This window comes from Salvelinus fontinalis, chromosome 28, assembly GCF_029448725.1.
Source record: "Salvelinus fontinalis isolate EN_2023a chromosome 28, ASM2944872v1, whole genome shotgun sequence".
In the NCBI taxonomy this organism is placed as follows: Eukaryota; Metazoa; Chordata; class Actinopteri; order Salmoniformes; family Salmonidae; genus Salvelinus; species Salvelinus fontinalis.
The window spans coordinates 15,320,639-15,381,586 of NC_074692.1; the positions used below are offsets into that span (position 1 = coordinate 15,320,639).

Here is a 60,948-nt window from a genome sequence, read left to right on the forward strand (position 1 = left end):
TGATGACATTTTGATATACTCCGCTACAGCATCTATACCTGGCGCGCAGGGTGCTTGGTCGCCTGTTGGAGCATGACCTGTACGTCAAGGCTGAGATATGCCTGTTCTTCCAACAGTCCGTCTCCTTCCTAGGGTATCGCATTTCCACCTCAGGGGTGGAGATGGAGAGTGACCGCATTTCAGCCGTGCGTAATTGGCTGACTACCACCACGGTAAAGGAGGTGCAGCGGTTCTTAGGGTTTGCCAACTACTACCGGAGGTTTAACCAGGATTTTGGTCAGGTAGCGGCTCCCATTACCTCACTGCTAAAGGGGGCCCCGGTACGCTTGCAGTGGTCAGCTGAGGCGGACAGAGCTTTTAGTCACCTGAGGGCACTGTTTACCTCGGCTCCCGTGCTGGCCCATCCGGATCCCTCTTTGGCGTTCATAGTGGAGGTGTAGGCGTCCGAGGCTGGGATAGGAGCTGTGCTCTCTCAGCACTCGGGTACGCCACCGAAGCTCCGTCCCTGTGCCTTCTTCTCGAAGAAGCTCAGCCCGGCGGAGCGAAACTATGACGTGGGGGACCGGGAGCTGTTGGCTGTCGTCAAGGCCTTGAAGGCGTGGAGACATTGGCTTGAGGGGGCTAGACACCCTCACGTTAAGGCAGACGCATTGTCCCGGCTGTATGACACAGAGGAGCGGCCCATGGATCCCACTACCATAGTCCCCGCCTCCTGCCTGGTGGCGCCGGTAGTGTGGGAGCTGGACACGGACATTGAGCAGGCGTTACGTGCAGAGCCCGCTCCCGTCCAGTGTCCCGCTGGGCGTCTGTACGTCCCATCTGCTGTTCGTGACCGGTTGATCTATTGGGCTCACACGTCACCCTCCTCTGGTAATCTTGGGATAGGTCGAATAGTGCGCTGTTTGAGCGGGAGGTACTGGTGGCCTACCTTGGCTAAGGATGTGAGGGTTTATGTTTCCTCCTGCTCGGTGTGCGCCCAGTGTAAGGCTCCTAGGCACCTGCCCAGAGGTAAGCTACACCCCTTACCCGTTCCACAGCGGCCTTGGTCGCACCTGTCGGTGGATTGTCTGACTGATCTTCCACCCTCACAGTGAAACACCGCGATCCTGGTCGTTGTGGATCGTTTCTCTAAGTCCTGTTGTCTCCTCCCTCTGCACGGTCTCCCTACGGCCCTACAGACTGCGGAGGCCTTGTTTACACACGTCTTCCGGCACTACGGGGTGCCTGAGGATATAGTGTCTGATCGGGGTCCCCAGTTCACGTCTAGGGTCTGGAAGGCGTTAATGGAACATCTGGGGGTCTCGATCAACCTTACTTCAGGGTTTCACCCCGAGAGTAATGGGCAGGTGGAGAGAGTGAACCAGGATGTGGGCAGGTTTCTGCGGTCCTATTACCAGGACCAGCCGGGGGAGTGGGCGGTGTTCGTGCCCTGGGCCGAGATGGCCCAGAACTCGCTTCGCCCTCTCTCTCTCTCTCTCTCTCTCTCTTTCTCTTTCTCTCGGAGGACCTGAGCCTCAGGACTACCTGGCCTGGCCTGCTGTCCCCAGTCCACCTGGCCGGAACCCTGACCTGTTCACCGGACGTGCTACCTCTCCCAGACCTGCTGATTCAACTCTCTAGAGACAGCAGGAGCGGTAGAGATACTCTGAATGTGATCGGCTATGAAAAGCCAACTGACATTTACTCCTGAGGTGCTGACCTGTTGCCCCCTCGACAACCACTGTGATTATTATTATTTGACCCCGTTGGTCATCTATGAACATTTGAACATCTTGGCCATGTTCTGTTATAATCTCCATCCCTCATAGCCTGGTTCCTCTCTAGGTTTCTTCCTAGGTTCTGGCCTTTCTAGGGAGTTTTTCCTAGCCACCGTGCTTCTACACCTGCATTGCTTGCTGTTTGGGGGTTTAGGCTGGGTTTCTGTACAGCACTGAGATATCAGCTGATGTAAGAAGGGCTTTATACATTGATTTGATTTGATTTGATCAAGGAACCTACCAGGTACAACCCCAAATCCGTAGACATGGGCACCCTCATAGATATCATCCTGACCAACTTGCCCTCTAAATACACCTCTGCTGTTTTCAACCAGCATCTCAGCGATCATTGCCTCATTGCCTGTGTCCGTTATGGGTCTGCGGTCAAACCACCAACCCTTATCACTGTCAAATACTCCCTAAAACACTTATGCCAAGACTTATCTCTTCAGTGGGTCATATGATTGAGTGTAGTCTGGCCCAGGAGTGTGAAGGTGAACGGAAAGGCTCTGGAGCAACGAACCGCCCTTGCTGTCTTTGCCTGGCCGGTTCCCCTCTCTCTAATGGGATTCTCTGCCTCTAACCCTATTACAGGGGCTGAGTCACTGGCTTACTGGTGCTCTTTCATGCCATCCCTAGGAGGGGTGCGTCACTTGAGTGGGTTGAGTCACTGACGTGATCTTCCTGTCTGCGTTGGCGCCCCCCCTTGGGTTGTGCCGTGGCGGAGATCTTTGTGGGCTATACTCGGCCTTGTCTCAGGATGGTAAGTTGGTGGTTGAAGATATCCCTCTAGTGGTGTGGGGGCTGTGCTTTGGCAAAGTGGGTGGGGTTATATCCTTCCTGTTTGGCCCTGTCCGGGATATCATCGGATGGGGCCACAGTGTCTCCTGACCCCTCCTGTCTCAGCCTCCAGTATTTATGCTGCAGTAGTTTATGTGTCAGCGGGCTAGGGTCAGTTTGTTATATCTGGAGTACTTCTCCTGTCTTATCCGGTGTCCTGTGTGAATTTAAGTATGCTCTCTCTAATTCTCTCTTTCTGTCTTTCTTTCTCTCTCTCGGAGGACCTGAGCCCTAGGACCATGACTCAGGACGACCTGGCATGATGACTCCTTGCTGTCCCCAGTCCACCTGGCCGTGCTGCTGCTCCAGTTTCAACTGTTCTGCCTGCGGCTATGGAACCTTGACCTGTTCACCGGATGTGCTACCTGTCCCAGACCTGCTGTTTTCAACTCTCTAGAGACTGCAGGAGCGGTAGAGATACTCTTAATGATCGGCTATGAAAAGCCAACTGACATTTACTCCTGAGGTGCTGACTTGCTGCACCCTCGACAACTACTGTGATTATTATTATTTGACGATGCTGGTCATTTATGAACATTTGAACATCTTGGCCATGTTCTGTTATAATCTCCACCCGGCACAGCCAGAAGAGGACTGGCCACCCCTCATAGCCTGGTTCCTCTCTAGGTTTCTTCCTAGGTTTTGGCCTTTCTAGGGAGTTTTTCCTAGCCACCGTGCTTCTACACCTGCATTGCTTGCTGTTTGGGGTTTAAGGCTGGGTTTCTGTACAGCACTTTGAGATATCATGTACGAAGGGCTATATCAATAAATTGTATTTTATTTGAATTTGATTTATGCGAGCAGGCCTTTCTAATCGACCTGGTCCGGGTTTCCTGGAAGGATTTTGACCTCATCCCGTCAGTAGAGGATGCCTGGTTGTTCTTCAAAAGTGCCTTCCTCACCATCTTAAATAAGCATGCCCCTTTCAAACAATGTAGAACTAAGAACAGATATAGCCCTTGGTTCACTCCAGACTTGACTGCCCTTGACCAGCACAAAAACATCCTGTGGCGCACTGCACTAGCTTCAAATTGTCCCCGCGATAGAAGGCGCACAACTTTTCAGGGAAGTCAGGAACCAATATACACAGTCAGTTAGGAAAGCAAAGGCTAGCTTTTTCAAACAGAAATTTGCATCCTGCAGCACTAATTCCAAAAAGTCCATGGAGAATAAGAGCACCTCCTCTCAGCTGCCCACTGCACTGAGGCTAGGAAACACTGTCACGACCGATAAATCCACGATAATAGAGAATTACAATAAGCATTTCTCCACGGCTGTCCACGCTTTCCACCAGGCTATCCCAACCCCGGCCAACAGCTCTGCACCCCCGGCAGCAACTGGCCCAAGCCCCCCCCCCCCCCCTTTGCTTCTCTTTCACCCCAAATCCAGACAGCTGATGTCTTGAAAGAGCTGCAGAATCTGGATCCCTACAAATCAGCTGGGCTAGACAATCTGGACCCTCTCTTCCTAAAATTATCCACCGCCATTGTCGCAACCCCTATTACTAGCCTGTTCAACCTCTCTTTCGTATCGTCTGAGATTCCTAAAGATTGGAAAGCGGCTGCGGTCATCCCTCTCTTCAAAGGGGGAGACACTCTAGACCCAAATTGTTACAGACCTATATCCATCCTGCCCTGTCTTTCAAAAGTCTTCGAAAGCCAAATGAACAAACAGATTACCGACCATCTCGAATCCCAACGAACCTTCTCCGCTATGCAATCCGGTTTCCGAGCTGGTCATGAGTGCACCTCAGCCACGCTCAAGGTCCTAAACAATATCATAACCACCATCAATAAAAAACAGTACTGTACAGCCGTCTTCATTGACCTTTTCATCGACCTTCACACAGCCATTGAAGAGGAGTGGGACAACATTCCACAGGCCTCAATCAACAGCCTGAACTACTTGCATGAGGCAAATGGTGATCACACCAGATACTGACTAGTTTTCTGATCCACTCCCCTACCTTTTTTTTAAGGTATCTGTGACCAACAGATGCATATCTGTATTCCCAGTCATGTGAAATCCATAAATTAGGGCCTAAGGAATTCATTTCAATTGACTGTTTTCCTTATATCAACTGTAACTCAGTAAAATCTTAGAATATGTTGTGTGTTGCGTTTATAGTTTTGTTCAGTGATATATACAGTCGTGGCCAAAAGTTTTGAGAATGACACAGATATTCATTTTCACAATGTCTGCTGCCTCAGTTTGTATGGAGGCAATTTGCATATACTCCAGAATGTTATGAAGAGTGATCAAATGAATTGCAATTAATTGCAAAGTCCCTCTTTGCCATGCAAATGAACTGAATCCCCCAAAAACATTTCCACTGCATCTCAGCCCTGCCACAAAAGGACCAGCTGACATCATGTCAGTGATTCTCTTGTTAACACAGGTGTGAGTGTTGACGAGGACAAGGCTGGAGATCACTCTGTCATGCTGATTGAGTTCGAATAACAGACTGGAAGCTTCGGAGGGTGGTGCTTGGAATCATTGTTCTTCCTCTGTCAACCATGGTTACCTGCAAGGAAACACGTGCCGTCATCATTGCTTTGCACAAAAGGGGCTTCACAGGCAAGGATATTGCTGCCAGTAAGATTGCACCTAAATCAACCATTTATCGGCTCATCAAGAACTTCAAGGAGAGCAGTTCAATTGTTGTGAAGAAGGCTTCAGGGCGCCCAAGAAAGTGCAGCAAGCGCCAGGACCGTCTACCAAAGTTGATTCAGCTGTTGGATCGGGGCACCACCAGTACAGAGCTTGCTCAGGAATGGCAGCAGGCAGATGTGAGTGCATCTGCATGCACAGTGAGGCAAAGACCTTTGGAGGATGGCCTAGTGTCAAGAAGGGCAGCAAAGAAGCCACTTCTCTCCAGGACAAACATCAGGGACAGACTGATATTCTGCAAAAGGTACAGGGATTGGACTGCTGAGGACTGGGGTAAAGTCATTTTCTCTGATGAATCCCCTTTCTGATTGTTTGGGGCATCCGGAAAAAAGCTTGTCCGGAGAAGACAAGGTGAGCGCTACCATCAGTCCTGTGTCATGCCAACAGTAAAGCATCCTGAGACCATTCATGTGTGGGGTTGCTTCTCAGCCAAGGGAGTGGGCTCACTCACAATTTTGCCTAAGAACACAGCCATGAATAAAGAATAGTACCAACACATCCTCCGAGACCAACTTCTCCCAACCACCCAGGAACAGTTTGGTGACGAACAATGCCTTTTCCAGCATGATGGAGCACCTTGCCATGAGGAAAAAGTGATAACTAAGTGGCTTGGGGAACAAAACATTGATATTTTGGGTCCATGGCCAGGAAACTCCCCAGACCTTAATCTCATTGAGAACTTGTGGTCAATCCTCAAGAGGCGGGTGGACAAACAAAACCCCACAAATTCTGACAAACTCCAAGCATTGATTATGCAAGAATGGGCTGCCATCAGTCAGGATGTGGCCCAGAAGTTAATTGACAGCATGCCAGGGCGGATTGCAGAGGTCTTGAAAAAGAAGGGTCAACACTGCAAATATTGAATCTTTGCATCAACTTTATGTAATTGTAAATAAAAGCCTTTGACACTTATGAAATTATTGTAATAATACTTCAGTATTCCATAGTAACATCTGACAAAAATATCTATATTGCAGAGGTCTTGAAAAAGAAGGGTCAACACTGCAAATATTGAATCTTTGCATCAACTTTATGTAATTGTAAATAAAAGCCTTTGACACTTATGAAGTTATTGTAATTATACTTCAGTATTCCATAGTAACATCTGATAAAAATATCTAAAGACACTGAAGCAGCAAACTTTGTGGAAATGAATATTTGTTTCATTCTCAAAACTGTTGGCCACGACTGTACACTGAATATACAAAACATTAAGAACACCTTCGTAATATTGAGTTGCACCACCCCCTTTTGCCCTCAGAACAGCCTCAATTTGATGGGGCATGGACTCTACAAGGTGTTGAAAGCATTCACAATCCACAGGGATCCTGGCTCATGTTGACTCCAATGCTTCCCACAGTTGTATTAAGTTGACTGGATGTCCTTTGGATGGTGGACCATTGTTGATTCACACAGGAAACTGTTGAGCGTGAAAACCCAGCAGCATTGCAGTTCTTGATGCAAACCAGTGTGCCTGGCACCTACCACCATACCCCATTCAAATGCACTTAAATATTTTGTCTTGCCCATTCACCCTCTGAATGGCACACAACACAATTCATGTCTCAATTGTCTCAAGGCTTAAAAATCATTATTTAACCTGTATCCTCCCTTTCATCTACACTGATTGAGGTGGATTTAACAAGTGACATATATAAGGGATCAAAGCTTTCACCTGGATTCACCTGGTCAGTCTATGTCATGGAAGGAGCAGGTGTCCTAAATGTTTAGTATACTCAGTGTATATATAAAATCAACAAAAAAAGAAACGTCCCCTTTTCAGGACCCTGTCTTTCAAAGATAATTCGTAAAAATCCAAATAACTTCACAGATCTTCATTGTAAAAGGTTTAAACACTGTTTCCCATGCGTGTGCAATGAACCATAAACAATTAATGAACATGCACCTGTGGAACGTCATTAAGACACTAACAGCTTACAGACGGTAGGCAATTAAGGTCACAGTTATGAAAACTTAGGACATTAAAGAGGCCTTTCTACTAACTCTGAAAAACACTGAAAGAAAGATGCCCAGGGTCCCTCTCATCTGCGTGAGTGTCCCGATCGTCTTCGTGAGAGAGAGAGGACCAAGGCGCAGCGTGTGCAAAACACATCTCTTTATTTTGGAAGAGAGAAAAACACGAAAACAAACACTATACACAAACTAACAAAACAACAAACGACCGTGAAGCTAAATAACGTAAGTGCACAGACAAGCAACAAACGTTCAACATAGACAACACCCCACAAAAGCCTACTGCCTATGACTGCCTTAAATATGGCTCCCAATCAGAGACAATGAATGACAGCTGTCTCTGATTGAGAACCAATCTAGGCAGCCATAGACATAACTAGACAACACTACTCTAACTCTGCCCCATACACATACAACACCCCTAGACATACAAAACACATACCTTCCCCATGTCACACCCTGACCTAACTAAAAAACATAAAGAAAACAATTAATACTAAGGCCAGGGCGTGACAGTGAGCGTGCCTTAGGCATGCTGCAAGGAGGCATGAGGACTGCAGATGTGTCCAGGGCAATAAATTGCAATGTCCGTACTGTGAGACGCCTAAGACAGCGCTACAGGGAGACAGGACCGACAGCTGACCGTTCACGCAGTGACAGACCATGCATAACAACACTTGCACAGGATCGGTACATCCAAGCATCGCACCTGCGGGACAGGTACAGGATGACAACAACTGCCCGAGTTACACCAGGAATGCACAATCCCTCCATCAGTGCTCAGACTGTCCGCAATAGGCTGAGAGAGGCTGGACTGAGGGCTTGTAGGCCTGTTGTAAGGCAGGTCCTCACCAGACATCACCGGCAACAACGTCGCCTATGGGCACAAACCCACCGTCACTGGACCAGACAGGTCTGGCAAAAAGTGCTCTTCACAGACGAGTAGAGGTCTTGTCTCACCAGGGGTGATGGTCGGATTCACGTTTATCGTCGAAGGAATGTGCGTTACACCGAGGCCTATACTCTGAAGCGGGATCGATTTGGAGGTGGAGGATCCATCATGGTCTGGGGCGGTGTGTCACAGCATCATCGGACTGAGCTTGTTGTCATTGCAGGCAATCTCAACGCTGTGTGTTACAGGGAAGACATCCTCCTCCCTCATGTGGTACCCTTCCTTTTTTTTTTTTTTTTTTTTCACCTTTATTTAACCAGGTAGGCTAGTTGAGAACAAGTTCTCATTTGCAACTGCGACCTGGCCAAGATAAAGCATAGCAGTGTGAACAGACAACAACACAGGGTTACACATGGAGTAAACAATAGACAAGTCAATAACATGGTAGAAAAAAGAGAATCTATATACAATGTGTGCAAAAGGCATGAGGTAGGCAATAAATCGAATAATTACAATTTAGCAGATTAACACTGGAGTGATAAATCATCAGATGATCATGTGCAAGAAGAGATACTGGTGTGCAAAAGTGCAGAAAAGTAAAATAAATAAAAGCAGTATGGGGGTGAGGTAGGTAAATTGGGTGGGTAGTTTACAGATGGACTATGTACAGCTGCAGCGATCGGTTAGCTGCTCGGATAACAGATTTTTAAAGTTGTTGAGGGAGATAAAAGTCTCCAACTTCAGAGATTTTTGCAATTCGTTCCAGTCGCAGGCAGCAGAGAACTGGAAGGAAAGGCGTCCAAATGAGGTTTTGGCTTTAGGGATGATCAGTGAGATACACCTGCTGGAGCGCGTGCTACGGGTGGGTGTAGCCATCGTGACCAGTGAACTGAGATAAGGCGGCACTTTGCCTAGCATAGCCTTGTAGATGACCTGGAGCCAGTGGGTCTGACGACGAACATGTAGCGAGGGCCAGCCGACTAGGGCATACAGGTCGCAGTGGTGGGTCGTATAAGGTGCTTTAGTAACAAAACGGATGGCACTGTGATAAAGTGTATCCAGTTTGCTGAGTAGAGTATTGGAGGCTATTTTGTAGATGACATCGCCGAAGTCGAGGATCGGTAGGATAGTCAGTTTTACTAGGGTAAGTTTGGCGGCGTGAGTGAAGGAGGCTTTGTTCCGGAATAGAAAGCCGACTCGATTTGATTTTGGATTGGAGATGTTTGATATGAGTCTGGAAGGAGAGTTTGCAGTCTAGCCAGACACCTAGGTACTTATAGATGTCCACATATTCTAGGTCGGAACCGTCCAGGGTGGTGATGCTAGTCGGGCGTGCGGGTGCAGGCATCGAACGGTTGAAAAGCATGCATTTGGTTTTACTAGCGTTTAAGAGCAGTTGGAGGCCACGGAAGGAGTGTTGTATGGCATTGAAGCTCGTTTGGAGGTTAGATAGCACAGTGTCCAGGGAAGGGCCGGAAGTATACAGAATGGTGTCGTCTGCGTAGAGGTGGATCAGGGAATCGCCCGCAGCAAGAGCAACATCATTGATGTATACAGAGAAAAGAGTCGGCCCGAGAATTGAACCCTGTGGTACCCCCATAGAGACTGCCAGAGGACCGGACAACATGCCTTCCGATTTGACACACTGAACTCTGTCTGCAAAGTAGTTGGTGAACCAGGCAAGGCAGTCATTAGAAAAACCGAGGCTATTGAGTCTGCCGATAAGAATATGGTGATTGACAGAGTCGAAAGCCTTGGCCAGGTCGATGAAGACGGCTGCACAGTAATGTCTTTTATCGATGGCGGTTATGATATCGTTTAGTACCTTGAGCGTGGCTGAGGTGCACCCGTGACCGGCTCGGAAACCGGATTGCACAGCGGAGAAGGTACGGTGGGATTCGAGATGGTCAGTGATCTGTTTGTTGACTTGGCTTTCGAAGACCTTAGCTAGGCAGGGCAGGATGGATATAGGTCTGTAACAGTTTGGGTCCAGGGTGTCTCCGCCTTTGAAGAGGGGGATGACAGCGGCAGCTTTCCAATCCTTGGGGATCTCAGATGATACGAAGGAGAGGTTGAACAGGCTGGTAATAGGGGGTGCGACAATGGCAGCGGACAGTTTCAGAAATAGGGGGCCCAGATTGTCAAGCCCAGCTGATTTGTATGGGTCCAGGTTTTCCAGCTCTTTCAGAACATCTGCTATCTGGATATGGGTAAAGGAGAAGCTGGGGAGGCTTGGGCGAGTAGCAGCGGGGGGGGCGGGGCTGTTGGCCAAGGTTGGAGTCGCCAGGTGGAAGGCATGGCCAGCCATTGAGAAATGTTTGTTGAAGTTTTCGATTATCACGGACTTATCAGTGGTGACCGTGTTATCTAGCCTCAGTGCAGTGGGCAGCTGGGAGGAGGTGCTCTTGTTTTCCATGGACTTTACAGTATCCCAGAACTTTTTGGAGTTAGAGCTACAGGATGCAAATTTATGCTTGAAAAAGCTGGCCTTTGCTTTCCTGACTGACTGTGTGTATTGGTTCCTGACTTCCCTGAACAGTTGCATATCACGGGGGCTCTTCGATGCTATTGCAGTTCGCCACAGGATGTTTTTGTGCTGGTCGAGGGCAGTCAGGTCTGGAGTGAACCAAGGGCTATATCTGTTCTTGGTTCTGCATTTTTTGAACGGAGCATGCTTGTCTAATATGGTGAGGAAGTAACTTTTAAAGAATGACCAGGCATCCTCAACTGACGGGATGAGGTCAATATCCTTCCAGGGTACCCGGGCCAGGTCGATTAGAAAGGCCTGCTCGCAGAAGTGTTTCAGGGAGCGTTTGACAGTGATGAGGGGTGGTCGTTTGACCGTGGACCCGTGGCGGATACAGGCAATGAGGCAGTGATCGCTGAGATCTTGATTGAAGACAGCAGAGGTGTATTTGGAGGGCAAGTTGGTCAGGATAATGTCTATTAGGGTGCCCATGTTTACGGATTTAGGGTTGTACCTGGTGGGTTCCTTGATGATTTGTGTGAGATTGAGGGCATCAAGCTTAGATTGTAGGACTGCCGGGGTGTTAAGCATATCCCAGTTTAGGTCACCTAACAGAACAAACTCTGAAGCTAGATGGGGAGCGATCAATTCACAGATGGTGTCCAGGGCACAGCTGGGAGCTGAGGGGGGTCGGTAGCAGGCGGCAACAGTGAGAGACTTATTTCTGGAGAGATTCATTTTTAAAATTAGAAGTTCGAACTGTTTGGGCATAGACCTGGAAAGTATGACAGAACTTTACAGGCTATCTCTGCAGTAGATTGCAACTCCTCCCCCTTTGGCAGTTCTATCTTGACGGAAAGTGTTATAGTTGGGTATGGAAATCTCAGAGTTTTTGGTGGCCTTCCTAAGCCAGGATTCAGACACGGCAAGGACATCAGGGTTGGCAGAGTGTGCTAAAGCGGTGAGTAAGGCAAACTTGGGGAGGAGGCTTCTGATGTTGACATGCATGAGGCCAAGGCTTTTTCGATCACAGAAGTCAACAAATGAGGGTGACTGGGGACATGCAGGGCCTGGGTTTACCTCCACATCACCCGAGGAACAGAGGAGTAGTAGAATGAGGGTGCGGCTAAAGGCTATCAAAACTGGTCGCCTAGAGCGTTGGGGACAAGGAATAAAAGGAGCAGATTTATGGGCGTGGTAGAATAGATTCTGGGCATAATGTGCAGACCAGGGTATGGTGGGGCACGGGTACAGCGGAGGCAAGCCCAGGCACTGGGTGATGATAAGAGAGGTTGTATCTCTGGACATCCTGGTCTCAATGGGTGAGGTCACGGCATGTGTGGGGGGTGGGACAAAGGAGGTATCAGAGGTACGGAGAGTGGAACTACGGGGTCCATTGCAAACCAAAACAATGATAACTAGCCTGAACAACAGTATGTAAGGCATATTGATATTTGAGAGAGACATACAATAAGGCATAAAGTGATTGCAGGTCATGATTGGGAGAGCTAGCTAAAACAACAGGTGAGATAACAGCAGCTAGTCAGCTAACACAGCAACAGAAGGTAAAAATGGCGACGACTGGGCAGAGAGGGTCGGATTAACTACACACAGATCCTGAGTTAAGGCACAGAGCCGACAGATAAAACACAAATAAACAGAATGGAGTACCGTGAATTAATGGACAGTCAAGCAGGCATCAGCTATGTAGCCAAGTGATCATAGTGTCCAGGGGGCAGCCGTAGATGGAGTAGTGAGGCCTCCACTAAGCTAGCACGCGTTTAAAGTTAGTAGCCCGGGGGGGTGGTCTGCTCAGACGGAGGCCGGTTGAGGGCACCGGTTGAGGGCACGTCTGCAAACCAGACGTGGTCGTGTCGACAGAGAATCCAAGCCGGATAGCGATGGCGAAAGAGAGGTTGTGAATTGTAGAATTGTGTTTGCTAACTGGTGCTAGCTTCCTAGCTGCGCTAGCTGCAAGATAAGCTAGCAGTTAGCAGACCGGGGCAGGCAAGTTAGCCTTTGGGGGACGTCGCGATGGGGGGGAAGTCTGTTTTTGCCTCTTCGTGCTGTGACGTCGATAGACCAGTCGTGGAATTAGTAGGGTTCCAGGTAGCTCTAGGTAGCTAACAGGCCTAGTAGGTTAGCAGAATGGGCCTTCAGCGGGCGTCACGCCTGAGGGGCCTGTTGGAGTCCCCGGGCAGATTATGTCGGTATTCCAGTCGTAGAGGATAGGCGGGGTTCCGTGCTCCGTACCGGCAGTAAATGGGTCCGGGTCTTGTAGCCCAGGAGTGGGCTTCAGTGGTAGCACAGGAGCCCTAGCCAATTAGCTTCAGGCTAATTGGTGCCTGCTCCGGTGCCTGCTTCGGGATGGAAACGCTAGCCAGGAGTGGTCACCCGGGATTGTGGTTAGCTAGTTGCGAAGATCCAGATGAAAATGTTCAGAGTTTGCGGTAGGAATCCGGGGATATGGAGAGAAATAGGTCCGTTATGCTCTGGTTTTAGTCACGTTGTTCGAACTAGCGAGAGCTTTCCGAGCTAAAGGTTAGCTGATGACCGCTAGCAGTGGTTTGCTAACTGATAGCTGGTAGGCAGTTAGCTGGCTATCTTCAGTAGATGGATTCCAGATCAGAAGTAAATAGAAATACTTTAGAAAAAAGCAGATCCACGCCACATTGGGTGAGGCGGGTTGCAGGAGAGTATTTAGAAGTTGAGGTTTAAGAAAGTATTTTTAAAAGATATGCGAAGAAAAAGATGTAAAAAGATATATACAAGGGACACGGGACACGACAGGACAAAGACGTCTACACTGCCACGCCGTCTTGGAAGCTACGGAAGCTACGCCTCCTGCAGGCTCATCATGACCATCATGACCATCCAGCATGACAATGCCACCAGCCATATTGCTCGTTCTGTGCGTGATTTCCTGCAAGACAGGAATGTCAGTGTTCTGTCATGGCCAGCGAAGAGCCCGGATCTCAATCCCATTGAGCACATCTGGGACCTGTTGGATCAGAGGGTGAGGGCTAGGGCCATTCCCCCAGAAATATCCGGGAACTTGCAGGTGGATGAGTGGGGTAACATCTCACAGCAAGAACTGGCAAATCTGGTGCAGTCCATGAGGAGGAGATGCACTGCAGTACTTAATGCAGCTGGTGGCCACACCAGATACTGACTGTTACATTTGATTTTTACCCCCCCTTTGTTCAGGGACACATTATTCCATTTCTGTTAGTCACATGTCTGTGGAACTTGTTCAGTTTACGTCTCAATTGTTGAATCTTGTTAGGTTCGTACAAATATTTACACATGTTAAGTTTGCTGAAAATAAACACAGTTGACAGTGAGAGGACGTTTCTTTTTTTTGCTGAGTTTAGGTAGATAGATAGAGATGTAGATATACAGTACTGTGAAAAAGTATTTGCCCCCATACTAATTTTCTTTACTTTTGCATATTTTTGATACTGAATGTTATCAGATCTTCAACCAAAACCTAATATTAGATAAAGGGAACCTGAGTGAACAAATAACACAACAATTACATACTTATTTCAAAGTTATGCAACACTCAATGCCCCTGTGTGAAAAAGTAATTTCTTCCTTACACTCAATAACTGGTTGTGCCACCTTTAGCTACAATGACTCCAACCAAACGGAAGTAGTTGTTGATCAGTCTCTCACGTCGCTGTGGAGGAATTTTGGCCCACTCTTCCATGTAGAACTGCTTTAACTCAGCGACATTTGTGGGTTTTCAAGCATGAACTCCTCGTTTCAAATCCTGCCACAACATCTCAATTTGGATTAGGTCTGGACTTTGACTAGGCCATTTCAAAACTTCAAATGTGTTGCTTTTTAGCTATTTTCATGTAGACTTGATTGTGTGTTTTGGATCATTGTCTTGCTGCATGACCCAGCTGCGCTTCAGCTTCACCTCACAGATGGATGGCCTGACATTCTCCTGTGGAATTCCAGGCGTTCCATTTAACTAATATTAGGTTTTGGTTGAAGATCTGATAACATTCAGTATCAAAAATATGCAAAAATAAAGAAAATCAGAAAAGGGGAAAATAATTTTTCATGGCACCAATCAACTAGTTCATGAAAAAAGCTAAGACAGTTGGGAGCAGTATCCATGGTAACCCATACTGAGTAGGAGCAAAAAAATCTGCATTGATTTCAAAGGGAATGAAGTAAAGTGCTGATGGGAGCCACCAATGGAGACCATAAAAATTTACTTCAGGAGCTGGAGATGAATGAAGGCGAAAATTGCTTGTAAACATGTAACAGTCCGTGAGTTCACTGTAGATTGGATCTAGGGGTTAAAGCTTTCTACCTCATTTGTTGATGCAATGATGTAAACAAAATCCAATCACTTCCCCATCCAGTCCATATTATCAAGAATGATCAATGAGAGGTTTCTATTATGCAGGATGCTATGCTGTTGGGGAATGGAATGTTATATAACCATAACAGGAACCAAACCCTTAGGGCAGTTCCTCAAAGCAGCATTTAGAGAATATAATGTTTATATTGTTTATTCTTATATAATGTAAGAATAGATCATACTATTTGCTTCTGCGTTCTGCAAACACAAACTCGTCTCTGCTAGTCTCCTGAGTGGCAGAGGCATCCTGGGAAGCGGTTTAATTAAATCTGTGCCACACACTCCAGTCTCTCATCTTTCATCATCTGTCATGTTGGCCAGAGAAACACTCAGTGGGCTTAGACCATGTGCGCAAACATAACACAGACCATCATTCGAAGAGCACCATGGAAAATTGGAACTTACCCCGTCTAGAAAATGTAGTGGTTTTCTAGTGGTTCAGACAGTTACAGACAATACCAATATCCCACTATACAGGTGATAAAACTACCAGAAATATCACATGAATGTGCATGTTCCTGGTTTTGTGCTGTATCAGTACGTTGGCCAAACTTCTGAGCCTAATGGATTCTAAGACACGGAGGAATCCATTGTCATGGGAAGTTTAACTTCAATGTAATCAGAGCTTTTAGATTATACATACAGTAATTTGTTCATTTATTGATCTATTTTTTTTAAGAGTAAGGTTGTCAATGAGAGGTCATTCATGCCTTTCTGTTAAAAAGGCTTTATTCATGACATGACAGACAACAAATCTTCAGTTCTTCAGTTATTCAAAAGACGAGGGAGGGGGTGTGTGTCTCTTTGTCAATATCTGCTGGTGTGCGATGACTAATATTAAAGAAGTCTCGCGGTATTGCTCGCCTGGGGTAGAATACCTCATGATAAGCTGTAGACCACACTATCTACCAAGATAGTTCTCATCTATATTATTCGTAGCCGTCTATTTACCACCACAAACCAATGCTGGTACTAAGACTGCACTAAACAAGCTGTATAAGGTCATAAGCAAACAAGAAAATGCTCATCCAGAAGCGGCGCTCCTAGTGGCCGGGGACTTTAATGCAGGCAAACTTAAATTAGTTTTACCTCATTTCTACCAGCATGTCACATGTGCAACCAGAGGGAAAAAAACCTCTAGACCACCTTTACTCCACACACAGAGATGCATACAAACCTCTCCCTCGCCCTCCATTTGACAAATCTGACCATAATTCTATCCTCCTGATTCCTGCTTACAAGCAAAAACGAAAGCAGGAAGTACCAGTGACTCGCTCAATACGGAAGTGTTCAGATGACGTGGATGCTACGCTACAGGACTGTTTTGCTAGCACAGACTGGAATACGTTCTGGGATTCATCCAATTGCATTGAGGAGTATACCACCTCAGTCACTGGCTTCATTAATAAGTACATTGACGACATCATCCCCACAGTGACCGTATGTACATATTAGAGGTCGACCGATTCATCGGAATGGCCGATTAATTAGGGCCGATTTCAAGTCTTCATGAAAATTGGTATTTTATTTTTTTACACCTTTATTTATCCTTTATTTAACTAGGCAAGTCAGTTAAGAACACATTCTTATTTTCAATGACGGCCTAGGAACGGTGGGTTAACTGCCTTGTTCAGGGGCAGAATGACAGATTTTTACCTTGTCAGCTTGGGGATTCAATCTTGCAACCTTACAGTTAACTAGTCCAACGCTCTAACCACCTGATTACATTGCACTCCACGAGGAGACTGCCTGTTACGCGAATGCAGTAAGAAGCCAAGGTAAGTTGCTAGCTAGCATTAAACTTATCTTATAAAAAAACAATCAATCAATCATAATCACTAGTTACACATGGTTGATGATATTACTAGTTTATCTAGCGTGTCCTGTGTTGCATATAATCGATGCGGTGCGCATTCGGGAAAAAGGACTGTCATTGCTCCAATGTGTACCATAACCATAAACATCCATGCCTTTCTTAAAATCAATACACAAGTATATATTTTTTAACCTGCATATTTAGTTAATATTACCTGCTAACATGACTCGTTGCGAACTGTGAAGACTATTTCTTCCTAACAAAGAAAGCCAACTTCGCCAAACAGTGGATAACAAAAGCGCATTTGCGAAAAAAGCACAATCATTGCACGACTGTACCTAACCATAAACATCAATGCATTTCTTAAAATCAATACACAGAAGTATATATTTTTAAACCTGCATATTTAGCTAAAAGAAATCCAGGTTAGCAGGCAATATTAACCAGGTGAAATTGTGTCACTTCTCTTGCGTTCATTCTACGCAGAGTCAGTGTATATGCAACAGTTTGGGCTGCCTAATTTGCCAGAATTTTACGTAATTATAACAACATTGAAGGTTGTGCAATGTAACAGGAATATTTAGACTTAGGGATGCCACCCATTAGATAAAATACGGAACGGTTCCGTATTTCACTGAAAGAATAAATGTCTTGTTTTCGAGATGTTAGTTTCCGGATTTTACCAAATTAATGACCTATCGCTCGTATTTTTGTGTGTTATTATGTTATAATTAAGTCTATGATTTGATAGAGCAGTCTGACTGAGCGGTGGTCGGCACCAGCAGGCTCGTAAACAGCACTTTAGTGCGTTTTGCCAGCAGCTCTTCACTGTGCTTCAAGCATTGAGCTGTTTATGACTACAAGCCTATCAACTCCCGAGATTAGGCTGGTGTAACCGATGTGAAATGGCTAGCTAGTTAGCGGGGTTTGCGCTAATAGCGTTTCAAACGTCACTCGCTCTGAGACTTTGAGTGGTTGTTCCCCTTGCTCTGCATGGGTAACGCTGCTTCGAGGGTGGCTGTTGTCGATGTGTTCCTGGTTCGAGCCCAGGTAGGGGCGAGCAGAGGGACAGAAGCTATACTGTTACACTAGCAATACTAAACTGCCTATAAGAACATCCAATAGTCAAAGGTATATGAAATACAAATGGTATAGAGATAAATAGTCCTATAATTCCTATAATAACTATAACCTAAAACTTCTTACCTGGGAATATTGAAGACTCATGTTAAAAGGAACCACCAGCTTTCATATGTTCTCATGTTCTGAGCAAGGAACTTAAAACTTAGCTTTTTTACATGGTACATATTGCACTTTTACTTTCTTCTCCAACACTTTGTTTTTGCATTATTTAAACCAAATTGAACATGTTTCATTATTTATTTGAGGCTAAATTGATATTATTGATATATTATATAAAGTTTAAAAAAGTGTTTATTCAGTATTGTTGTAATTATCATTATTACAAGTACATTTTTTAAAAATGTTGCCTAGTTAAATAAAGGTTAAATAAAAAAGTATTGTAAATATCTATGAAGGGCGCAAAACATGTCCAGTCATCAACCATTCCCTAATGTGATATGTCAGATGATGAGTTGTTCTGTTTTAGGTTGTCATTTTCTATTCTTATCATGTGAATCCTGCTAATTACTGTGTCTGTCTGGGTATCAGAGACAGTTAGAACCAGATGCACCTGTGCTCACGGTGTCTCAGGGCTGTTTAAGTAGGTCCGCTCTAGAAATAGTGAGAGAAAGAGATGTCAGGGCCCCCTCCTCTTTCTGCCATCTTTGTCTTCGCCCTCCCTCCCTGTCGGTGACAATGTAAGGCTCATGTTATCACAGAAATGGTATTAATCTCTAGCAAGATAATGAGAGCTGAACTCATTAAAGACATTTCCCCCGACACTGCATTACTGACTAACAGTACCAGGCAGGGCTTGAGTGGAGCTGTAGACCTGAACTACTTCCTTAAAGCTTTTGAATAGATTTGCTCCTTGAACTAATATAAAAAGTTGCACTGAAATGTGTGTTATTTTGTCATATTGAAACACTTTTCTTCCTTCTGATAGATAGGGTTGACAACATCTCATATGTCACTGTCACTCCACCTCCACTCTACATCATGTGGTTGTCAGTGCGGTTCTCATGTCATATTGTATCAACTCGAGAGGTGGAGAGGTAGCAGTAAACGACACTATGCCATTTGTATGCCAGGAGATCAGAGAGGGATTTCGTACAAGTACTTATTCAACATGAAATCATCTCATCACTGTCGAGATGAAGGTCTCTCTATAGGTCATCAGATATTTAAGAAGATTTATAGTCGGGTTGGAAACAGCAGCGCTCTGACTATCTAGATAAGAAATGCAGGCAGACAGAGCTTTAAAATCCAGTGTGACCTTTCAGAAAAAGTTAGCCGGTTAGAACCCATATAACATCCTGCACAAATTGGATTCTGCACTCCAGACACACTAGTGTATAATGAAAACTTTCAAGGGAAACATAAATTGATCCACGATGTAATTAAAATATCGAACTCCCTCATCCTTCCCTAGCTATGTCCTTCTGCTGCATGGGCCAACCATGGAGTTTTGACAGAGCTCAGGGACTTTTCTTTTACAAGACAGTTGTGCAACACAGCCATGGGTTGACTTTATCTTAAAAACCTTTTCTCCAGGCCAAGTCACAGCAAGAGCACTCAAGGGAGTACTTGGATTATTAATATACAAAATAAAGCTTAAAAAAAACAAGCCATGAAGCAAGTCCTCTGTCCAGAGTAAAGAGACCAAGAGGGGGAAGCAATAATAACAATGTTATCTAGATTTATTTGGCTGGATGGGGTAAATGCTGCCTTTGTCTGGTAAGACCTTTCTATTGAATTTACAGGGTGTGTGTGTTTGCTTGTACTTGTACTTGTACTTGTAGCCTTGAATGAACACACTTGTTGCACTGTAATAAAAAAAAGAAGTCCTACCATGATCAGCTTTGGATATTTTCTGTGCATGCTGGCTCAGTTTTAATGAATAGGATCATTTGAAAGTGTATAGTATTTTGTAGTAATGCTGGCACTAAATCATATTTTCTACGTCTCACCATACTACATTTATTATCAATTTCGTATAGCCGGCATATCATGCATGAAAGTAGAAATCCTACAAGGTTAATAGACGTTTAGAATATCCTCTACAGCTCTTTTGTTGCTGTAATATGGTTCAAGCCTGTTGCATTCATTGCTATAAAGGTGACTCCAACCTGTGGTATACTATTTACTGTAGATCTCTTTCTCTTATAACATGTTCTCCAAGCAATAAAACATTATTTCTGTCCTTACAACAATATGATAAGACATTATCAGAAAAGACACCAATAATTTAGGCCACTCCACTCTAGATACTGTATTTTGAAACTAGGATCTCATTTTGGTGCATTGTGCGTGTGATAAAGTTCACAGTACATGCTGTAAAGGCCTTTGAGCCTTCAACTGGCTGGTCAGTCAGACTGCAACCCTGCACCACCTTGTGGTCACATTGGTAGAGCTGAACCTTATTACACCAATGTTATTGAGTCAAACCTTTTGTATAGCATAGCTTCTCTCTCTGTGTGTACTGTATGCAACTATGCTATCATTCCACAGAGGAAATGAGCCATTGGCCATTCACAGTTTTGCACTGGGCTTTACTGATATCATATCTACTCAATTATAAGTTATTCTTTATCTGAATCATTCCTCATTTGAACATAATAAAGAAAATGGTTAATCAATGTTGCTATTGGTCTTGAACTTTATTGAATATGTGCACATGTTGATAGCATAGTAATTTTCACATAATTATTCAGCTACATTGCAAATAACATCAACTATACGTTTCTACATGTATTTTAACACTCCACCATGATTTACAATATATTTAATATTTCCTCTTGATTGTTGTTTATTTTAGATACATATATAGATTTCTTATTTTATACATCTGGCAGGCATCAATATTGACAATCAATTTCACAGAAATTCATAGTGCAGATAACAGATAAAACCTTTCTAAAATAAAACATCTGCATTTAGAAACAGGAAAACCACTTTACCAAAGGAAAAAGGCATAGCCTACCAATTGTAAACATACATTCAAATATATCCATTAAAAAGAATGTAAACATTTAAAAGAAACATGTACCACGTCAACAAACACGTCTATGAATATCAACAAATAGGATTCATCAAGATTGTTGTAATTATCCCCCCAATGTATAATCCACAGGAGGATTATAACTCCAAACATAGCTATGAGTTATAGGAGGGAAAGCATACTACTCTGTTACAAGCAGAGGCAGAGAGCAGAGTAAAACAGCAACAATTCATGCCAATCACACCTTCATCTAGACAAGTCAATTTCACAGATTTGTAGGAGGTATCATTTGAGGTTTCTGTGATCCACACAAAATGGTATACCATGACAATTCTGTTTGCTGAGTTATGATTTACATTGAGTCCTATTTTAAGAAGTTTAATAGACGTTCAAAAAACAAAGACATGTAATCCTGAATAGAAGAGAAACTGAAGTTAAAAAAGCTTCTTCAAAAAGTAGAAATAATCCATGACCATAAATGCCAGTACTAAAAAAGGGCTTAATCCCCAAAAATGAATGACAGAAATGCCAAAAATCAACCAACATCCACAAGTATTCATTGAAAACACAAAATATTAACAAGCACAGCCAGCAGCGCGGGGGGGGGGAGACGAATCTGCATATTTTGTATGTCACCATCTGTACGACAATTCCATTTGGTTTGACAGTTTTACAGAACAACATGAATACGTTTATGCACCACTTATCACAAGGGGTCACTGTGGATACACAAAGGGGCGATGCACAGGGGCTCTGCAAGGAGATTGGGACTTTCCGAATTGGCTCCAAAACAACATATTGTCATGTTGACATGGAACACACTCTTTTTGGAAGACATGTTTAGTGCCCTTGAAAGAGGTCTCAGCAATGGGCTCTTTTTCTGACCAATTATCAAAGGGGTCATTGATTGATATTTTGGGGAGAAAGTGTTATGAGTAGAAAATCAAACATAAGTATAATGCAGTGGTATATCCCACAGGGGGAATCCCAGTGCATTTATTTTACACTGCCTACATGATCCATGGGACATTCCTTGGCTGAGCATTTCATTGGACTAGGTCTCCTGCTCATAAGCTGTGACCCTGTTGGGAAACAGGGGACAGACAGCACAGGCACCCAGACACTCTCCACTCACACAGACAGCAGCATTCCAGGCCCTTGTGGGCTGGTAAAATAGAGCACTAAGATGGCTGTGTCTCTGCAATCTGACAAACTGACATTAAAATCCAAAAAAACATCTCTTGGTTCATGTATTCAAGTATAATTTTGTTATACTTCATGTGCAAATACATTTCAAATAACAAATACATTCTACCTCAATAAAAACATATGCTTTTGCTATCATTTGCAGTAGATCATTATCCTAATTACAGTGCAACGTATGGAAGACCTGACTCCTGACACGCGTGTGTCACAATCACCAGGACATCCCTGAGACAATACCATTTGATCTGACTGAACTCTGTGTCTGTGTAAGGCATGTTTTCCAAGATGAGTGCTATTGGGGTTTTGTCCTAATGTAACAGGATAAGGGAGAGGGAGGCAGCAACGGCATTCTCACAAAAACAACACATACTTTTGCAATGCTAACTACTCTAGCTAATTACATGTGACAACACGGTTACAAGCGCCAAAGTGAGTGGTTGAAACTGCAACCATACCTCCTTTATTGACATGCATCTAAAGCAACATCAATTAGAATAAATGGGTAGCTCAAACAGCTATAGTGTTGCTTTACTGTAACAATGAAGTGACCTATTGTGATGGTTTAGTGATGGTTTATTTGAGAGCCAACCAAAGGTTGGTCAAATGTGTCACTATGATTTTACAGTAACAACAGAAAACTGGCAACACTTTCATGAAGATTACCAGTGTATTGATCCCACTATTAGCATAAAAAACATTCAAAATGATCAAAGGATGACCAAGCAGATATCTTTCAATACATACCATACAAACAGCCACTGTAGTAACACAGGCCACCTACTGAAATGTAATGTCCCATTATATAACAACACAATCTATAAAGGGACAAGAATCTTCACCTTTTTTCAGAAATTTAAACACACGTGCAACAACAAGAGAAGTGTGTGTGTGTGTGTGTGTGTGTGTGTGTGTGTAAATCATTTTGAATGTGAAGGTGACTGGGAATGTTTCAGACTGACACCAACAAACCTAGCTGTATTATATTCTATGTGTGGTCGTGAAATGTATAGGCAGTGGATGTTTTATAATGAATGTTCACATCAATGTACATCAATGTCCATAATAGGGAGGTGAAGTCCTGTTGGTCCTTTGCGCATTGGCGGGGAAGGGTCTGTCTTTCAGTCTGTCTGTCTTTCTGTCGGTGTGGGAGGGGGGCTTACTCCATCTCTCAGTCTGAAAAGAGACTGGCAAAAGATTTGCGTAGGTTGCGTATGGTCTCAGCCTTCACCTCATCCTGGCTAAGGCTGGCCTGCGGGGCTGGTGTTTCTGGAATGTTGAAGGCATTGGTAAGAGACTGGGACTTGCTATAAAGAGAGGAAATGGCAATAGAGGAGAGGAAGAGGCTATTAACGTCATGCAGCAAACTCATGGAATGGTAAGACTAGGGCATGGCAGGAGAGAAAGAGAGAGAGAGACACACGAGTTCCTTCAGTATGTAATATAATTAATTACATAACTGATTCAGTGCATTGATCAGCTCAGCTTGATCGGTGAATGACAAATGGCATGCTCCTTTTTCAACTTTGATTTTGACCAGGGTTCCTAGTTCTGGAGGGCACAAAGAGAAATGAATTGAAGGAATTGTTTGCAGCTTTGACTGTTAATAGCTTGTTAAAGCCATATTCCTGATGCAGTCCTAATCTACTACATAACACTTTCTCTTACTCCTTCCACATTTGGGCCCTCTATCACATGCACTAAGGAACACTGCTCTTTTAAATCTTTGTTCTATTGAACATGCCGTAATGATAAAGGTATTTTAATGACATGACGAGTGCCTTGGTCTTCCTTGTTTTTTTTTAATGACCAATTAACCCCTATACCAAAGAGCACCTTCGAACGACAAACACCTACTGTTGGGTATCCTAGTAGCAAATCCTCTCTTCCTTTCTCTGCGAACACTGCTCCAACTTTAAATGATGTATCAACTAAACTTCATTTTTCATTCATCAACAGAGAATTACTAAGAAATTCAACATGGTCATACCCGATGGTATTTAATACCAACCTCTCGTCAATGAGACCATCAAATCTAGCATGATCAAAAACAGTCGTCATTTCCTGATCCTCAATGGAAAAGTAATAGTCCCCATGTCTTTCATTACAATTATTCATGACTTTTTCAGTGTTTCCTGAAATTAGACACATTTAATGTTATTGTTGAATCCTGTGAAGAATAATCTGAATCAAAACTTGATCAGCCATGCACATTCCACATTGATCACGCATGCTTGATTGTAAAAGCTTTTAACACACACTTCTACAGTTTCTGCAAATTATTTTGTAGAGCAATGATAAAGGGGAGCACACCATATAGGCTACAACAAATTCCCAAGGTTTAACAAACAAAAAAAAGGGTTGAAGGAGTGCAGGAAATTCTAGATGATGGCAGTCACTGGAAAAAGGCTTGTTGAATAGTGTGCAGTACACGAAGTGTGAAAAAACATTCTTTTGAGCATGATTTTACATAATACAAAAACAGTCCACAAGACTTATGCATATGAGTGATTCATGCACACCCAGTCCAAACATTTGTAATGTCGATCAAATAACGATCTTATAACATATCCCATTACAAAACATAGATTATTTGCAAATTCAATATTTATCTCAAGATCTAGCCTACAGGAATAGCAGGATCATGCACATCAGTCCCCATGGTGGAGATAAAAATAAATGAAAGCTAAATCTGGAAAACAGAATCCTCTCATCAGTTATACAACCATCTTTATCTAGAGTGAGATAGATAGAGCATCCTATGTGGCTGGCTGGTATCATATTACATCTGACAAAAACAACAGGAGGATGTTACATCCTCTCCCTCAACGTCATCAAGACAAAGGAGATGATTGTGGACTACAGGAAAAGGAGGACCCGAGCATGCCCCCATTCTCATCGACAGGGCTGTAGTGGAGTAGGTTGAGAACGTCAAGTCCCTTGGCGTCAACATCACCAACAAACTAACATGGTCCAAGCACACCAAGACAGTCGTGAAGAGGGCACGACAAAACCTATTCCCCTTCAGGAGACTGAAAAGATTTGCCATGGGTCCTCAGATCCTCAAAAGGTTCTATAGCTGCACCGTCGAGAGCATCCTGACGGGTTGCATCACTGCCTGGTATGGCAACTGCTCAGCCTCCAACCGCAAGGCACTACAGAGGGAAGTTCGTACGGGCCGGTACATCAATGGGGGCAAGCTTCCTGCCATTCAGGACCTCTATACCAGGCGGTGTCAGAGGAAAGACCCTAAAAATTGTCAAAGACTCCAGCTACCCTACGGCAAGAGGTACCAGAGCACCAAGTCTAGGTCGGAGAGGCTTCTAAACAGCTTCTACCCCCAAGCCATAAGACTCCTGAACATCTAATCAAATGGCTACCCAGACTATTTGCATCCCCCCCCCCCCCCCCCCCCCCCCCCGTTACGCTGCTGCTACTATCTGTTATTATCTATGCATAGTTACTTTAATAACTCTACCTACATGTACATATTACCTCAATTACCTTGACTAACTGGTGCCCCCGCACATTGACTCTGTACCTGTACCCCCTGTATGTAGCCTCGCTATTGTTATTTTACTGCTACTCTTTAATTATTTGTTACTTTTAGGTCTTATTGTTTTTAGGTATTGTTCTTAAAACTGCATTGTTGGTTAAGTGCTTGTAAGTAAACACTGTAAGGTCTACACCTGTTGTATTCGGCACATGTGACAAATACAATTTGATTTGATTTGAAATATTGAGCTATTGAGTAATACAGTCAGGATACACTAAGCACAAATTATATTGTATTGAATGTTTTGGAATATTTTAGGAAAGCTTTGCTTACTTCAGTGGAGGGGTGGCTCCCATAGCAGGGTGGTCATGGCTGGGCTTCAGTGGGGGCTGGGGTTTCTGCTGCAGGGGGGGTTTCCCACCGGGGCCTCCCTGGCCCTGGGCACTAGGGCGGGGCTGCTGAGTGGTAGGGGCCCCGGGGCGACCTTGCTGGGCTGGAGCCCTCTGCTGCTGTGGGACCTGGGGACTGCCTCCCTGGGACTGTTGCCTGGCGGGCTGACCTGGCTTCTGCTGGGGCCTCTGCTGGGGCTGGCCCCCTGTGGGCTTCTGGCCCGGGCCTCCAGGGGGGGGTCTCTGCTGCTGCTGCTGGGGACCTGACTGCTGTGGCCTCTGGCTCTGGGGGGAGCCCCCCTGGCTCATGGATCTCTGGGGGGAGCCCTGACCAGAGGAGTGTTTCTGCCCCTGCCCTGGGGGACGCTGCTGGGCCCCAGCTCCTGGGTTGGCCTGTCTGGCCTGCTGTGGTGCCTGGGCAGAGGGGTTCTGGGTGTTGGAGCTTTGGGCAGGGGGCTGGCCTTGGGGTGAGGGGCGTTGCTGGGAGGGGGAGCCTTGGCGAGGGGCGGTAGTGCTGGTGGGGGCTTGTTGTGGGCCACCTGGAGGAGACAGAGCACTGTTTATCCAGAGTCCAGAGTCCCTATCAAGCAGTCATTTAAAAACAACTATGTAGCTATCTTATTACCAGCTGATGAACAAAAGCAAACAGTGTCAATTGGGATTTGGGGCCTTAATATAGAGCCATTTTCTTACCCTGGGGAGGAGGGCGTTGCTGAGCCTGTGGCACTTTGGGTTGTGAGATGGGCTGAGGGGATGCAGCTTTCTGAATGGCCAACATATCACAATGAGACACAGAGTTAATGGGTTACAAATACACTTTTAGTTGATCAATTGACCAAATATACTGGCCAATTAACAAAAGAGACCACTCATCTAAACACACGGCTTTTGACAATTGTTGACTAATTTGAAGTGTAATAAACTGAGTTGTGGTTAGCAACAGTGTGTCACCTGTGCGGGCTGTACAGCTGTGGGGCGGACAGGAGAGGGACTTGCAATGTGTGGGACTGTCTGGTTCATTTTGGAGACGACCAATTCTGCAATTTGTGCACGGTCTTCATCCTGCTGGTCTCCAATCAGGGGCATGGAGCAGCCCACCACCTGAGGGAACGAGAGGGGGAAATGACATGTTAATACAATGCTGTTAACAGTGTAAATACAGTGTTACTACACAGGTATAGGAGCAACATAATGTAAATAATTTAAAATACTTCTAATCCTTTACCTCTATGATGTAATCCTTGCCATCTTTCCCATGCAGAGCCTCCACAGCACACATATCCAAACCACCAAACACCTCAGAGCAGGAGTCCACCCACATTCGATACCTACAATGTTGGAGAACACTGTTACTAACTAGGAAACACATGGCTGTCTGTCTGATGCACAAAGGCCCAGTCTGTGATAGCACTCACCTGTCTGACATGGCTATCTGCTCCAGCATGGCTGAACCAGTGTTGGTTTTCCAGTTCCCTGAAATCGATGTCCGCCTGTTAAAAAGACAAGATCTACCATTTAGCATGTTCTCTCTTGATCATCTAATTCACATCAATGTTGGGATATGCAGTCTAAATGGATCTTGTTGGTCTTTGATCTGTAGCGTGTGCTAAATAGCTTGGAACTTTGTAGAATGGATTGACCTCAGTCACACCACAACAAGGAGCTCACTCACATGTAGGCCTTGTAATTGTCTCCGATCTTCTGGATGCGGACATCGTACTTTGCATCGATGAAAGGTTCAGATGTGGCATAGGTCTTGGTCAGGGCAACAACACTGGCAATATCTTGGAAGTCATATTGATTGTCCACTTTCACCTACAGGGTAAAGATACGATTGAAATAGATTATGTTCATAGTAATGACTTGTGAAGCATAAACACTGATCCAGGCCTACTTTATCTTATTTAAAACAGTAACAAGAGCAGGCCTATCCTACCTTCCCCATCCCTGAGTGGGCGTGGCCCATTTTCACCACCACAGGGAAACCAGGAGTGGTGATCTGGAGCAAAAGACAACACAACATCCTCCATTGGCAAACATCATACTACACAGTCTCCAGATATGTAGGTTTGTTTGACTAAAGGGAATGTGCAGCACAGAGTTTTTTAGTAAATTGCTAATTGAGTAAACTATAAACTCAAAGTTGCTGTTCTTTGCTAAAAGAGTCAGGATACAGCTAAATAAGAAAGCCACATCAAGTTTTAATGGGCTATATAGATAAGATGATACAGTGAAATCAACTGAGTGAGAACCCTTGTAATTAAAACATCTACTGTACACTACCATTCAAAAGTTTGGGGTCACTTAGAAATATCCTTCTTTTTGACAGAAAGGCCATTTTTTATCCATTAAAATAACATCAAATTGATCAGAAATACAGTGTAGACATTGTTAATGTTGTAAATGACTATTGTAGCTGGAAACGGCAGATTTTTAGGTGTACAGAGGCCCATTATCAGCAACCATCTCTGCAACGTTCCAATGGCACGTTTTGGCACGTTAGCTAAAAGTTTATAATTTTAAAATGCTAATTGATCATTAGAAAACCATTTTGCAATTATGTTAGCACAGTTGAAAACTGTTGTTCTGATTAAAGAAGCAATAAAACTGGCCTTCCTTAGACTAGTTGAGTATCCGGAGCATCAGCATTTGTGTGTTTGATTACAGGCTCAAAATGGCCAGAAACAAAGAACTTTCTTCTGAAACTCGTCAGTCTATTCTTGTTCTGAGAAATGGCAGCTTCATTAAATAGTACCCTCAAAACACCCGTCTCAATGTTAACAGTGAAGATGTGACTCTGGGATGCTGGACTTCTAGGCAGAGCTCCTCTGTCCATCGTCTGTGTTCTTTTGCCCATCTTAATCTTTTATTTTTATTGGCCAGTCTGAGACATGGCTTTTTCTTTGCAACTCTGCTTAGAAAGCCAGCATCCCGGAGTTGCCTCTTCACTCTTGACGTTGAGACTGGTGTTTTGCAGGTACTATTTAATGAAGCTGCCAGTTGAGGACTTGTGAGGCATCTGTTTCTCAAACTAGACACTCTAATGTACTTGTCCTCTTGTTCAGTTGTGCACCGGGTCCTCCCACTCCTCTTTCTATTCTGGTTAGAGCCAGTTTGCACTGTTCTGTGAAGGGGGTAGTACATAGCGTTGTACGAGATCTTCAGTTTCTTGGCAATTTCTCGCATGGAATAACCTTAATTTCTTACAACAAGAATAGACTGACGAGTTTCAGAAGAAAGTTCTTTGTTTCTGACCATTTTGAGCCTGTAATCGAACCCAGATACTAAACCAGTCTAAAGGCCAGTTTTATTGCTTCTTTAATCAGAACAACAGTTTTCATCTATGCTAACATAATAGCAAAAGGGTTTTCTAATGATCAAGTAGCCTTTTAAATTGATAAACTTGGATTAGCTAACACAATGTGCCATTGGAACGTTGGAGTGATGGTTGCTGATAATGGGCCTCTGTACGCCTACGTAGATATTCCATTAAAAATCAGCCATTTCCAGCTACAATAGTCATTTAGAACATGAACAATGTCTACACTGTATTTCTGATCAATTTTATGTTATTTAATGGACAAAAAATGTGCTTTTCTTTAAAAAATAAGGACATTTCTAAGTGACCCCAAACTTTTGAAAGGTAGTGTACATCTACTTCATTGAGTGAAATATGCTGAGGCCAGCATGAGCCCAAAAAGGTAAAGTAAAACTGGAGTGATTATGGAGTGATTCATGTTGATCGTTGAGGCGAGCTGAGCCGAGAGCAGGCCTGCGACTGTAGTCATGGAGGGGGACAGCACTGCGGCAACACAGGCAGACACTGATCTCAGTGCAGTGCTACTGAGGGGATTCGTAGGGCACAGAAATAATCAAACCCACTCTGGCTCAACTAGGACCTGTACACATGCACTCTGAGCCAGTATTAAGATTGATTGCTGTAATTAGATCTGAGAAAATAGATGTGAACTAACTATTCCTTTGTCCTTGTCTTACTGGCCACAGAAGCATGTGTGTCATCCAAACAGAGGGGCAACCTAATAGTCTGTGCTTAGGTCTGTTTAGTGTGAGGAAATGGCCATGCCGTGGTGGGGGAGGAGTAGAGAGAAGCAGATGGCAGAACACCCACCATTTCCCTGTGGTTGGGATAGTAAACCTGCTCGATCAGTGGGAATTCCTCTGGTCCCAGTTGTTTGTACAATCTCACCATATTAGCAAACTGAAACAAGACATGATAATACAGAAAATACGTTACCTTTACAGTAAAATCAATAGTCATGATCTGTCTAGCTCAAGAAAAAAAACAAATTAATCTGCTTTATATTGCCATGCTTACCACTAGTGTTGTCAGAATTTTGACTTTGATACTGATACCGGGTTTAGTATCACAATACTCGATGCCATCACGATACTCGATACCAAAACAATATTAAAAAGGATACCAAAACGATACCATGGCATAAAAAGAAGGCGTATTAGTCTAAGTCACATAATGGTACTTGATCCAGACAGATCTTTTGAGTTCAATATCATTACATTTTAAATGTTTGATGTCAATTTTTCAGAGACAGCCATGTATGTATTAATGAATCAATTATACAAGCATAGAAACAATTTGACTTTGTTTTTACCAATCTAACTACATAATGTTAATCTGAATATTAAATCAAGCTGTAGACTAGGCCTATTCACAATACAGGTGAATGCATATTCAATAGCAATGTGTGCATGCATTGAGTTATTGAGCTTATTTTGGCTGATTTCATGGGGCTATAGATGAAAAATGTTCTGTTTCCTTTCTATTTGGGACCTATTTTATTGTACTGATCAAAAACATTTGTATAGAAGAAGCAATCTCTTCTTTTATCAAAGTGTGCACTGTCTCTTTAAGATCAAATGACGTCATTCACACACAGCAAGAGAAACAGGAGAGATGTGACTGAGGCGAGGGAGACGAAGTGAATGAATAACGTTTTTTGCAATGACTGTATGGTTTTTGGTGACAATCCGCTTTGAAATCAGCCAGTGGCGACCCGTCATTCAGGGAAGGTGGGGCTAGCCGTTGCCTGTTTTGCATGTTATTTTAGCATTAATACATGTCACATATAAATTTGCAAACAATGTAAAAATATATAATTGAGTTAATAAAGCTGCATACAAACATGGTCTCTTTTTTGCTTTCTTGAGTAAGTCAGCTCCAAAATGCAGGTGTTTCAGCCTAGCACAGTGCTTTCTGAGGTGGTGTGGCAGCCAGCGGAAAATACAGAGTGTAGGGGTTGGTAATGTTCTGTAGTTGCACCGTGATTGGCTCGGTGCTCATCGGCCATTGGACATAAACATTCCACAACAAGTTGGAAATCGCAAATTCAACAATGAGTGGTTTGTAAGGAATCAGTGGCTAACTGCAAGCGTTACAAAGCAATCGGTAGCCTGCTATTCAGTGGAGAGGGTGTGTGGTCCAAGTCTGGGTAAAAGGGTCCCGTTTCCAAGCTTAAAAGGATAAACATTCACATGCAACACCACGGGCCAGAAAAGGTTGAATACATTGGCCATGCTATCCCAGCATGACTTCTGCCACGTTCAAAACAACTGGAAACTCGGAACTTGGAAATCTCAGACTTCAGTGAATTCAAGCCAACTGGGAACTCGCTAGCTCCGACTGGGAAAATACGTTTTGAAAGGTCATTCCAAGTCAGGAACTCTGGCCTCTTTCTGAAGATCACTGATTCATGATTCAACCTAGTTTCCCCCCCCAGAGTTCCCAGTTGTCTTGAAAGCACCATAAATCCAGAGAACGCCAGACTTTGATGACAAAGTTTGATGACAAAATTTGCCCACAAGTCCACGCCACCTTCCTGTTCAAGTGAGCAAGGCACAACAAGGTGTGTCCAGAAATGTATTGTGTGCTGCTGCATAAATGATGTAATATGCCAGGAAGACATGTATACTGTTGCTAAGAAAGTAATACAAAGTCTATGTTGTGTAGTTAGCTGTTAGTAGCCCATGTGCCTCACTCTAATAATTTGGTTCCTTTCCCCCTCATAACTTAGCCAGCTGTTCTGACTTGGTGGTGCACATGTAGCCTATAGCCTGTTTTAGAGAAATGTCATCATCGAATATTTTAAGAGCTTAAATTGTCTGCTTATATTCCCCCTGTATTTATCCTACGGTTCTGACTTGGTGTACAGGGAAAATACTGTAAGAACAGCTTGTAGGGTAGTGAATTGATATCAGCTTCAACCGGTATCTTGCATTGAAAGTGTTCTTAGCATGTAAACGACATTGTTTTGGGAACAGTAATTAACAGTTGCAACATTTTGCCGTGTTGCATTATTCAAGTGTGTTAACTTTTCTGCAGCACAATGGAGTGGGGAGCTAACATGATGCAGCCCAGATTGGGCAGTGGTTCCTCGGGAAAGGCTAGAACTAGCAATGAGTTAAGCTTACCGTATGCTTCCCAGACGAAACAGTTTGCGCATATATTATGATGACATTTTCTGACGTTTTGGTTAGTTTTGGTCTTCGGCAGTGTTTGTTTTCTTGACTCAAGTTGAGGTTCGGTAGCCAAAGTCTATGCCCCTTCATCGGTGATTGGTCAACAGTACTACTCCTAGTAGGAGTGGGAGCTATGGACGGGATTATTCAACTAAGTGCTCGTTGTCATTCAACGAGAGAAGACTAGTTTTCATGGAAATTGTTCCACTTGAGAAATACTGCACCAAATATCTTAGATGGATGTAAAAGGACCTCCTCGGCAAAATCATCTAAATTAATAATAGATTTTGGATTTATTTTAGATTAATTCTACCTATTTTGAGAAAGTGTTACTGGGTATGTTATTGCTACGGTGGCTCAAGAGGGACAAACAACAGTAATATTGCAGCTTTTTTCTTCTTTTCAAGCGAAGGTCTTTAGGGAGTACACGAGCACAGACGTTCGTTTCGCATAGCCAAGTTCTGCCAGAATGTATAAGGACTCCTTAAGTGGAGCAGGAACGGTGCGCTTGCTCTAAAAGGGGACATCGGCTGCACTGATAGACAGACTTGATCCTCTCTCAAATACTAGATGACGTGAGACACATTTGATAGAAGTACCGAAAGTAACAAAAATTCTAGTACCAAACCATTTTTTATGTTCTAGCATCAAAAAATAAGTTTCAGTATACCGGGCAACACTACTTACCACCCATGGCTTGTCACAGAAGTTGTAGACAGAGTGTAGAGAGTTTACACCTGGGAGACCAGCATACTGCAACCCAATCACTATGTGTCGGTGGTCTCCATTCTTAGCCATACTGAAGGCATGCTGTCTAACCAGCACAAAGTCAGGCCTGAAACATCTTGCAAAATAGAAAATACAAAACAATTCCACAAATTACCAATACATTATATTCAGACAGACATATGAACATTTTATTCTGGTATTGTACTTGAAACTTGCAAGAAATCCTGCATGTCTTGTAACATCAGAAATCATGACACACTGATGATCTTAGTTTTTTTTATAACTATCTTAAAGATCCATTGCAGCAGTTTTTTTCTCAATATCAAATAATTTCTGGGTAACAATTAAGTACCTTGTTGTGACAGTTTTCAATTAAAATGGTCAAAAAGAAATGAAAATAGCTTCCTCACAAAGAGCAGTTTCTCAAGCAAGAATTTAGCTAGGACTGTCACCAGGCAGACCAAAACTCCATCCCACCAAAACAGGCAGAAATGTCAGGTGGTCTTTTTAAGCAGCTCTTACACTAAAAAGGCATTGTCATAATTTTCACAATTTCACAGTATTATTCCAACCTCATAGTGTGGAAATATAAACACATGAAAATCATGTTTTTGAATGCACTCAGCATTTAAACAGCATGTAGAACACTGTATTCAAAGGATGTACAGTAGACTTACTTGGTGACCTTGGTTTCATTCCGGATTGCTTCTATATCAACACTATAGGCCCCCGTAGCATGAGCTATCAAGTTGATTTCAGAGAAGTCAGCCTGAATGGAAAACATCAGTGTCAATCCCCAACTTGGCCTCCGATTATTTTGTATTATTCTGTATGTAAATCTGAGATACTCCATTTAGTATGATATGTTACGTTTCATATAGTTACATAAGACATATGGTTACTTAAGGCAAAAACTAAAGTAAGGTGGTTGGTAGGGCTGGATGAGTGTACGTATAATGCAAACGTCTAGCAACCCAAAGGTTGTGAGTTTGAGTCTCAACCCAGACAATTTAAGGTATTTAGCTAATTAGCTAATTTGCAACTACTTAGCATGTTGGCTAATTCTTCCCCTAACCTTAACCATTTTAGCTAACCCTTCCCTTAACCCTTTAACTTAACTCCTAAACTTAACCCTAACCTTAACCCTAACTCTTAGCATATTGTATGTTTTGCAAATTCGTAACATATTGTACGAAATAATACGAAATGCTCTGAGATAATACGAAATGCTCAAATAGCATTGTGATTCTAATAACAGGGACATTCTAAGGTCACTCCAGAAATCGACGTTTGTCAGACGTGATTAAGTTAGATGATAGAGTTAAGACAGATGGATCTAGAAGACAGATGGTGTGGAATACCGTACTGTATTAATTCAATGGTTTTGTCCCCAAATACTATGAAGATTGTACAAGGTAACGCCTATCCCCTCTGCAGATAATGAGACATTCATTGCACAGGGCTATTCCTGCTGAGAGACTCATGGCGCACATAGCGGAAACACTCTAATGCAACATAAAAGGAGAAGACAGAAATAGGAGACATGGAAAATGCCCCAAGGCAGAAAAAAGAATCCCAAAACATTTTCAAGTCTTCATTTACAAAGCACAGATGGTAGCATTAACTCCACCACCGGGTATAAATGTTTTGGGGTTCATAATATCATCTTATTTTCCATAGATATTGTTATCAGATTCAGAGTGACAACATATTATCACACTTAATGATTATCCAACTCTCAGTCCACTTAACATAGTTTAATATGTTATTAATGTCTTGTGTTTTCTTTGATTCATTGTTTACTGCATATAGTAAGTGCAGGTCTGCAGCACAAATGTACAGTCTGATAATGTCACTAGATGCAAGGGTTGTCTATCTGTGGGCTTCAATCCCTACACTCAATAATGCCCATCATGAGGTTACATGTGAATCTCATTGGGTCTTGTATTACCTCAAATCACCTCTCCAACTCCTGTGTGGCTCAGTTGGTAGCACATGGCACATAAAATGCCAGGGTTGTTGGTTCGATTCCCATGGGTTACCAGTACATATGAAAATGTATGCACTCACTACTATATGGTTCTCTGGATAACAGCATCCATTAAATGACTGAAATATAAAATCAACTCTATTCTAAATTGTCCTTATTTATTTTACGCAAACACCCCTTTATTCTACAAAAATGTCAAGCTAAAAAGCACGTCTTTAATGCCTTGTATGGGAAAACCAGTCACCAAAATAATTCTACAGTGAAAAGAGACAATGAAAAAAACAAAGGTGCAAGAGCAACCCACCTGTTCCACCTTAATGTCGAATTCACCATGAACCTTTTTACCTTTGAAGACCTTTACCCTATAGAGAAGAGAGGCAAGAGGGGTAGAAAAATATTTGACTTGCGTAGAAACTAGGCCTACTTTGGACAGCAGTTTTTAATGCTTTCCTATCACACAAGCATACTCAAATGATGGTGACATATACGTACATCAAATAAAACAGAAAAACATGAACTATTTTGGAACAATAAATCATCATGGTATTTTACACAAGTATCTCAAATTGAGTGTGAAGCTCAACAAGGTCAATTATAGATGATTTGAACATGATGTGCAAATTCTAGCTGTCCATATACTCCTAACTGAGAGCTTGTTTATTGCTTGATTTATTGAGTGATGTGATTGGCTCACTGTTTTTCTCTGCCCCTTTATAAAATGGCCCTGCCCCTGTTTGCGGTAAGCGAAACGTTGGTTTTGTGACGAGAAGTATTACTAGCTAAAGTTAGCTAAATGGTTAGCATCTATATTTAGCACAACATAACTAGCTAGCTACTCCACTGACTCAACAGTTAACAGGCAGCTGCTTCATTCCAAAAATAAATCCATTGTTATTTATGTTGCTAGTTATCCAGTTAATGCCAAGTATCAACAAAGGCTTACTACAAATTCTAGCTAGCAACAACAGCGTAGCTTGCCAGTTAGCTTACTTTAGTTACAGCAGGCACAAGCCAAAAAAGATACTGCCACCTTATGGCCTGCTGTATTTCAATTTAGTAAATTGGAGGTAAAACTGTTCTATATGCAATACAAAAAGTTAAAGGTTCACTATGTAGAAATCGCTCCGCTATTTCCTGGTTGATAAAATTATAATAGTTCGTCTAACTTCAGTTAATGGGACAAAAGAAGTATAGTGTAGAGAATCATTGTACCATCTAAACCCCTATTTTCCATAACCAAAAATATACTTTCAGCTGTTTGAGGCTGGTGTACAAAACCGAAATTAAAAGACACCAAAACAAAACTTAAGAGAGGGAAGAATAGAAATAGCTAACATAGAACAGATCTACCACTTAGACTTGCTTTCAATGAGAATGACAATCAAGAACGTATCTTTCAATGTGAACTTGGTCGGGTTACCCAAAAAGTTACATATAGCAGCTTTAACTTCCAAAGCTAGGCAGAGGTGCTAAGTAGACAGTCATTTCTCAGTGTGTCTGACCTATTACCTGCCTCGATTTACCTTTCATGTATTTCCACTCAAGCCTATTTTCAAATAACCTGCTCGCTTTGCTCTTGGTGTAAACCTAGGGAGTTGTAGTCGGTTCTATGGTAGTGAAATTAGTTAAGTCAAAGCTCTCGGCCAGGGTGTGACACGGTCATACCTTGTCCATAGGCTGCTTACAGGGAAAGGAAACCAATGTGTAATTTGAGTGAACCATCCTTTTAAGCATACCAAAAACTCTAAAATTTGTACATTATGCATGCTTATTTGGCACGACAGAACCATCTGAATATGTAGCATAGTCTCGTTTGCCATGCCTGGCACACGCGAGACCACCTGGAATGCGCTGTTGGTGCAAACGATCAATTTCTGTGTCCTGTTTAGGTAATGACTGTGGATAACATGTCTTTGACATATACACTGTATTAGTATCACGTTGTCTCACTCTATATGCATACGTGTGTGTTATGACTATAGTAAAGATTAAGCATATCCTAATTATGACCTGTTTATTGGAAGCATAGGCTACTGGCCCACATTTGAGTATAATGGCGTCTAACCTTACACATCACTCTCCTTACCAGTCTGTCTGTTGGTCATCAATAACCAGGAGTATCTTGGCACCAGAGGCAACGCCTGCTACCTCGGTGACTTTCTCAGCGACAGCGGCAGTGGTTTGTTTGACAGCTTTAGTAAATGAGGATAAAAAGCCAGCTCCGGCTCCGCTTCCAGAGCCCTCAGAATGCTGGTTTGTAGACATACGCCTCTCTGGTGGTCCAGGCGACACTATTGCAGGGTCTTGCTGAGGCGGGTCAGGGCGTTGTAGGTCAGTCATGTACCCATTGGGCAAATTGGACATAAAATTGCTGTCCGACAGCCGACGACGCAGGTAATTCATGTTGAAGATCAAAAAAGTATACGAAAAGGTATATGGCGAATCCTCCCCTCTGATGCAAATTAACAATGGATGAATTAACCTACCAATAGCCTATAACCAAACCTATTTTTCCATTTGAATAGAAGGATCAGTTGTAAATTAATCAATCCGGGGTCGCAGAAGAAAAAACAGGTTGTCAAAATGGTATCAATTAAATTCGTTTATTTTCTAATCCTACCGATGGAGTGGCCTGTACCTGCTTCAAGGTTTAGACCTGTTCAATTGACTCGAGGAAGGATATGTCTACTGGTCACGGTGATAAAAGTCAACACGAATATCTAACCTTCGCCTACCTCAAATAATTATCCAAATTCGATTCGCATCCATCAAAAGATTCGTGGGTGGCTGCGTAAAATAGATAACAGGTGAGTCTGGCTTCCACGTCCTCTGACCAGACAGGACGTGCTTCGGTCTCAGTTCTAGGGAACGGAGGATCCGTGACTTACAATTGGGTGTACATAATTTGTCTTATTGCAGCACCCCCTACCCAATCCTTCTTTCGAGGTTCGGCGCAGTTTTTCCTTCTATCCTCCTGCGTCACTCCCCTGTATCCTTTGAGACGAGCGGGGCAGGTTGGGATGAAGGGTGGTGCTGAAGAGAGACTATTGATAGGCGCGTAGCTTTCGTGTCGGGGGAATGACTGCGGGCATTCTGAGAAATAAAACAGACACTTCACCTCCTACACTGTAATCATTGCATTAGACAGTGTAGGAAATGAATAATTGTGATCTGGTAAAACAATCTATACAGGAAATGCGCCATATGTTGTCTATGCTCGAGATTAATGAAAAAAGTGAATAAAGCGGTAACAATAGCGATATGTTGAGCCATCTGGTTACATTTTGGTATTAAACGAAAGTAATTGATTTTAGAGAGTTTTGTGATGCTTTATCATAGGCTGCGAATTTATAGACAGCAACGAGTGATTGTTAGAGAGAATATGACTTCTTTGAGTTAAATTGTTGCCAGTTCAGAACCCTGGACGGCACCATCACTGATTCCATTACTGAGTTCACTCACTGGTTGAATTTCTTACTGGTGGGTTCATGTTATATGAATACAGGTCCAGCAAAGCTCTCCTGTTCGTGTTACTCTCAATTAGCCTACTCACCCAAAACACTAATAGAAACCAGTTGGTCTACTAGCCCATAGAACCCAGTAAATGTTTGCTGAGTGGGAACTGCTCACAATGCTGTTTCTATTATCCACACTACATGAAGTTACGCCTCTTTTGCATGTTGATTGGTTGACATTATGGCAGGAAATATTCCCATAAAACAAAGCAATGAGACAATGACTGCAGGAAAGAAAACATCACTAAATAGTCTGAAAATGCAGGACCATTCTATGTCCTATTAAAATTAATCCTATTCTATTGAATGTTGATAAAACCAAATGTAATGTAATTCATGTATAACATTGGTGATCATGAAGGAATGTCAGTTTTACTCTGCACACAGTATTTCTTGAAGTATATATACATTATAATTAACAAAATCCTATGAATAAAATGTTTGAAATTCCAGTCTATTCCTCATGGGGTCACTGTTGAGCTTGACTTGCTTCAAAGCAGCACCAATCATATCCTGACACGAGTAGTCTCCATATTTGTTGTGTGCTTTCACATACGTTCATCACCACAAAAGACATTGAGACAGAATATACCTATAACTCCAGAATGCATTCTTACAACATATAAACCCAATAAGATATTTCAATGAGTTATTACATCCTTTAATCAAGGTACAAAAGGAATATAAAATGTAGGCTATAACAAAATGTAATCAACTGAATGAGTCCCCCCATTCAAAGGCATATCAATCAATACAAATTCTAAATGTTCTCATTTTTAAAGAGAGAATTTAAAAGTTTTATTTATTTATTTTTAAGTGACTTTATATGTGTCAGGTCCTGAGTGTTGAGTGTGCTCATTTGTGTCCAGACTCTTCAGCATGCTCAGGCAAGATTGTTTCTCAGGGCAGTAGCATTTCCAGGACTTAGGAGCCTTTGTCTGGCCATCAACAAAAGCCTTTGGATTAATGGTGAGGCTGGCTCACAGTACAGCTGTGTGCGTGTATGGGCAGGTCAGTGGAATGATTGGAGCACCAGTGGGCTAAGCACTCGAAAAAATGCAGTTTGGTGAGATTGTAGATTAAGAGCGAGGGAGGGGCTGAGGACAGGTGCTGACTTCCAGAGAGGGGAGAGTCTCTGTTAAATTAACTTGTGTGTTGGTTAATCTATACTACAATCCTGTTTATTCCTGAAATAGCTAGTCTTCTGGATGAGTGAAGTAGATGCTTGGTTGGGTGGTGCAGGGACAGTCATAGAACAATTTACCATTATTTTCCTTCTCTGAGGTACCTACCTGTGATCACACACTTCCTGCAACAATAACAAAAACATCTAAAATGGGGGAGGTTGTGATCGGATCAACCAATGACAATGCAGGAATACATTTTCCTGAAAGACACTGCAGCTCTGTACAGCCTTCTGATACGTTACCTGGGCAAGCTCTAGCCAAGCATCTCATTGCCTTTCCATTACCAACCAGAACTTAGGCTCATTGTGTCCTCTAAGCTCGAACAGACAAGGTGGTCCTCTATAGTTGGCTTTATTCACAGACAAAGACAATTAAGGAGCCATGGCTGTTGCAAATTTCCAATACATAACTCGGATGAGCAGTGGTTTCAAAGTCTACATCTTGGAAGGTAATATTTCTTATTTATTTTCTTATACTATTGTTTCACAAAATATAATTGTGTTGCGGTGATCTGTGCTGCTTTAAATAGCAGTCTTCACAGCTGCATATTGCATTGTTATCATGTATGATGACACAGTTGTTATATTGTTATTAGTTAGTAATTAGTTCACAATGTTTTTAGAAATGCAAATGTTTATGGCCATTATAAAATAACTTTTACTAAGTCGTCGTGAATGTCAATGAAGCCATTTTAGCTGATGGTTTGAGTTGTATAAACACACAAACATCTGTAATCCATTCTAAAACAATTTTAGGCCATTCAAGAAACCAAGACAAATGTTCACTTTTACAGTCTGAGTTATAGATAATGTAGACGAGTGTGATAATGATACCTCACTGTATAAACTTTGGTGCAGTTTCAACTTCCTAAAATGTGTCATGGCACTCAAGCATTATTTCAGAGGAGTTTAGGTCAGATGCTGAGAATAACTGTGGCAGATGGAGATGCTCTGAAGATACTGCCCTCTTGTACCTCTACTCCTGCATGGGAAACAAATAACCACGCCTCAGGCATCAGAAAGTCAGGCAAGGTGTGGTTTTCCCCCAGTCCCCTTCCACAGGCCTCCACTGTGACACTGCTGTCCAAAGGACAGAAGGGGAGGTCATAGGTGAGAGGTTGCGATTGAGGGACAGTACTGTTTGGGATGTGGATTGGATTGAGGATTGTGGATTGGGAGAGTATTTGAGGTTAGGGGGACCAATCATGTAATAACATGACCTAATCATTCAGCATTGCATCTCAATGTGGTAGTAGAGCATTGCTTGCTAATGTGGTTGATTTCTTTTGGCATATTGATAACACTGATTTGAATTTAGCTTGAAAGAAACAACATGATGCGAGGTATGAAGAGGGCTGGTGTTAGCTTTACAAAATACAAATACCAGTGTAATTTATTGGTAAGCTTCACATCGATCTCTCTGTCAGTAACACAAAGGATGTTAGCAGCTGCTGATGTGTTTCAGTTAGTTTCTCACAATAAGGAGAATGCTTCTGTGTGATGTGTGTATTGTAATGACAGTTGTGAGACATTTAGTTCTCTTTTAGTAAGAAGTGATACTTCAATCAAGGCATTAGCAACTAAAGTGTTAAGTTTGTCCAGTTCAAATCACATTTTGAGTAGAAACTAATCTTTCTCTCATAGATATGTAAATGAGATGGGTGTCATCATCACTGTATGTAGAAAAACAACATTTACCGTTCACATTGAATCAGCTGGAAAGAGTTGTAATACTCCCTGTAATACTCACCAATCTGGTTGGTCTAGTTCAACAGCTTAACGGAGTTTACAATTAACGGTGGCATGAAAGCTTTCCCACGAACCACTCATACAGGTGATGAACCATATGTCACAGTGCCACAGACCAAAACAACCAGTCACCTATTTACTCATTGCCACACCTAACGTCTTTTCAGTCAGTTACAGTTAGGTGTAAGTCATCATTATCTGTGCCAATATATCAACCAATATTGATACTGTATATTATTTCAAATAGTAACCTTGAGCTTTACTTGTGCTTGATCTTTCCTCTTGTAGGTCAGCCCAACCAAAGAAGTGAAGATAGATTCAGGCATATGGCCAATGAGAGAGTTCGAGTGCCCCAAGTGCATCCGGTCAAGCGCAAGCACAGCTTTGAGTGTGGTCTAACATTGGAAGAAAGGTTTGTAAAACCTCCCCATGACTTTATAACATCATCATTGACAACCACTGGTTTCATAACTCCATGTCCAGTGTGTGATTCCATGTTTCAATGTGTGGTTTTGTGTTTCAGGCGAGAAAGTGCACAAAGCAGGAGCAACATGAGAAGGCCAACTGTGTTTAGTGTTCCCCAGAGTCCCACATCCTCCTGGAGCCCAACCCCCAGCCCCACAGGTCATCTGCCCTGCCATGTGTATCCCACACCACCTATCGATGAGCCACTGGACCTAATTAAGAAACCAAGGAAACAGCCTGAGAGGACAGAAGAGAAAACCAAAAGCACTACAGCCATCAATCAGGTAATTTCAAGAGGAACAATTATAATAGTCAGTCCAGGTGCTAACAACTTGAAGGATGGGATTTCTTGTTTGTGTCAGTCATATTGTATGTGCCTTTGTAATCTCTCAGTGTAGCCCTAGGCAGTTAGAGCCTACATATCTCTGAGATCTCTGTAGGGAGTCTAAACTCTCAGGCACATTCTATTCCCAAGAGACTTTATGGGACTCTGTTTGTCCATGATATCCAATCCAGCCTGATTTGGGAATAAAATGTGAGCAATGGTAGGAGGAAGGTCATCAACAAGAGCAAACAGACAGCTCTCTCTGGCCTGTTTGTGCCACCCTGATGAGGGTGAACAGCTTTCAGGTCCCATCCCATAACCAAATGCATTTTGTTTCCAAATCAAACTGAACCCTCGACAAAGAGTTAGTGATGGTGAAACGTTTCATGTTTACATTGACATGTTAATCCTATTGTTTTGGGGGGAATGAGCATTTCAGCTACATTGTTCTGTACAGAGTCATATACCGTTGTGAAATGTACCAATGATTTTGCCTCTTTCAGATGCGTCCTTCTGTGATCACCTGTGTGTCCTCCACAAGAAAGCCCACCTGCAGATCTGAGGTCGGCAGCAGTAGCCACTCCTCCACAGGTCAGTCTCATACTCCTTTTAACTCATCAAAACTAGTGCTACCATGCTGCTGTTATATTGCAGACTTGTTAAGAATTATGCCTGACCTTTGTTGTATTCTTTCCACTATAGTGTTATCTAAGCACAGCTATGACCATGTTGTGGAGGAACATTTCAAGAGAAGCCTGGGGATGGACTACCAAATGGCCAGCTCCCGCCAGCTCTCCATCAGCGTCTCTGTGGATGACCATTTTGCCAAGGCCTTGGGAGAAAAGTGGTTTCAGATCAAATCAAAATCCTCCTCATGCTCCTCGTCTACATCCTCTCCACCCAGCAGCCCAAGTGTCACTCACTCCCCCAGCTACGGCCACAGCCCAAACCAAGCTCCCAAAGAGTCTCCAAGTACCACCACTCCCACCTCCACCTTCTGGTCAGTCAAATAAAACTACAGAGAGCTTTCCTGGAGAAAGAGTGAACTTTGAGACATAGTATTTAATGCGATACAGCGGCAGATCCATGCTTTTCAAGGAATAAGAGCACCAAGGAGATAACGTTGGTGAAAGTGTAGACTCGAGAACAGGAATGTAGGAATACTAAGCTACTCTATATGGTTGAACCATTGAGTGCATCTCCATGAGTCTATTCCCTGCCAGTGGAAAGGGAAGTTATTTCAATTTCAGGGGACAAGCAAATGTTGCAGTGATGTCTTATTTCTCAATTTCTGTCCCAGCCTATCCCAGCCTTTTCAATAGCATATCTATCTCTGAATAGATGGTGATGTGGGATGATAGTTGGAGAAAAGAAATGTGCCATTATATTTCATTAAATGTGCCATATTTCATTTCATTCGGTGAAGATGCCACTACTTTCGTGATACTGTATTTATACTATATGTTTTTTAACGAACCTGGATCCTATTTTCAGTCTAATAAATTATCTACTGTATATAGTGCTAACACATTCACCAAATCTGTTCAATACAGTAACTTCACGTTTTTGTATAAACTATGGACATCTCAAAAGGAAAAACCTATTTGTGTTGGGATATTGCAAGTTATTCCATTAGCTTTATGAATTAAAACTTAAGCTAACCTTATTATTGTATAAAAAATAAACCTGGAGATTTCATAAAAAAATGTTTGTGCAATTTATACGTTATGTACTTGTTAAAAAAAAATGTAATGCTTAGAAAACGGTTGAAATGCGTGTACAAAACATGAGGAACACCTTCCTAATATTGAATTGCACCCACAGTCTCTCTTTGTCGGCGCACTTGGGACCTACTACCATACCCCGTTCAAAGGCACTTAAATCTTTTGTCTTGCCCATTCATCCTCTGAATGGCACACATACACCATCCATGTTACAACTGTCTCAAGTCTTAAAAATCATTCTTTAACCTGTCTCGTCCCCTTCATCAACACTGATTTGAAGTGGCTTTAACAGGTGACATCAATAAGGGATCAAAGCTTTCACCTTGATTCACCTGGTCAGTCTATATGGAAAGATCCTAATGTTTTGTACACTCATTCAGTTCATTATCATTACCTTCCTTGAGTCTATGATTGTAATTGTTGTACATAAGTTTTTAATAAAATACCACTGACTTACACCAGACTGATTTGGTAGAAGACAATACAATCGCAAAAACAGATATCCTTCATGACCTTACTTCTAAAGAAGACACGGTCAGAGAGGTTGGTTGTGTGTCACTTCCACATCTGAGTAAAGAAGTCAGAGCCTCATGTATCCTGCAGCCATTCAAGGTTGCGTTCCAGACGGCTTCATTTCAGTGGTGAGTCACTGTGTGTCTGGGCTGTGCGTTTGGGCTAATATACTATGCACGTACACCAGGTCACAAGATGGCGGCCTTATGGCATTCAGCACTTGATTCTTTAGGGAAAGGGGAATGTTTATTTAGCTTTTGGTGAATTAGTCATGGCAGTGTTCAGGGGGGTTTGAATCCCTATCCCTCCTGGGTTTAAAACTAAAGGAAAGGTGAATACATCATCCTCAGTACATCATCCTTTTTTCTGGGAGTTTTAGGGAATGTCAGGAGCATGTTCCAGCAGGCAGCAGGGCTTGTACTCAAACATTCCTGTCTCCTGAGAAAATTATTCTGAAAGATCCTACAGATCCTGTTTGGCAAGGGAAGGGAGGGAGGGATAGGGGTAGGATGGGCAGGTCTAATGTAGGCCCTGGCTTCAGAACTGATCATGCTTTTCAGTTGCTTATTTGCATGTTCTATCTTGTCAAACAAGTGTAATGATATGATACTCTGAAACATTTTCCAGAAATGAAGACTTTGAACTCTATAGCAACGTGTCTTTGCAGTTTTATACCTACATGTACAGAGCTGTAAACTGAAAAAACTGAATGTGTAAGTTAACCACTATTGACAGAATAGACTATAGATCCTGCAGGTTTGGTTTCAGTAAAAATGTGTCACTAAAGAAATACACTATAGATTGATTTTATTTCTGTTGTACAACAATTGGTGCCCAGCCCATACGGGCTTATAAGACACGATATCAAGTCTGTGTACACAAAACACTAAACACATTTTTTACATTGAACAAAGTAAATGCATTTAACAATTAAATGAATAATTAGCACTCATAAAAAAAGTATAGTTTTCACCTTGTCACTTTACACAAACAATACACTTCTCCTTCTCCCACATGCTTTGAAAATAAATTGTGCAATATCAAAAACTCCCTTTCTGAAAAGAAAACAAACTTCACTTTCTATTTCGCAGAAGATCACACAATACACAAACATTTTCCTCTTCAGGGATTCTGTTGAATCTACCTGTCTGTAGTGTCACAGGGAGCGGGCCGGATCTTAGCTGGACACAAACTAACTTTTGGGCTTTTGTTACATTCAGATTTACGTATAGTTCAGGGCTTTAGTTCTCTTTGAGAAGAGTATACGTTCTAAGTTTAAGTTTAAACCAAATATCAGCTGCCCCTTTTTCCTTGTAGATCAGAAAAAGCTTGTACCTGATTTGGTTAACACCACATGGTAATTTGTGGTACAGCAGACTTAGGCACTGCATCTCAGTGCTAGAGGCATCACTACAGACACCCTGGTTCGAATCCAGGCTCTATCACAACCGGCTGTGATTGGGAGTCCCATAGGGCGGCGCACAATTGACCCAGCGTCGTCCAGGTTTGGCTGGTGTAGACCGTCATTGTAAATAATAATTAGTTATTAACTGACTTGCCTAGTTAAATAAAGTATATATATATATATATATATAAATAAAAATAAATATATAAATATGCTGCAAATCAGTTTCACAAAAACAGATTCTCTAGCCCATGGATTGTTATGAGTAAGGTCCCAGTCAAGCACTTTTTTGTGATTCTGTGTTCTAGTATATTTATCAGTCTATTCCATAGATGTACCATTTGACACTTTTGTCTAACCACACACGGTTCCCAACCTATATCTCCACAGATGGCTAGGTTCGGAGTCAGTTTATGCACACCAAGAAAGCATTGGATTGCTGTGATTTGAACATTGTTACAATTAGTACGTACTTTGGATCCCCATACCCCAGCAGCATAGTCCATCACTGGACACACACAGGATTTATACAGCTGAGAATAAGCACACTAACCAAGGTCCTTACACACTTTAATTTTCTTTAACACTGACCCCAAGGCTCTACCTGCAGAATATTCTAGTGATCTAATGCCACCTTCAAAAGTCATGTGTTCATCCAGAGTGAAGCCAAAGTATTTATAAAGCCCAGTGTAGAATAATAGGGTTGTACCAAAATAAAAGTTGTGTGTACTTCTCTACACAACCCTTCTTTCTGAAATGAACAACCTGGGTCTTATCTTGATTTATCACTAATCTCCATTTAGTACACCATAAATTAACAATATTTAAATGAAAATACACTGAGTGTACAAAACAACTTTCCATGACATAGACTGACCAGGTGAATCAAGGTGAAAGCTTTGATCCCTTATTGATGTTACCTGTTAAATCCACTTCAGTCTATGTAGATGAAAGGGAGGAGACAGGTTAAAGAAGGATTTTTAAGCCTTGAGACAATTGAGACATGGATTGTGTATGTGTGCCATTCTAAAGGTGAACGGGCAAGACAAAAGTTTTAAGTAAGCTTGAACAGGGTATGGTAGTAGGTGCCAGGCGCACCAGTTTGAGCGTGTTAAGAACTGCAACACTGCTGGGTTTTTCATGCTCAACAGTTTTCCATGTGTATCAAGAATGGTCCACCACCCAAAGGACATCCAGCCAACTTGACACAACTGTGGGGAGAATTGGAGTAAACATAAGCCAGCATCCCTGTAGAATGCTTTTGAAACCTTGTAGTCCATGCCCCGACGAATTGAGTCTGTTCTGAGGGCTAAAGGGGATGCAATTCAATATTAGGAAGGTGTTCCTAATGTTTTGTTCACTCAGTGTGTTTTGGAGGTCATCTTATGTCTCAGCAAGGAGAACTATCAGATGCCCAAAAAAATGCCAAGGAATATATCCTCAACTTCAACACCAAGTTTAGCATGTTTGATTTGTAGGGCTATATCATTAACATATAGTGTAAATAAAGTGGGTGAGAGTATGCTCCCCTGCTTTACATAGTAAGGGGTTGGAAACCAGCCAGTCCTGAGGCCATTGACCTGAACACAGGCAACTGGAGCCTGATAAAGAGCTTGATAGCATCATAGAATCTACCATCAATTCCCATTTTAATTCGTCTAAAAGCAAGGAGGTCTGTATTCACCCAATCGTAAGCCTTCTGAAAATCAATAAAACGGGCAAAAGTTGATTTTCCCTCTTGAATTCTAGGCCGGACCACTGTAAAGACCGTATAGATGTGATATACGCTATGGCTTTGTTGAATTCATCTGTACTATAAACAAATAATTTATTAATGAAAAAGAGAATCACTCTTAAATTACCATATTTTCTGCATTTCAGAATGGGTTGCAATGTGAGGGCATCTACAAAACGGTATTTGTGACAATACCATATAATAAGTGGCTTCTAAACAGCGTCTACCCCCAAGCCATAAGACAGCTAATCAAATGGCTACCCAGACTATTTGCACCCCCCCACCCATCTATGCATAGCCACTTTAACAACCCAACCTGCATGTACATAATTATCTCAATTACCTCGAATCCGGTACCCCCGCACATTGATGACACATTGACTCTGTACCGATACCCCCTGTATATAGCCCTGCTATTGTTATTTACTACTGCTCTTTAATTATTTGTTTTTCTTATCGATTACTTTTTTTTTACTTTTAATTTTTAGGTATTTTCTTTAAACTGCATCGTCGGTTAAGGGCTTTTAAGTAAGCATTTCACCTGTTGTATTCAGCGCTTTTGACAAATAAAATTTGATTTGATTTGATTTGAATAACAATGCAATGCAAAAGTACTCATCAATAATCTGACAAGAATCATATCTGCTTTGACTCTGAAGAAATTGATGGAGTGCATATTCTGAGAACTGATGGCAGCAAGTTTCTTAACTGATTCTCGAACTGGAAATTGCTGAAATTGAAACTAACTCACTCAACCCTGTTCCAACAAAATGCTGCCTTTCCAGGACTTAATAAACATGTACAGAGATATTATTGCCATCTAGAGGACTTGAAGGTAAATTGTGTAGAAATATCTGAAACAAGGCCAATAGAAAGGGGTTACGTGTTGACTATATAATCAAAGTGATTGTATAAATGTGATCTTGGTTACTAACTACAGGATAAACCCCCCCCCCCCCCCACCCCCCACACACACACACACACACACACACACACACACACACACACACACACACACACACACACACACACACACACACACACACACACACACACACACACACACACACACACACTGTGCTTTAACATATCACCAAGGGGCGTCTCTTCAATGGGCTATTTTAGCCATACCAGTTAGGATTTAATTCCCAAGCACTAAATCCATTTCACAGATCGTTAACAATGGGGCTTAACAAGAACTGGGACTGGAAGGTTCATAATCATTTTCATCTGGTTTCTTTCTGTATGCTTTCTGCGAGTGTGTGTATGCATGTGTGCATGTGAACATGTGTCCAGCTGTTTGTGCCTGTGGTGCATTTTATTCTATTTTTAAAAATTGATTTGGATCCCAATTAGCTGTTGCAAAAGCAGTAGCTACTCTTCCTGGGGTCCACACAAAACATGAAACATAATACAGAATGACATAATACAGAACATCAATAGACAAGAACAGCTCAAAGACAGAACTACATACAAAACATTTTAAAGGCACACGTAGCCTACATATCAATGCATACACACAAACTATCTAGGTCAAATAGGGGAGAGGCGTTGTGCCTCGAGGTGTTGCTTTATCTGTTTTTTGAAACCAGGTTTGCTGTTTATTTGAGCAATACGAGATGGAAGGAAGTTCCATGCAATTAGGACTCTATATAATACTGTACGCTTTCCGGAATTTTTTCTGGATTTGGGGATTGTGAAAAGACCCCTGGTGGCATGTCTGGTTGGATAAGAAGGTGTGTCAGAGCTGTGTGTAAGTTGACTATGCTAACAATTTGGGATTTGTTTCTTATAAAAAGAAGAAATGATGCAGTCAGTCTCGCCTCAACTCTTAGACAAGAGAGACTGGCATGCATAGTATTTATATCCAAGATGGCGTAGCAGTCAGATGTCCTTTGTCCTCGTCCTGTCCCGTGTATATATATTTTATTTATTTTTCTTCGCATTTCTTTTTATATATATTTTTTTCTTCTTAAAAACTCAACTTCAAAACACTCTCCTGCAACCCACCTCACCAAATGTGGTGCGGATCTGTTTTTTTTCCTCAAAGGTATTATTCACCTCGTATCCGAAATCAACAACAGAAGCTAGCCAGAAGTTAGCCAGCTCACAAGCTAACGTTAGTAGTTCAGCTAACCACAGCTAGCGCTCATCAGCTATCCTTTAGCTCGGAAAACTATTGCCAGTTTTGTACAACGCGACTCAGACCAGAGCATACCAGACCTTTTTTCTCTCCATATCCCCGGATTTTTACCGCAAGCTCTGGACATTTACACCTGGATCTTGCAGCTAACCAGCTGCTATCCGAGTGACTATTGGCTAACATCAATTCCGGAGCAAACACCAATTATCCCGGAGCTAGCCAGCTGAAGAGTTCCATCAGCCACTCCTGGGCTACAATCACCTATCTGGACCCGTTTACTGCCGATGCGGAGCCCCACCGGGCCTTCACGACTGGGATACCGACGTTATCTGCCCGAGGGAGTTATTCAACTGGCCCCTCCATCGCGACGTAACCTGAACGCCCATATGCTAACTGCGGCACGCTAATCGTTAGCTGTCTTGAGCATATCGGCTGCTATCTGAACAGACAACCTCTCTTTCGCCATCGCCATCCGGCTTGGATTCTCTGTCGACACGACCACGTCTGGTCTGCAGACGAATAGCCCATCCGCTGTGCCCTCAACCGGCCTCCGTCTGAGCAGACCCCCTCCATCTGAGCAGACCTCCCCCCGGGCTACTAACTTTAAACGCCGCGGGCTAGTTTAGTGGAGGCCTCACTGCTCCATCTACGGCTGCCCCCTGGACACTATGATCACTTGGCTACATAGCTGATGCCTGCTTGACTGTCCATTAATTCACGGTACTCCATTCCGTTTATTTGTGTTTTATCTGTCGGCTCTGTGCTTTAACTCAGGATCTGTGTGTAGTTAATCCGACCCTCTCTGCCTAGCCGTCGCCATTTTTACCTACTGTTGCTGTGTTAGCTGACTAGCTGCTGTTATATCACCTGTTGTTTTAGCTAGCTCCCCCAATCAAGACCTGCAATCACTTTACGCCTTATTGCATGTCTCCCTCAAATATCAATATGCCTTGCATACTGTTGTTCAGGCTAGTTATCATTGTTTTGGTTTGCAATGGACCCCGTAGTTCCACTCTCCGTACCTCTGATACCTCCTTTGTCCCACCCCCCACACATGCGGTGACCTCACCCATTGAGACCAGCATGTCCAGAGATACAACCTCTCTTATCATCACCCAGTGCCTGGGCTTGCCTCCGCTGTACCCGTGCCCCACCATACCCTGGTCTGCACATTATGCCCAGAATCTATTCTACCACGCCCATAAATCTGCTCCTTTTATTCCTTGTCCCCAACGCTCTAGGCGACCAGTTTTGATAGCCTTTAGCCGCACCCTCATCCTACTACTCCTCTGTTCCTCGGGTGATGTGGAGGTAAACCCAGGCCCTGCATGTCCCCAGTCACCCTCATTTGTTGACTTCTGTGATCGAAAAAGCCTTGGCCTCATGCATGTCAACATCAGAAGCCTCCTCCCTAAGTTTGCCTTACTCACCGCTTTAGCACACTCTGCCAACCCTGATGTCCTCGCCGTGTCCGAATCCTGGCTTAGGAAGGCCACCAAAAATTCTGAGATTTCCATACCCAACTATAACACTTTCCGTCAAGATAGAACTGCCAAAGGGGGAGGAGTTGCAATCTACTGCAGAGATAGCCTGCAAAGTTCTGTCATACTTTCCAGGTCTATGCCCAAACAGTTCGAACTTCTAATTTTAAAAATGAATCTCTCCAGAAATAAGTCTCTCACTGTTGCCGCCTGCTACCGACCCCCCTCAGCTCCCAGCTGTGCCCTGGACACCATCTGTGAATTGATCGCTCCCCATCTAGCTTCAGAGTTTGTTCTGTTAGGTGACCTAAACTGGGATATGCTTAACACCCCGGCAGTCCTACAATCTAAGCTTGATGCCCTCAATCTCACACAAATCATCAAGGAACCCACCAGGTACAACCCTAAATCCGTAAACATGGGCACCCTAATAGACATTATCCTGACCAACTTGCCCTCCAAATACACCTCTGCTGTCTTCAATCAAGATCTCAGCGATCACTGCCTCATTGCCTGTATCCGCCACGGGTCCGCGGCCAAACGACCACCCCTCATCACTGTCAAACGCTCCCTAAAACACTTCTGCGAGCAGGCCTTTCTAATCGACCTGGCCCGGGTACCCTGGAAGGATATTGACCTCATCCCGTCAGTTGAGGATGCCTGGTCATTCTTTAAAAGTTACTTCCTCACCATATTAGACAAGCATGCTCCGTTCAAAAAATGCAGAACCAAGAACAGATATAGCCCTTGGTTCACTCCAGACCTGACTGCCCTCGACCAGCACAAAAACATCCTGTGGCGAACTGCAATAGCATCGAAGAGCCCCCGCGATATGCAACTGTTCAGGGAAGTCAGGAACCAATACACGCAGTCAGTCAGGAAAGCAAAGGCCAGCTTTTTCAAGCAGAAATTTGCATCCTGTAGCTCTAACTCCAAAAAGTTCTGGGATACTGTAAAGTCCATGGAAAACAAGAGCACCTCCTCCCAGCTGCCCACTTCACTGAGGCTAGGTAACACGGTCACCACTGATAAGTCCATGATAATCGAAAACTTCAACAAACATTTCTCAATGGCTGGCCATGCCTTCCTCCTGGCGACTCCAACCTTGGCCAACAGCCCCTCCCCCCCCGCTGCTACTCGCCCAAGCCTCCCCAGCTTCTCCTTTACCCATATCCAGATAGCAGATGTTCTGAAAGAGCTGGAAAACCTGGACCCATACAAATCAGCTGGGCTTGACAATCTGGACCCCCTATTTCTGAAACTGTCCGCCGCCATTGTCGCACCCCCTATTACCAGCCTGTTCAACCTCTCCTTCGTATCATCTGAGATCCCCAAGGATTGGAAAGCTGCCGCGGTCATCCCCCTCTTCAAAGGGGGAGACACCCTGGACCCAAACTGTTACAGACCTATATCCATCCTGCCCTGCCTAGCTAAGGTCTTCGAAAGCCAAGTCAACAAACAGATCACTGACCATCTCGAATCCCACCGTACCTTCTCCGCTGTGCAATCCGGTTTCCGAGCCGGTCACGGGTGCACCTCAGCCACGCTCAAGGTACTAAACGATGTCATAACCGCCATCGATAAAAGACATTACTGTGCAGCCGTCTTCATCGACCTGGCCAAGGCTTTCGACTCTGTCAATCACCATATTCTTATCGGCAGACTCAGTAGCCTCGGTTTTTCTAATGACTGCCTTGCCTGGTTCACCAACTACTTTGCAGACAGAGTTCAGTGTGTCAAATCGGAGGGCATGTTGTCCGGTCCTCTGGCAGTCTCTATGGGGGTACCACAGGGTTCAATTCTCGGGCCGACTCTTTTCTCTGTATACATCAATGATGTTGCTCTTGCTGCGGGCGATTCCCTGATCCACCTCTATGCAGACGACACCATTCTGTACACTTCCGGCCCTTCCTTGGACACTGTGCTATCTAACCTCCAAACGAGCTTCAATGCCATACAACACTCCTTCCGTGGCCTCCAACTGCTCTTAAACGCTAGTAAAACCAAATGCATGCTTTTCAACCGTTCGCTGCCTGCACCCGCACGCCCGACTAGCATCACCACCCTGGACGGTTCCGACCTAGAATATGTGGACATCTATAAGTACCTAGGTGTCTGGCTAGACTGCAAACTCTCCTTCCAGACTCATATCAAACATCTCCAATCCAAAATCAAATCTAGAGTCGGCTTTCTATTCCGCAACAAAGCCTCCTTCACTCACGCCGCCAAACTTACCCTAGTAAAACTGACTATCCTACCGATCCTCGACTTCGGCGATGTCATCTACAAAATAGCTTCCAATACTCTACTCAGCAAACTGGATGCAGTTTATCACAGTGCCATCCGTTTTGTTACTAAAGCACCTTATACGACCCACCACTGCGACCTGTATGCCCTAGTCGGCTGGCCCTCGCTACATGTTCGTCGTCAGACCCACTGGCTCCAGGTCATCTACAAGGCTATGCTAGGTAAAGTGCCGCCTTATCTCAGTTCACTGGTCACGATGGCTACACCCACCCGTAGCACGCGCTCCAGCAGGTGTATCTCACTGATCATCCCTAAAGCCAAAACCTCATTTGGACGCCTTTCCTTCCAGTTCTCTGCTGCCTGCGACTGGAACGAATTGCAAAAATCTCTGAAGTTGGAGACTTTTATCTCCCTCGACAACTTTAAAAATCTGCTATCCGAGCAGCTAACCGATCGCTGCAGCTGTACATAGTCCATCTGTAAACTACCCACCCAATTTACCTACCTCACCCCCCATACTGCTTTTATTTATTTACTTTTCTGCTCTTTTGCACACCAGTATCTCTTCTTGCACATGATCATCTGATGATTTATCACTCCAGTGTTAATCTGCTAAATTGTAATTACTCGATTTATTGCCTACCTCATGCCTTTTGCACACATTGTATATAGATTCTCTTTTTTCTACCATGTTATTGACTTGTTTATTGTTTACTCCATGTGTAACTCTGTGTTGTTGTCTGTTCACACTGCTATGCTTTATCTTGGCCAGGTCGCAGTTGCAAATGAGAACTTGTTCTCAACTAGCCTACCTGGTTAAATAAAGGTGAAATAAAATAAAATAAAAAATATCAGCCCTCTGATTACAATTAAGAGCAAGACGTGGCACTATGGTCTGGGCCAGCTGCAGCTTAACTAGGTCTTTCCCTGCATCCCTGGACCACACGACTGGACAATAATCAAGATTAGACAAAACTAGAGCCTGCAGAACTTTCTTTTTGGAGTGTGGTGTCAAAAAATCAGAGCGTCTCTTTATTATGGCCAGACCTCTCCCCATCTTTACAACCATTGAATCTATATGTTTTGACCATGACAGTTTACAATCTAAAGTAACATCAAGTGATTTAGTCTCTTCAAGTTGTTCAACAGCCACATCATTCATTACCAGATTCAGCTGAGGTCTAGAACTTAAGGAATGATTTGTACCAAATACAATGCTCTTAGTTTTAGAGATGTTCAGGACCAGTTTATTACTGGCCACCCATTCCAAAACAGACTGCAACTCTTTGTTAAGGGTTTCAGTGACTTCATTAGCTGTGGTTGTTGATGCGTATATGGTTGAATCCTCAGCATACATGGACACACACACATGCTTTGTTTAATGCCAGTGGCAGGTCATTGGTAAAAATAGAAAAGAGTATAGGGCCTAGAGAGCTGCCCTGCGGTACACCACACTTTACATGTTTGAAATTAGAGAAGCTTCCATTAAAGAAAACCCTTTGAGTTCTATTAGATAGATAGCTCTGAATCCACAATATGGCAGAGGTTGAAAAGCCAAAACACATAGGTTTTTTCAACAACAGGTTATGGTCAATAATGTCAAAGACTGCACAGAAATCTAAAAGTACAGCTCCCACAATCTTCTTATTATCAATTTCATTCAACCAATCATCCGTCATTTGTGTCAGTGCAGTACATATCGAGTGCCCTTCTCTATAAGCATGCTGAAAGTCTGTTGTTAATTTGTTTACAGAGAAATAGCATTGTATTTGGTAAACACAACTGTCAGTGTGTGTATGTGTGTCGTAGTATGCTCTCACAACAACTAAATGCAAACATTCTAAGCTTACCAAACTAGCTGTTAACCTTGTGCAGTATATTTCCTAACATCTCCTGTCCAGACTTGTTACTATCTTTATTGTTTAAACTTATGTAACAGTATTAAGCATCAAGAAACACTTGACACATGACCTTGATCAGACATTATTCAACATCATATGTACAATACAATCATGGAATGCCTTAGGAAAGCATAATGGCAATACAAACATTAGACATTTTCTTTTGAAATCTAATTTTTGCTGTCTATACAATTGTTATGTCGAGACTTTTCTTGTAACAATATCTTCATTATGTAGGCTACTCTGATTTCTTACCGAGAAATATTTCACATCTAAGACCCCATTGTTAATAACACTGTATCTTTCTCAGCCTTGTTACAACTCGTGTCTTCAAGTTTCCTATGTTTACACTTTCCATCACACTCTCTCCCACAAGTGTTTCTTAGTTATGAAGAACAGTATAATCTAACTAAGTGGTGTTTTAGTAGAGGCTCTTTGTATAGTATTTCAACATCAGCCTGCCCTGCTCATTGTGAAAGATCCATTCTGCTTATTATGTGATCAACCAATAATGGTTGGCGGTATTATACATACTTTAAATTGTGTGTATGTATGATCATACAAAACAGAAATGAGAAACCACGGTATTAGAGCGCAACTAACAATTACTGTGGGAAAAGGCTCTACTGTACATCCTGTATAGTCAATGTGAAGCCCAAGCCTGGGAAAAAAAATTCAATATGTTGGGGCCGGGGGGTTTGGTTCTCTCACACGAGTTACCCTTGTCACAAAGTTATTTCTCACGCCTCAAAAGAAAACATGCAAAGACCAAAATGGCACATCCCTATGATTTTCAACAACAATGCCATCAGCTTGACTAAAACCATAGAAAGGTACATTAATCTAATTATTAGTTTGGAAGTACTAATTAAAGATGCATTAATGTCATTATTTGATTATACTGTAAATTTTCTGGAAAATTTAAGACATTTTTAACGGTTAAATAACTAATGTGCTAATTCAGTAAAACAGTTCAAAAAATGGTTTAGAAATGATTTCTAAAAGTATTTTGTTTTATTGTGTTTTTACATCTAGAGGATGCCGTGCCAGCTAGTGTAATGAGGCAGTTGTACAGCCAGACTGTAAAAATAGAAAGACTCAAACCCTTATGATGTAATGAAACCATGAAAGTAGTGCAGCTAATCTGAGAGCTGGTGTTTGGAGGATGTTTGAATGTAAACCCAATGTAAGTGTTTTGGTACACAGAATGTATTTTAAAACAGAATAGAAGTATTCTGAAACACCCAAAGTGGTTCTTCAATCTGAATATTGGTGTTTTTAAGAAAAATGTTGCACACTTTTTGGAGATTCAGTGCATGTAAACGGCAGCATCAAAACACACACACAAAATATATTATATAAGAAATACACACTCAAACACATACCCATATTGTGAAAAAATATTCTGTGGTGAATTAAAATGTACAACATTTTTTAAATAACATATACTTAATAAAAATATTTGACTTTCACTGAGGTCATTTCAATGATTTGTTCATTTCATTTTACCTTAACATTTAAGAATAAATACAACTTAATTTGAGATGTAATGGATCATGATGAACAGATATCAAAACTGTCAGACAAAATGACAGTCAATGATGAGAGGAAAAATTTCCACATCTAAACATGAGAAAGAAATACAGTTTTCTACAATACTTACTGTAAAATATCTAATTATTGCTGGTGGATTGAGAGCTGTACTCAACATTGCCTGCCAAAATGGGTTAAACTGGCAAATTATTAGACAGATCAATGTTAAACATTAAAGTTCTTCATAAGGGATCTAATTCCGCACTAGACCAAAAGTGTTTAACCATTTCCGGTAGTGTGCCCAGTCCCTGGCAAGGTTTTGCACAACACTTAAGTTTAGTTACAATACCATGTAATCTTTCAAAAACATCTCAGGATGATGTGTTTCAATACTCCAGCAAAGTTAAGGTTTCATCTCCTACGCGTTGGTGACAGATCAGTTGCCACTAGTTTTGGTGTTACAAAGCACTTCATTTTAAGTGTAGAGCAGGGATCATTAACTACATTCAGCCGCGGGCCAATTTTTTCTTGAGTGGATGGTCGGGGGGCTGGAACATAATGACATATTATTTGTAGACTGCAAATTGACCGCAAGAAACGCAAACAGATATGTTTGACTAAAATAAAATAATTTCAAACCTTGCTTACATTTGTATTCGATTTGTGTGGGAATACTTGGGAACAGCTTTCTTAAATGAAAATCACTTGGAGCTGTTTTCCTGGCGTGGTTTTTAATTTTTAATTACAGTCCTATGTCCAACTACGAAAATTCCACACCAAATGTTTTTTTGTTTTTTTTGCTCAGTACTTAGGGGGCCAAATTCAGCCTGCCAGTTGGGGATTCCTGGTGTAGAGAAATAACTGAAGATGTGTGGGTGAGACTTCAAACCACAATATTTTAGTTTAAGGATGCTCTTCCTGTTTTGTCCCACATTTTCCCAAATTAAGAATTGAGTGTGGTAACGAATAACAGACAACATTATGTGATGCTAAAGTTTCTTAAATTAGAAAAAGAATAGGCCCGAACAAGTCTGACACATGCAGAGAGATTGGACAAACTCGTAGAGAGCTTTTCATTCAGATCTTTTCACTGTTCACTCTAAATCACAGCCTTTCAAGAGCCTGAAGCCAGCTAAACACATAATGTATACACAACAAAATGGTTGTAGGTTGAGGAGAAACATGCATCACACACACACAACAAAGCAGAAACAACAATATAAAACACATCAGGGTCAAATTGAAGGAGTTTCAAAATGTATATTGGATCACAGATTGTTTGGAAAACTACATACACCTTTACAAGAGATCCAGCAATCACTGCTGGATCTAGTCTGTTCAGTTGTTCACCCTTATGGTATTAACATTCCATTGATAATATTATTAGCTTCAACAATGTGTAACGAAGACGGAGGGAGTCAGGAAGCAGGTGCAGTCGGTGAGTCTAATATGAACGACCTTTGAGAATACAAGAACAAGAGTAGCGTCAGAACATGAACGCAGAAACAATACTGCCTGATGTGGGATACAACGGAGTGCTAGATAAAGGGGAAGTAATCAGGGAAGTGATGAAGTCCAGGTGTGCCTAATGAGGCGCATGTGTGTGTAATGATGGTTGCCAGGTGTGCATAATGGGTTGACAGGACCGGTGGTTAGTAGATAGGCAACGTCGAGCACCGGAACGGGGGTAGACATGACATTACACACTCAGTATATTACCTCATTGACCCTCCAGAGGACTTTGAATGGCCCCACACATTGGGGCCTGAGCTTCCGGCAGGACATGCAGAGCGGGAGGTTCCTGGTGGAGAGCCAGACGAGATCACCAGGATGGAACACTGTAGTCTCACTGAGGTGGCGGTCCTTTAGGCGGCAGCAGCAATTTGGAGCCTCACATGGGCAGCGTTCCAAACCTCCTCTGCGTGCCGGAACCACTCGTTCAACGCAGTAGCTTCGGTCTGGCTCGGGGTCCACGGAGCCAGGGCCGGCTGCTACCCCACAATGCACTGGAGTGACAAAGTGAATTCTGAGCGTACGCTGCCCAGGGAAGGAACCGGACCCACTGCCGGTCATGGCAGTAACTCTTAAGGAATCTCACCAGCTCCTGGTTCATCCTCTCCACCTGCCGTTGGACTGAGGTCGGTACCCGGAAGTGAGCCTGACCGTGACCCCCAGCTTCTCCACGAAGGCTCTCCACGTGGAGACGATGTCCTCCGGAAGGCCATAGTGCCGAAAGACCTGCTGGAACAGTGACCTGGAGAGCGGTAGGGAGACCAGAGACAGGGATAAAATGGCATGATTTAGAGAATCTTTCCAATGGACAGATGAGAGCAAGGCTGAGGCACGGGAATGGGAAGGAGTTTTCCTGCTGGAGCATGCAGGGGAAATTTGGTTGACACAGGAGTTGACGTAATGAGCGACGTCCTGCACCAAGGTGGGCCACCAGTACTTAGCGAAGATAGATTGAATGGTGCAGGTGATACCTAGGTATCCAGCGACAAGGGATGTGTGCGCCCAGGTCAACAGCCGATCCCTTACCTCCGTGGGAACGTAGGTGCGCTTTGGAGGGCAGGTAGCAGGCGCGGGTTCCCTTTCCAGAGCCTGGCGGATGTCCACGTCCCAATGCACGCCGCATTGATTCGGGAGGGCGGAATGATGGGTGCACTCAGGACAGGAACCTCTCCCAAATCGTGGAGTTGGGAAAGGGCATCTGCCTTGATGTTCTTTGAACCTGGGACAGAGTGAAGTTAAATCTAGCAAAGAAAAGGGCCCACCTTACTTGGCTTGGGTTCAGCCGTCTCGCTGTCCGTATGTACTCCTGGTTCCGATGGTCGGTGAGAATGAGAAATGGGTCCTTGGCGCCCTGCAGCCAGTTGTTTCACTCCTCTAGTGCCAACTTCATTGTCAGGAGCTCCCGGTCGCCCGCGTCATAGTTCCTCTATGCAGGAGACAGTTTTTAAGGTTATATTCACATGGATATAATTTGTGGGTTATCTTGGCGTTGTGACAAGACAGGCCCCACGCCCACTTCTGTGGCATCCACCTCCACCACGAAGGGCAGTGTAGGATCTGGGTGTTTCAGCAATGAGGCGGAGGTGAAACGCCCTTTCAGTAGGCGGAAATCCTCATTGGCTGTAGTATTCCACACCAACTTACAGAGATGACCCTTGAGGAGAGGCGATGGAGATGAAGTTCTTAATGAAGCGGCGGTAGAAATTGGCAAACGCCAAAAACCATTGTAGTCCCTTTATGGTGGTTGGGAATGTTTAGTAAAATTTCGGGCCAGCAGAGCTTTTTGATGGCGGCTGTCACCAACGGGAGAGGGTAGCGGTACTTGGTGGTGATGGAATTGAGACCTCTAGTTGATGCACAGACATAGACCACCCTCCTTCTTGGCCACGAGGAATAAGCCTGCCGATGCTGGGGAGGTGGATGGGCAGATGAAACCCTGTTGGAGAGCATCCTGGTTGTACTCATTTAACATTACATTTAAGTCATTTAGCAGACGCTCTTATCCAGAGCGACTTACAAATTGGTGCATTCACCTAATGACATCCAGTGGAGCAGCCACTTTACAATAGTGCATCTAAATCTTTTAAGGGGGGGGGGGGGGGGCAGAAGGATTGCTTTATCCTATCCTAGGTATTCCTTGAAGAGGTGGGGTTTCAGGTGTCTCCGGAAGGTGGTGATTGACTCCGCTGTCCTGGCGTCGTGAGGGAGTTTGTTCCACCATTGGGGTGCCAGAGCAGCGAACAGTTTTGACTGGGCTGAGCGGGAACTGTACTTCCTCAGTGGTAGGGAGGC

The 60,948-nt window shown here is 43.0% G+C and overlaps 2 protein-coding genes across 3 annotated transcripts; one reads left to right on the forward strand and one right to left on the reverse strand.

Moving 5' to 3' along the window:
* Positions 1-20,560: 20,560 nt before the first annotated feature.
* Positions 20,561-38,231, reverse strand: LOC129826248 (synapsin-1-like). Of its 2 annotated transcripts, none has more exons than XM_055886773.1 (13): positions 37,309-38,231; positions 35,527-35,584; positions 33,910-34,001; positions 33,191-33,347; positions 30,138-30,227; positions 27,945-28,007; positions 27,681-27,823; positions 27,424-27,498; positions 27,234-27,336; positions 26,960-27,109; positions 26,702-26,771; positions 25,953-26,547; positions 20,561-23,430 (listed from the first exon to the last, which is right to left on the reverse strand). In XM_055886773.1, exons 1-13 carry the CDS (start codon positions 37,623-37,625, stop codon positions 23,295-23,297), a joined length of 2,049 nt encoding a protein of 682 aa, XP_055742748.1. In that variant the 5' UTR covers positions 37,626-38,231; the 3' UTR covers positions 20,561-23,294. The 2 variants fall into 2 exon arrangements, with proteins under 2 accessions (XP_055742748.1, XP_055742749.1); XM_055886774.1 differs by having other exon boundaries at positions 20,561-23,392; positions 37,309-38,229.
* Positions 38,232-38,400: 169 nt separating this feature from the next.
* On the forward strand, positions 38,401-44,633 carry LOC129826249 (transcription cofactor vestigial-like protein 4). Its single transcript, XM_055886776.1, has 5 exons — positions 38,401-40,372; positions 41,961-42,084; positions 42,196-42,421; positions 42,966-43,053; positions 43,165-44,633. The coding sequence occupies exons 1-5, from the start codon at positions 40,306-40,308 to the stop codon at positions 43,473-43,475; spliced, it is 816 nt and encodes a 271-aa protein (XP_055742751.1). The 5' UTR covers positions 38,401-40,305; the 3' UTR covers positions 43,476-44,633.
* The last annotated feature ends 16,315 nt before the right edge of the window (positions 44,634-60,948 follow it).

What these genes read in the sequence shown, in the direction of transcription:
- LOC129826248 (XM_055886773.1), bottom strand. Translation starts at nt 37,625, where the DNA reads ATGAATTACCTGCGTCGTCGGCTGTCGGACAGCAATTTTATGTCCAAT. An exon ending in ATCCCAACCACAGGGAAATG is followed by an intron (nt 28,008 to 30,137) that starts GTGGGTGTTCTG and finishes CTTTTGCTCCAG; the next exon opens with ATCACCACTCCTGGTTTCCC. An exon ending in CAGCTGTACAGCCCGCACAG is followed by an intron (nt 26,772 to 26,959) that starts GTGACACACTGT and finishes TTGGCCATTCAG; the next exon opens with AAAGCTGCATCCCCTCAGCC.
- LOC129826249 (XM_055886776.1), top strand. Translation starts at nt 40,306, where the DNA reads ATGGCTGTTGCAAATTTCCAATACATAACTCGGATGAGCAGTGGTTTC. An exon ending in GGTCTAACATTGGAAGAAAG is followed by an intron (nt 42,085 to 42,195) that starts GTTTGTAAAACC and finishes TTTGTGTTTCAG; the next exon opens with GCGAGAAAGTGCACAAAGCA. An exon ending in GCACTACAGCCATCAATCAG is followed by an intron (nt 42,422 to 42,965) that starts GTAATTTCAAGA and finishes TGCCTCTTTCAG; the next exon opens with ATGCGTCCTTCTGTGATCAC.